The sequence below is a fragment of the Eublepharis macularius genome, chromosome 1 (assembly GCF_028583425.1).
Source record: "Eublepharis macularius isolate TG4126 chromosome 1, MPM_Emac_v1.0, whole genome shotgun sequence".
Lineage (NCBI taxonomy): Eukaryota > Metazoa > Chordata > Lepidosauria > Squamata > Eublepharidae > Eublepharis > Eublepharis macularius.
This window is the reverse complement of record NC_072790.1, coordinates 128,169,172-128,225,513: the sequence shown is the minus strand read 5'-3', so window position 1 is coordinate 128,225,513 and position 56,342 is coordinate 128,169,172. Positions and strand designations below refer to the sequence as shown.

The window sequence follows — 56,342 nt, the reverse complement described above, 5'->3', positions numbered from 1 at the left end:
GATCAATTTCCTGAGATCTGTTTATGTTGAGCCTTGCCTATCTCCAAAGGTCTTATTCTACGAAGTTATGAGAATGACCTTTCTAAGGTGCAGAAGGAAACAGGTAAGGCCTATTCTGTTAAGTTTAGCTAATTCTGGTAGTAGTTGATGCAAATATTTACCTTGTTCTCCCCTGAATAGATCAATTACACGTTTAGGTTGCCATGCAATATCCAAAAAACATATCCCGATGAAGCTGTAGTTCAGCAGTATCCAAGTCAGTTTTGTAAACATTTAGAATGTATGTACTATCATCCTCACCTATGGCAAACTTTTCAATTTTGATCATGTGTTGGGACACATCTGAGGAAAAGCGATTGTGTAAACTGCTGTAGATGTTATCAATGATTTCATTTAAAAATTTCCTGTAGAAATCCGTAGGAGATTGAAACTGGTGAAGATCACAGCCAGCATCAACACATTGTGCAGGCTTTCTGCTCCTAGAACAGTAGGACTCTAAATCTTAGACTTTTGCTGTCATGACTTTCTGTGACCAGAACTGTTCAAAGTTGTTCCACAGTTGCTTTGCAGAAGAAAGAAGTTCTGATTGATGGAACTGTAGATTACTTTTTTGAAGAGCTGTGTTTAATGTGTCCAAATGACCAAACACAAGCAGCAATAACTGCAGCATGAAGTAAGAAGCAAATTTCAACAAGCTTCATGCATATCCATCTGCTTTTGCCCCAGGATCTCCTCTCTCCTCAGAAGGTACATTCTCAAAGAATAAGTACTTTGTGTGGGCCGTAGGCTCCAATATTTTAAGGTAGTGTATAAATTCTTTTTTAATAAGAATTTTTTATAAATAAACAGAACAGAAAAAAGAAAAACTGTATCACGATTATAATTACATCAAAAGAAAAAGATCAAACATAATAAACAATAATTGTAAACAGTAAACATATGATAATAGCAACCATTTTTACTATGTCTTCTTGTAATAAAAGATTATCATTTAATCTCCATCTTCCCCTTCTGCCCCTGCCTTTCAAGGTCATTTGCATATGCGGGCTGATTGGGGCTCACAACATTCCACATCTCATCCATCCCCCCCAAAACAGTTGGAATACAGAGGTCATTTGCGTATGTAGCCTGATTGATCTTCACCCCCCATATTCTAAACAGTATGCAGTTGCTGTTGGGAGTCATTGAATGTGTCCTGAGGTAAAATGCACTTCTCAGTCTTCCTCTAAAAGTTCATTAGGGTTGCCAATCTCCCTGTGGGACCTAGCATTCCTGTGTGGCTGGCAGACTCCTGCCTGCTTGCACCCCCTTCTCTCTGATTGGTCAGCTGTGGAACTCTGTGTTCTGAGGTAAAAATCAGGTTAAAGAAACTGCAGACAGTTGAAGAAAGGCGGTACAAGACTCCTGAATAGGGATTTTATATACAAGTCAGTATGGCAACTGAGTTTTTAAATGTTCATGGGGAGATGGTGCACAACCTTTCTAGGGGCCATTTTGATGCGAACCTCTATGCAAACTGGATTTAAAGTAGTTAAATACCTTAGCAAAGCATGGGTATCAAGCTAGTTCTTAATAAGCACACAAATACATACTTGCAAACAGGAATGAAGCCCCAAAGAAACATGGAAATTGTAATATGATACTGTGTCAATATTGCCTTGCAATGGTTGGGGGGGAAGGTTCAACCCCCCCAGAAAAATCGGGGGGAGGGGCTTGAGCCCCTCAAAGTTTACACCTATGCTCCCTACAGGTACAAAACTAGCACATCAGGAAGAAAGAGATATCATCCTCCTGGATATTGTATACATGCAAGAACTTTTTCCCCCTATGAAGGAAAATTCAAACGAGATCCCATCTATGGCATGAAGCGATACCTCATCTGCAAAACAACAAAATGAAGTGGAAAAATTCTGACAAACTATTAACGTGCTGTACCACTGCAGATGGCGTTGCCATTCATAAATGATCTTCCACTTAAAAAAAAAAGTCACCCCAAACTCTAGGGACAAAAGTTACAAATGTCAAGTGTGCTATTTTTAATTACAGAAACATTACGCCCCCCTCCCAAATCTGGAGCGGTATACGTCATTCTGCCACCACACTCGGTGGTACAAGAGGGCTGGCCCTAAGGAAATTCTGTGGATTGCATGAATTGGCCCTGTGTCCGAAGTCTCAGCCACGTTGCATGCCCCACGCGGATCTCAAGAGTTCCCTGTTAGGCTCAGGAAGACGTGAGGTTGACTGAGAACCCGAATTCTACTAATGCTCAGCCAAGCTGTGCTACAAACGACGCGAGATACTCCCAGACATTTGAGACTTTTACGGCCAAGAAGCCGGAGAGGAAGAGGAGGAGCAGACGGGCTTGGAGCGACAGTTCCTTCCGGAGCAAGGGAGAGGCCATCCAGAGGCAATGGCTGTGCTGCTGGAAACGACGCTGGGGGACCTGGTGGTGGACTTGTACACAGAGGAGAGACCTCGAGGTGAGGCGAGCCCCGGCAGTAGCTGCGGCGGAGGGAACTGAGCAGGCACCGGCGAACATTGCTACTCCCGCGCTCCTTGGCCAGGAGGCTGCTATGCTTCTAAGGGCTGCAGCACATGCAGAGGTTGAATAACCTCTGCGTTTCCGTGTTGGGGGAAAGCTAGACCGGTTGGATTTCCGTATGTCTGGCGGAAGTGAAAAACCCAGAGCAAGATCGGCCGCAGTAGGTTATTCTGCACGACCTGAGAAGTGCTTCTTTTTCCTCCCCCTCGATCCTTTGCAGGGGGTGTTGAGATTTATTTCACTCACGAAGGACCAATGTCTGCCTTTTGTGTTTCGTTCTTTTTCACTGGTGCTTTTAAATATTGATGCCCCAATTTAGGGGTGTTACTTGACTGGCCTTGGGCTCAGGTGATCTGTCAGGGAGTGAAATGAAAGCAGAGTTGTGACTAATTTACAGAATACCAACTGGACACCCAGAGGTTAAATAAGCGGAGCTTTCCCCACCCCTTAGTTCCATGCTGGCAAAAGCTTTTCCTGCAAAACGTTTGTTTTGCCATCTTAAAACACAGCAAACCACAAACATAAGGAAGGCAATGTACAATGAAATATAACCTTGAAGGAATATTATACAAACCAAATTATATTTAATGATTTATGAAGTACGATGTGTCCAATGTAAATACAGATTGATACAAAAATAAATACTACATACAACAAAATATGAACCATCCGTAATGCATATGAACAAACCAACTGGTATATAAATATAGGTATGAATATTTCTCCATGTGCAGACCATATCTCAGTCAAAAGTCCTTGTTAAACAGCCACAGCAAACCGTTTCTGCAGAGTAGCCAACAGGTCTACACCAGCCGTTTCTCAATTCTCCTTTTGCGATGGACGCTTCCTCACGGGCAAGATGTTAATGAGGTCTCACAATACACAGTCATGATAGTCAGTCACAATACACAGTCAGTCAATAGCCACGGCATTGTCCCGTCATCTTTTATCGACTGGGTATTGACTGGGTATAATTCGATTTGTATAATATTCCTTCAAGGTTATATTTCATTGTACATTGCCTTCCTTATGTTTGTGGTTTGCTAGTTAACTAAGTGGAGGCACCCCTGTGGTTTTGTTTATCTTAAAACACAGAGCAAGAAAAAAAAATAAAGCTGTAACTCTGATGCAGTGCCTTTTAGCAATTTCTAGAATGATAAGCCGAAGTTCAAACCTGCCTAAAGTTCCCATTATTTGACTGAAAAGCCTCCTTCTGTCTCAGCCCTTCCCTCAGCTAATACAGAAGTACAGGGTGCAGTTATTTGTTATTAAAGGAAGAGCACTCTGTATATGCTTAACGGCACTCTTCTGTATTATTAAGCTGTATCTTCCAGGACTGCCAGCTCATATTGGGAAAGAAAATTTCAGGGGTGCACCTTGGAGAGTTCTGATTAAGTGATTCCTGGTTGTTCAGAATAATGTAGATGATAGAATTTCTTCTCACATACTTTGTTATTCTGCTTTTATTTCATTTGGAATAGTTTCTTCATACTAAGGAGGCATAGCGTGCATTTATTTTATTAGGCAGAAGCCACAGTCCATGACAGTTCTCATAACTTTCTTGCAGCTTGTCTGAATTTTCTGAAGCTCTGCAAAATCAAGTACTACAATTACTGTCTTATACATAATGTACAGGTAAGCATTTGTGGTGATCTTTATTTTCTCCCCCTGAACTCTTAAATTACTGAGGAGTTTCATAAGCATGTGTTGTATTGCAGATAAATAAATGGCCTTGGATCAAGGAGGCCCAGGTTTAGATTCTCTTATCTTGCCATGTACACATTATATGTCTCTCTTGGCCTTACATCATCATTTGTAAAATGGAATAAAAACCTGCTTTAAAATTACAGGTACAATTACAGTCTTTTTCATGTTACATTAGAAAGCTCATGCCTTGGAAATCTAGTTGGTCTTTAACGTGCTACTAAAGCCAAAGAGACCAACACAGTTACCAATCTGAAACTTTTCCAAGTTAATTGTACATAAATGTGAGAATCAATAGCAGTGGTCATAAGTATCTTTTTTATATGACTTTCATTGCTACAGAGAGATTTTATTATACAGACTGGTGATCCACAGGGGACAGGCCGTGGAGGTGAATCCATTTTTTGGTGAGTTTGAAATAAACTTGAAATAGTAATACATAGCTGGGGTTTCTTGGTGTTCTTTTGAACTTAGGAGGCTTTTAAAATTTATTTATTTATTTATTATATTTTTAACCTGCCCTCCCCACAAGCGGGCTCAGGGCGAGGTACAACATTGATTAAAATACAACATAAAAACAATAAACACAGCATAAAAACAGCAATCAATAAAACCATTCCTAGACAGGCAGTCCTGCACTCCTGCTCGTCAGCATACAAAAAGGGGAGGTAGTAGCAGACAGATAGATTACTGTACCCCTTATCTGGATATCAAATAAGTTGTTTCAACTCTCATTTTTTGTCACAGTTCTCCTGCCTTAATTTCCATACAATTTCATTTTGCCTTGCATGTGAAGTTGTGCTGTCCAGTATTACTTTCTGTGTGTTCCTTTTAAGATAAAGTTAATATCAAGTAGAAGGATGTTACTCTTGGATTGCTAACTAAATTCTTTTCTAAATTAACTCTGAGGGTTTTTTAAAAAAGTACATTCCTATTGGAATGCCATGATTTACAAGCACTCCATATTGATGCAGAAGTTCTCTGAGTAATCAAATCTTGTGTGGGGCTGGGGTGTGGGGGGTGATCACTGTTGAAAATTCTGGAGACAAGACCCCAGGAGTGGTAAGATAGAATGTGGATCTATGAAGCCCTCAGAGGAAAATATTGTGCTTTTTCTCTCCATTAATGTTAAAAAATGTGTGGTTAAAGACTGAGAAATCATTTTTAAGATAAAGTTAATATCATGTCTATGGCTTAGATTCTACTGAGGACTTCCATAGATGGAAAATTATTTTTGCTGATTCCGCCCCCCCCCCCCACACACACTCACTGCAGACCTGTGACTCCCCCCTTGCTGTTTTTGGGGCAGGTTCTCTTTCTCCCAGGAGCAATATCTTGGGGATATTTGGTGCTGCAGTGGGAGGGGGCAGGGAAGTCCTGCTCCACAGAAATCTCTGGTGAATCTTAGTCAATGTCAACTCAGTAAGGTTTGCAAACCCATTGGAATACATGGCCCTCATTCATCAAGGGGATCTTACACAGTTCATACTTGCAAGTGAGTCTTTAATAAAGCATTTCAAGTGGGTAGGCTTGTTAGCAGTTACAGTACCAGACACAATGTGATAATGTGCATACCAAATTCATACATGGATAAGAACCCTCATTCATTTAAAATGTAGGAACAAAAGGACAAGTTTAAGAGAATGTGGCTGCAGGTGGATTTTGTCTACTGAAATGGATAGTGATAATGATCTAAATGAAGATGCATTGCTGGAATACTGGAGTTGTTTCAGATGATTACTAGACTGGATAACATTTCTAAAGATAATAATAGCAAATGTTTTAAACAATGAGGAATGTTATTTTTATACAGGTCGTGTGCTACCCTGACCTGTTATAAAATTCCCTCACAGCCTCAGTTACCTTAGCTCATATTAAAAATGACTACTTCTGTACCTTTGAGAGCAGTTGTAACTAGGCTTACATGAACAGACTGGTTACTTACTGCAGATATTAAGCCACCTCGAACAAATACTTGAAGAGGTGGGATACAAATGTGCAAAAACTTACTTGAATGCAATTCACATTTTGTGTCTGCTAAGTGATGTTATGCAGTGGTTGGAGTGTTGGACTAGGATCTTGAAGGCCTAGGTTCAAATTCCCATCTGTCACAACCTTCACTGGGTGACCTTGGACTAGTCACATTCTCTTGGCTTAACCTTCTAACTTGTTGTGAGCATAAAATGGAAGAAAAGAGAGCAATGTACACCCCTCCCCCTGAGGTCCTTGGAGAAAAGGCAGGATAAAAGTGTATTAAATAAATAACCTATATATTTGTATATATGTGTTTCAGCAAATTATATGGGGATCAAGCTAGATTTTTTGAATCAGAAAAAGTACCAAGAATTAAACACAAGAAAATGGGGACAGTGTCAATGGTGAACAATGGCAGTGATCAGCATGGATCTCAGGTCAGTATATAATGCTGGGAGGGTTTTGCTAGAGCTCTGGGACTATTAAAAGGGAAATTAGTTTGCAAAGGATCCAGAGAGAATGAATATAGTGGCTTTATGGGGCATAACCGTGCATGCAGTTAAAGTTTGTAGATTGCAGTAAGTAAAATGGTTTGCCTCAAGACAAAAACAATCACAACTAATCCCTGCATTAGATGACACAGCACATAAATAAAAGGGCATTAAATCTTAACACTATACCCGATCTCTATATATACATATAAAACTACTTATACAGAATCAGAACAGGTCTGTCTTGCTGTGTATTGTCTACTCTGATCAGCAGCAACTTTCCAAGGTCTCAGACCCGAAACAGACGTGACGAGTTACCTCAATTCAACCTGGGTTTCCTTGCCTCAAGGTTTGACGGGAAGTGTAGGCGTCCTTGCAGGTGCATCGCTGCATTTCTCCTTCCCCTGCATGCGTGGCCCAGAGCTACATAGCCGCACGTGCTCTGCCTCCCCCCCCCCCCCGTTGCACTGAGCGTCACTTCATCTCCCCCCCTCCCTCGTCTGGCCCAGTCCCCGCAGTTCTGGGCTGCGCGGCTTCTGGTGGGGGCCGGGCGAGTGAGGGGGAGATGCAGCATGCTCCGGGAGCCTTTCCTCCTGCTCTCCCGGTGCAGCCCAGTGTCGCTCTGTGGGGGCTGGGCCAGGCGAGGGGGGTGGAGTTGCCTCCCCCCGTTGCACTGAGCGTCACTTCACCTCCCCCCCCCCCGCATGGCCCAGCCCCCACAGAGCGACACCGGGCTGCACTGGGAGAGCGGGAGGAAAGGCTCCCGGAGCATGCTGCATCTCCCCCTCACTCGCCCGGCCCCCACCAGAAGCCGCGCAGCCCAGAACTGCGGGGACTGGGCCAGACGAGGGGGGGGGGAGATGAAGTGACGCTCAGTGCGACGGGGGGCGGGGGAGGCAGAGCACGTGCGGCTGTGTAGCTCCAGGCCACGCAAGCAGGGGAAGGAGAAATGCAGCGATGCACCTGCAAGGACGCCTACACTTCCTGTCAAACCTTGAGGCAAGGAAACCCAGGTTGAATTGAGGTAACTCGTCACGTCTGTTTCAGCTCTCACACATCGGTCTTTCCCAGCAGCTTCTCTCTGAGAGCCAAACCTTTTTCTTTAACTGGTGATGTACCTGAAACCTTCTGCATGTGGTGTACCACTGAGCATAGCCCCGCACATCCCCTTGGCTAGTTGTAATTTTTAATTTTGTTGCTGTCCTGTGAATTTTAAAATGTTTAGGTAATTACATGATTATCATTTGTACTTAAGTTTGTGGGGGGGGGGGTGGATAAATCAAAAAGTACACCTTTGTTGTTTCAGGAGCAAATGCCACCCTCAAAGTTGTTGATAACATTGAAATTGGCATTTGACTTTTTTTCTTAGTTAGAGCTATCCTCCTAAATATTTTGCTATAAAGCTTTTGTTAATGCAAGCAAATAAGATAATACGCATTTCTTTCTAACATCAGCCATAGAATAATGCTGGTACTTTCCTCTGAAAGTGGTAATGGGGAGAGGGGGAGACAAGGGGGTCCCTCATCTAAAGTTGCAGGGTGGTAACTGTTAGTGTTAGGTCTGTTAGGAAGACATTGCTTAAAATTTTGTCAGAGGGTCACGATAAAAGAACAGTACCAACCTATGTTAAAACTTGCAATAATGCCTGACATCAATGACATGCCTTGAAAGCTCTCCAGCCCTTCTCTCCCACAACTTTCAGATTTTATCTTGTGTAGGATGTATTCTTAAGACCTTTTGGGAATAATGAAAAATTAGTCTTGGGCACATCTAGGCAGCTGGTCCTTGTGACCAGTGGAAATATAATAAACTAAACAAGAAATAAAATGGAAGTAGTTCTGACTAATTTAATTATTCTGTCTTATTTTTCTGTAGTTTCTTATTACTACCGGAGAAAACTTAGATTACCTGGATGGTGTGCATACAGTGTTCGGTGAAGTTACAGAAGGCATGGACGTACTGATGAAAATAAATGAGACTTTTGTTGACAAAGATTTTGTTCCATATCAAGATATCAGGTCTGACTGTCGTTTGTTTCCGTATTTTACGAAGAGAATTTCTGGGTATGCCTTAATGTAACAATCATATGAAGTGAACAAAAGGGATGCCCAGGATCCTTCCTCTAGCAGAAGCCAGTCTGCATGCCTGTTTCAGGGGACAGTGAAGCAGTCCAGGCTGTACACTGAGGTTCTATTCTTTGCCTATGCTGGCATGTGCTTGGGAAGATTTACTTCACTGTCTTGACTCAAAGATGTTGAAAATGCTTCAATGAATGGGTGTGTTGTAAAAACACAGTTGTTGCAGAAAATGCTGTTTTATCATACATTCCGTTTTCCTGCATTTCATATTAGGATAAACCATACAGTCATCTTAGATGATCCATTTGATGACCCATCTGGTTTGGTAATACCAGATCGTTCACCGGAGCCTACAAAGGAACAGTTGGATGTGAGTATTGCTATTAAATTCTTGTGCTTTTTGTGGGCGTAGGAAATAGCTGGAAACAGCTATAGATTAATATGAAAACAAATGGGAGTTATTTTCTGATTTCAGCAAAGTGTTCTCAACTTTAACCCTTCAAAGACGTATGTATGGATCCAGAGTTGAGCAGAGAGGGACCAGACTCCCCTTCCCACCTGCCTGTCCCCATGCCTCTCCACGCTTGCCTGCATGTCTCCCTCCCCAGGTCAGCTCTTGTAAGCCCTCCCACTGCTCCTCTTCCAATCCACATGCGCTGTATGCATGCCCTTCTCCCAGTGGCAGCAGGCAAGACGTGCAGCCATGAGTGTGGGTGGCAAGAGGGCTTGCAAGCAAATGGGCAGGACTGGAGGGACACAGTCTGCAGCAGTATGCCCTACCGGAAGCCCTGAGCCCCTGGCAACTAGCTGCCCCACCTTAGCATATGCTGACTCAGGACCTAGATGCATCCTAAAGCAGCCTTAATATTATAAATATACTGCCTCTTTTGTACTTTGGAGCAGAGGGATATGAGTGTACACAATTGGCTTTCAAAATGAGAAAAATTGGAAGAATTGCCATATTCTTTATAGAGATAAGTCTGTAATTCTGCTGTGAAGAGAGAAGTAGCATTTAATTTACGTCACAGTCCATTTCTAGTTGTTTCCATTTTGCATTATTCCTGAGAAAATCCAAGTTGGTGATTGCTCATAATACCCAGACTTGAGAAAGATTGCAGCCTATTTGATTGAAATGCAGCTTGATGATTCCTGATGGTGGTGGTGGTGGTAGTGGTGGTGCTAGCTTTCTCACTAAGACTTAAAGCAGATTTCATCATCAGTTTGTTGATTGTGTGTGCTAACTTCTACAACTGGAATGAATAATCACATCTAATTAACTTTTTCCAGGGCCTTTTTCTCATGTCATGGGTGGATTGAAGACATGGGCTAATCAACAATGTGTTCACTGGTTTAATTGTATTAAATAACTGTTATTTTTTAAAAAATGTAAGACAGAGTGGGAGAATAGGAGCCGATGAGGAAATTGATGACTTCAAAGGAAGGTCTGTTGATGAAGTAGAGGAAATTCTGGCAGAGAAAGAGGCAAAAACTCAGGCTATCCTTTTGGAAATGGTAAATATATTTGATTTATTTGACTGGAGCAATAATTTTATATATGTTTGTATTGTACACATTGTGTGGATATTAGTAAAGCAAATGTTGCATTAACTCACAAGTAGCCCTTGGAGTAATATTATTATATCTAGATGTGGGTTCAAATCCTAGTTTTTGGGGTGACCCTTGGCAGATCTTTATCTTTAAAACTGCAAACTAGTTATCCTGTAGTGGTATGTATAACTAAAGCAAATAAGGATTGTCTTATGCATATATTCTGTTGTTCAAAATCCAGCACAGAACACAGACTAGTAATTAAAGGAATCAAAAACCTAACATTTCTGCGAGATAATAGAGAAGATATTAACTGCAATCTTTTCATTCAGATATTTGCAGTTTTCTCTCCTGTTTTACTAGCCACTCCCAGCCTTAATTTTAATAGGCGCTTATCAAAATTAAGCTGCTACTTTGGGATCCTTGGAAAAGGAGCAAGCATACAGACAGACTTCAGGAGACAAAGCTAAGGTTTGGTCACCTTTATTCAGTGGGTGATATTGCAGAGGAGACAATATTGCTTCTTGAGAGAAATCACAAGAAGGGACTCTTACAAATGACTGGATTTTTAGAATTTGGAAAATTGTATAGATATTTAAATTACCAATGTAGACATTAATGCACAATTGGATAAATTTATTGAGAAATGGTTCATGTTTGTAATGATATGCACTGATAAAGTTAAAGATGGGATTAAACTTTATATATTCTTAATAATTTGTGATAACATGACATTTTCACTTTTGTAATTTTTTTGTTATTTTTTCCCTTAAAAATACCACAACTTTCAAATGATGATTATGTGAACCAGCATTTAATCTCGTTTTCTGTATAGGGGATACAAAATAACAAATAGTGGAATGAATATTTATTCTCTCTTAAGCAACCAATACAGTATCATAACTAGTAATTACTTGTAACACAGTGGTGTACATGCAGCATCTTAGATTTCTTTTTTCAAAATTCATCACAAAACACGAATTCTTAATAAGATTTACATTTTAAGAAACGTCATCCACAGATTATTGAGTTAGGAGATACTATTGCTTTGTACCTTAGTTAGCTTCGTCAAAAAATATATCCTTGATTTTGTTGAGCTCAGAAAGTTCCGACTGGGAAAATTTCTTCTAATATCTTGCAAAGATTGTTCATGCAAGTGTAATCAGGTATAAAATCACATTTCTATAGCAATAAAGTATGTTCATCAGGTTATTCAACAGAAAGTCTCAGGATTAAAGGGAATATCTGTAACAGCCTTTAAAAACATTTTATGGCTATCGTGTAGGGGTGCCATTCCCCCGCCCGGGGCGGGGATCCCCTACTCCCACCCTCCCCCCTGCCCCCATTTACTTGGCCGGTGGGGGTGGGTGGGCACGCTTCCCAGGGCGTCTCCGGGTGGTGCAGCACACCTGCAGGCAGCGCGACACGCCCCCATGCCCACAGCAGCCCGATTCGCACCCTGCAGTGGACCCAATTCAGGCCAAATTGTGCCCCACAACGGGCCAATTCGTCCCCCTGGTGAGTGCAGGAGTGCTCTTAGGCTGCCCCTTGACCCACGTGATGCCATCACTTCCCAGAAGTGATGTCATTGTGCAAGCTGGGGGCACGTGTGAATAGGAACCCAAGAACACAGCGCAGTAAGTACCAGGCCCCTGATCTCCCGCTGGGGGAATCGGGGGACCTGGCAACTCCACTACTATGCCAAAATTTAGCTGTGCAAAGACTGCCACCAAAGGCAGAAAAAATCAGCTTCAGGCATTTTACAAAACCAGCAACAATTTGAGCATGAACTATAAATTCTCAAGAGTTTTTGAAACAACAGATGCCACTGATGTATCATTCTATAAATGTTCTAGATGGATAGTCATGTTAGTCTATCTGTAGCTGTTCTGTTTATATTGTTCTGTTTACATTGCAAGCTTGTTGAAACTGTTGTGCCTTGAGAAAGAATATATTGCCATATCAATCTGGGATTTCATATTTAAGCTAGTTGTTTCATTTGAAGCTATAGCTATTAAATGTAGCAGTGCAATTTAAGAAAACATCATGATGTTTTCTATCTTTAACTACTAGCTGTTCAAACTTAGTGCAGACTCTCATTTGAGAATTTCTGAGGATTTTATTTATTAAAACATTTTTTATCTGCAAATATTCAAAGTGATTAACTCATTCACTACTTTTCCTGTATTTTTCTTCAAATGGAACAATTCTCTTACCAATGAGTTTTATATGCTTCAAGCCCAGATTTTTTCCACCTGATAACTAAAGAATGTAACTGATAACCTTGTAATTTGTCTAAATCTCAAATAGCAGAAGCGGAAGAAGATATCCCTAGAGAAAGTTTATGATGATCTACTTCCCACACTGTACTAAATTTTTAATGACAAAATTATTATACTGATAGTATCTCTTTTTCCCCACCTTTTTAACCCGCAGAAAAACCTTAGATTTCATGTGGAATCTGAGAGTTAGGAATGCTCAGATAAAGACAGCACAATATCGAAAGATTTTTCTTTTGGATAGAGGAATCTTTGAGAGTTCATAATAATTACTATTCCCATAACTGCATTGGTAACTTCTCTTGTCCTTTTGTTAAAAACTTGGTACATGTGACACAAGCATGTTTCTAGTTCACACACATGAATTTCCATAGTTTTTGTAAAATGAGACTAAAGTATCTTCTCTATCTTTCTTCCTAAGGTAGGAGACTTGCCTGATGCAGATATCAAGCCACCTGAAAATGTGCTTTTTGTATGCAAACTTAATCCTGTGACAACGGATGAAGACCTTGAAATCATATTTTCTCGTTTTGGGCCAATTAAAAGGTAATAGAAAATCTGCATAACTGGCAATAAACTAGTAAACCTCTTTCAAAGCTTCTGTTCTCAGGCTTTCCTTTCCTCCTTGCCTTCTAATTCAGCCACAGATATCTTTTATGTAACTGTTAGTTATGTTAGAAATTAAGATGCTTGGTGCCTTGTGGGTGGGAGTCAAGGCCTTGCCAGGGAAGGGTTCAGGCACTTTTTCGCCACCTTGCCCTTCATAATCAAGCAGTGGCAACTGCAGTATAGAGGGAGGTGCAGACTTAAAATAAGTGGTACTTCTGTGGTCTTTTCATTCTCTTTTGCTGAGTCTCTTTTGCTTGATCAATTTTTTGAAAAAAAAAATTCTTCCTCTTCCTCTTCCTGTTTGTGTTTTGTTTTTACAGTTTACCCAAATTAGAGATCCCTTAATTGAGAACTGAGGGTCAGACTGTTTTCAGACAAGAGTGCAACCTTTGCCTCTTGCAAGTGAGCCATTCAATAGCATTCAGCTTCCAGTACTGGCTATCAGGCATCCTTTTGTGAGATCCCAGTCTTTGGCAGACAGTGCTGTCCTTTATACTGGAACAAAGTGTTGAGTCACATTGTAATGTAGTGGGAACTGAAAACAAAAATTCAACAACGCTTCTCAGCATTATTTGCAACCTAAAAGTTCGAGAACCTAAAAGAAGCAGAAAGTACAATAATATATTTTTGTAAAAATATTAACTTGGAAATATTTATGAAGCTTAGTATACCTCAGTATTTCTTGCCATCTTTGCTGATCTTTGCTGATGTGCGTAATTCTGTTCAATTCAGAGAGTGATTTCAAAATTTCCCGACACAGGAGTGGTACCACAGTCAGTCCTGTTTCTGAAAATGTAGCACGAGTGTGCTGATTACTCAAAACAAATACCGAGAGGAATGTGGTTACTGTTTAAAGTCCACACTTTTCTCAGATCTAGTTATGTGAGTTCTTTCCCTATTGCATCTTCTGACATTCAGTACATCTGTGGGAGAATTCCAGTATCCAAAACTTGTGCTGTGAGGTTCTGGTGCTAGTTCAGATTTTAGCCCTCATCAAGATCACTAACTATTGAGGCAATCCACATGAATAGCTGCAGGCCTACTTCCACTGTGTACTGTATAGTGCCCAAGAAGCCTTCTTGAAAACGTTGCCAACCAAATGTTATTATTCTACAACTTTCTGAAAAGCATGTATTATGCTGAATTTTCAGCTGTGAAGTGATCCGAGACTGGAAGACAGGTGAATCCCTGTGCTATGCTTTCATTGAATTTGAAAAGGTATGTGGCTTTGCAAACACACTACAGTTTATGCTGTTATTTAAAGGTTAACAATGTATAATGTAAGAAGTGTTTGGTACCTGTTTCTTCTATGAATTTTATGTACCATCTTTCCCAAAAGACCCAAGGCAATTCATTACATTAAAAACACTAGTATAAAAGCAATCATAAAATGCCACAATGGAGTTCTGTTACAGGTTTTAGGAAAACTTAAGTGCAGTTTACTGTGGTGCTTACTTGGCAGGATCAGAAAATCCAACTTGCATGAATTTCTGTAGCTTCAGGAAAGTCCTTCAGCCTCATTTCCACCTGAAAAAAATTGAACCGTAGTGATCTATAACACACAACTCTGGCCAAAATGAATGCTGTTGCTGTATATGCTGTTGCAGCCCCCAGGAGTTCCCCCTTAAGCCTTAGGACTGTGGCAGTCTAGAAATCTGAAGGAATTCAGTCCTGGCTTGTCAGTGATCCCGAAAGAACATTACCTGTTCTCTGCAGGATGAACTGGAAGTTGAAAATTGTGTGGGAATTGTCACTTTTGGCAAGGACAGAGGCTCCTGATTCGCTCCTTTTAAATTGCTCAGAAAAAATGCTTATGTAGAACAAGAGTATGGGTGTTCTCTCTGATGAGCAGATCACACAGAAACCGAGTGACCTCATATGCAGCAAGGAGAAGTGGGTAAATAGCCTGGAATTCCTTATGTATGTAGACAGAGATTGCTATTTTATGGAATAATAGCTCTTCTGGAATACCTGAATTTTCACTGTGCAAAGAAGCCCGAGTAAACCGTTTAAGGGATGGGCACCTTGATACTGAACACAATATCTCTACAGCAATAAATGGCTAGTAAAGCAACTGGGGTTCCCCATCCTAAGCATGTGTTTGGTGGTCCAAGATGTTTTTAAGCTGGTAAAAGCATTATCAGTAATATGCTAAAAGAAATGCCTTTTCTAGTTCATATACTGGCATCACAGGGTTATTTTCTAATTTTAATTTTTTCTTTTATTGAAACATGGGTACCAGGAAGAAGATTGCGAGAAAGCTTACTTTAAGATGGATAATGTGTTAATAGATGACAGGCGGATCCATGTGGATTTTAGCCAATCTGTTGCAAAGATAAAATGGAAAGGAAAAGGTAACATGCATTATACTCTTAGTATAGAAGGTAGGAGCAGGAACAGCCCCTTAACTAATAGTGTCAGTCCTGCTTTGGTATGCAGCATCAACTTGTAAAGCAGAAATGAGCTGTTTCTAGATTTTTTAACTGTAAGATCTCCAGAAGCTGATTGGTTCCCTGTTAGGTATATCCTACTTCTGAAAGTGGGGCAGTATCAGGGGTTTATGCTTGTGGGGAGTATTAAGTAGGATAGCTAAATGCTTGTTGGCATGGTGAGTACATGGAGTGGGTCAGGGTCAGCTTCACTCACAATGGCTGAAGTGGAATGTAGAGGAAACTGGAATAGGGTGAAGGTGCAACTGGTTGAATTCCCTGCAGGCCGTTGTTAGTTTCAATGCAAGAGATGCAGTGCGGTCTGGAAGGCAAGGCACATTGCAAACAACTGTTTCTCAAATATTTGAACTGTTTGGGGAAGGACTGTAAATTCCCTTTACATACCAGGATATACCCAACTGCTGAGCTTGTTGGTTAAGTAAGTAAGCTGCCAGTGTACTGCTGTGCTTCTGCTGCTATGCATGAGAATCCAGACAAAGAAAAATTCAAAAATTGTTTTCTAGGGATATACTCTACATTCCATTTTTTGCTTGGTAATGAGGTCGACTGCCAGTACTCTAGGTATTTAGGAACAATTACTAATCAGCTTCTTTGAGTTTGGAACCTCAGCAGCACTGAATACTTGGCTACATGCATAAAAGTGCCAGCTTGTACCATAAGATGGCAGCATGAAATTGACGAAGCTGACTCCAGATTCTAAGCAATGGTTTTGTGCAAGTGCCATCATTGGGGGTTCTTAAAATGGGTTAACTTTTGCAAACAAAGCTGTTAACTAGGGATGTGCGTTTCGGCATTCAGAATGCCGAAAGAATGCCGAAACAAAAGTGTTTCAGCTTCTTTCGGGGAATGCCGAAACGTTTCGGGGAATGCCGAAACGTTTCGGGTAGCCGAAAGAAAAAAGCCGAAACGTTTCGGGATTCTTTCGGCTTTCTTTCGGCTTTTCAATGGGAAAATGCCTCCGTCTTCCCGGACGTCTGGGGGAGGCATTTTCCCACCGAATAAGCCCAAAATTGGTGGGGACCTTCCTGTAACCCTTCTCTAACAACCACCCAAGTTTCAGACAGATTGAACTTTGGGGGGCCATGTTATGGCCCCCCAAAGCAGGTCCCCCCATCCTCCCATAAGAAAGCGAAGGAGCAGCATATTGTTAGCATGCTGCTACTCATCTTCTTCATTATTTCCTATGGGGAAAAAATGAAGAAGCAGGCTTCCTTTGCCAGGGGTGGCATTTTGCATGCAAAATGCCCCCTCACCCTCAGGGGCCCTTCTCCCACCCCTCCTCCCACCCCCCACCAAGGCTCAGCCTGCTCCCACTTGGGGGGGGCATTTCATGGCCTCCCCAAGTAGGTGCTCTAATCTCTACCACTGACAGCTGGGGGAGGCTTGTGTTGCCAGGGGTGGCATTTTGCATGCAAAATGCCCCCCAGCCCTCAGGGGCCCTTCTCCCACCCTTCCCCCCACCCCCCACCCAGGCTCAGACTGCTCCCACTTGGGGGGGGCATTTCATGGCCTCCCCAAGTAGGTCCTCTCAGCCCCTAAAGTCCACCCCTTACAGCCCCACACAAACCCAATTCCCCCCCAGCTGCCACACACAGACCCAAATCCCCACATTAGCCCCTCACAGACCCAAATCCACCCCCACCTGCCCCACACCCATAACCCCAGGAACAGGCTGGCAAAGGCCAGCCCTCTCCCTTTGTTCCCTATGCTGGGAACTTCTAAACTCTCTTTCCCTGGGCAATTCTGCACAGCCCAGGGGTGCCACAATGGTGGGCACACTTCTGAGTGCCAGCTGGTCCCTGTGAAAGAGCACCTGAACCACAGACACCCTCCCTCAAATTCCCCCACCACCTACAGAGATGGCTGGCCAGCCAGCCCCATTGTTCCCTATGATGGGAACCAACTGCACAACAAAGAATAAAACAAGAACAACACAAAATAAAGTTTTAAATTTTTTTTCTCCCTTCCAAAGTACAAGTAGGCAAAGCATTATGACACATTACACCAGCAGTCCCCCACACAGAAAAATAACACAACTCACTTAACATCAGAGAATCACAAAGCATGATTCCTGTCAAAAACACTTTATTTCTTGAACAGCTTTAGGTTACACAGCAGGGGGGAACACCAAAGGGCATGGCAGCACTATCTTACACAAAAATAACACAACTCACTTAACATCAGAGAATCACAAAGCACAATTCCTGTCAAAAACACTTTATTTCTTGAACAGCTTTAGGTTACACAGCAGGGGGGAACACCAAAGGGCATGGCAGCACTATCTTACACAAAAATAACACAACTCACTTAACATCAGAGAATCACAAAAACACAATTCCTGGCAAAAACACTTTATTTCTTGAACAGCTTTAGGTTACACAGTAGGAGGGCACAACAGGGCATGATAGCAATGTACTACAAAAAATAATACAACCCACTTCACCGTTTTTGACAGCAATTGTGTTTGTGTGATTCTCTGATGTGAAGTGAGTTGTGTTATTTTTGTGTAGTACACTGCTTTCCTGCTCTGTGGTGCCTTCCTACTGTGTAACCTAAAGCAGTTACAGAAATAAAGTGCTTTTGACAGCAATTTTTTGGGGTGATTCTTTAATGTGAAGTGAGTTGTGTTATTTTTGTGTAAGATACTGTTTCCATGCCCTTTGGTGTTCCCCCCCTGCTGTGTAGCCTAAAGCTGTTCAAGAAATAAAGTGTTTTTGACAGGAATTGTGCTTTGTGATTCTCTGATGTTAAGTGAGTTGTGTTATTTTTGTGTAAGATAGTGCTGCCATGCCCTTTGGTGTTCCCCCCTGCTGTGTAACCTAAAGCTGTTCAAGAAATAAAGTGTTTTTGACAGGAATCGTGTTTTGTGATTCTCTGATGTTAAGTGAGTTTTGTTTTAATTTTTCTGTGTGGGGGACTGCTGGTGTAATGTGTCATAATGCTTTGCCTACTTGTACTTTGGAAGGGAGAAAATAATTTTTTTAAAACTTTATTTTGTGTTGTTCTTGTTTTATTCTTTGTTGTGCAGTTGGTTCCCATCATAGGGAACAATGGGACTGGCTGGCCAGCCATCTCTGTAGGTGGTGGGGGAATTTCAGGGAGGGTGTCTGTGGTTCAGGTGCTCTTTCACAGGGACCAGCTGGCACTCAGAAGTGTGCCCACCATTGTGGCACCCCTGGGCTGTGCAGAATTGCCCAGGGAAAGAGAGTTTAGAAGTTCCCAGCATAGGGAACAAAGGGAGAGGGCTGGCCTTTGCCAGCCTGTTCCTGGGGTTATGGGTGTGGGGCAGGTGGGGGTGGATTTGGGTCTGTGAGGGGCTAATGTGGGGATTTGGGTCTGTGTGTGGCAGCTGGGGGGGAATTGGGTTTGTGTGGGGCTGTAAGGGGTGGACTTTAGGGGCTGAGAGGACCTACTTGGGGAGGCCATGAAATGGCCCCCCCCCAAGTGGGAGCAGTCTGAGCCTTGGTGGGGGGTGGGAGGAAGGGTGGGAGAAGGGCCCCAGAGGGCTGGGGGGCATTTTGCATGCAAAATGCCACCCCTGGCAAGACAAGCCTCCCCCAGCTGTCAGTGGTAGAGATGAGAGCAGAGCACCTACTTGGGGAGGCCATGAAATGGCCCCCCCAAGTGGGAGCAGGCTGAGCCTTGGTGGGGGGTGGGAGGAGGGGTGGGAGAAGGGCCCCAGAGGGTTGGGGGGCATTTTGCATGCAAAATGCCACCCCTGGCAACACAAGCCTCCCCCAGCTGTCAGTGGTAGAGATTAGAGCACCTACTTGGGGAGGCCATGAAATGGCCCCCCCAAGTGGGAGCAGGCTGAGCCTTGGTGGGGGGTGGGAGGAGGGGTGGGAGAAGGGCCCCTGAGGGTAAGGGGGCATTTTGCATGCAAAATGCCACCCCTGGCAAAGGAAGCCTGCCTCTTCATTTTTTCCCCATAGGAAATAATGAAGAAAGATGAGCAGCAGCATGCTAACAATATGCTGCTCCTTCGCTTTCTTATGGGAGGATAGGGGGACCTGCTTTGGGGGGCCATAACATGGCCCCCCAAAGTTCAATCTGTCTGAAACTTGGGTGGTTGTTAGAGAAGGGTTACAGGAAGTTCCCCACCAATTTTGGGCTTATTCGGTGGGAAAATGCCTCCTCCAGGCGTCCTGGAAGACGGAGGCATTTTCCCATAGAAAAAAGCCGAAAGAATGCCGAAAGAATGCCGAAAGAATCCCGAAAGCCGAAAGCGATTCTTGTTTCGGCTTTCGGCTTTAACGATAGAGAATCTTCTTTCGGCTTTCTACTTTCGGCTATAGCCGAAAATTTTTGGCTTGCACACCCCTACTGTTAACTGTAAAATGGTCTTGGTGTTAAATATTCAGTATGAATGGGGTAGAGCTGTACTCGGGTTGCCATGCATGCCAATCATCCTAATATTTAGGATGAATTGGTTAGTGGTTAGAGCCCTGGACTAGGGCTGGGGGTACTCCGGTTCATATTGCACTCATCCAAGCAGCTTGCTGCATGACCATGGGCCAGTCCCTTTCTTTTGGCCCAACCTACTTCACAGGGTTGTTGGGAGGATAAAGAAGATGGGATGAGAAATGCCACCAAAAGCTGCTTGGAAGAACAATAGAATTAAAACTTGTGATGGATAGAGCTGTATTGCACTCTTGAAGGCAAATGATATTCAGTTCAAAGTAAATTTAAACAGTTGTTAGGTCAGGTCCGAATTGTAGGATATTCATGTTAAATCATCCTGATGTTTATGATGAACTGGCAACGGGTTTTGATTGAGTGGCATTCAGAGAAATAACAGTGCCCTCTTTCTCATCCTTAAAAGCCATCGGTTATGGAGTGGAGGAGGGTGTCTCTCTCTCTCTCTCTCTCTCTCTCTCTCTCTCTCTCTCTCACACACACACTCTCTCTCTCTCTCTCTCTCTCTCTCTCTCTCTCTCTCTCTCTCTCTCTACCTGTGGACGTGGACTTAGCCTACCATCTTTTGAGTGCCCGGTGGGTGCCAGTCCTGAGGTTAACTCATCCATAACTACAAGCCTAAATTTGTAACCAGTGGCATGAGGATGGGGGTGCCTCCAGAACCGCCCTGAGCCTGCCAGTGCAGGGAGGGTGGAATAGAAATTCAAACAAACAAATAAATAAACCTATCAGGCTACAGAGCCAAAATACTGGATTCAATGGCTCATGTTGTCTGTGTGTTTAGCATTTCTTCAGTCATTTTTTTCTTTATAAATGTGCAGTAACCATGTATTTGTATTCACTGTTCGGACTTTAGAGAGAGATCTATGTCAACTGTTGCCAGCAAGATTAATAGACTATTACCAAGGTTACAAACCTGAACGAATGTGTTTACTCTAGAACAGTTGCTGACTTTGCATCTTCTTTGAGTTCACGTTGAATGCCAGCTCATTTCTTCCTCTAACAGATGGGAAATATACCAAGGAAGATTTCAAAGAGTATGAAAAAGATAATGAGAAAACTTCTAAGTTAAGCCTGAAGGAGAAGGCAAAGCCCAAGCAAGAGTATCCTTTAACGAATACATGTTGTTAGGATTTATTTTTTTCCTTATAATTTCTGAATGAAAGATGTTATATACATTTCCCCTACAATGGGGGATATGTATGAGACTTCTGTTTCAGAATATTTGGAATCAGTTTCTTGTTTATTGGAGTCCTAACATCCTGACTGTCAAATATTAACACACTTTTTTTCTTTATATTATGTTGGTTGGTTTTGCATTTTATAAAGATTTGTGTGTTATATTCTAACTTTCAATAACTTCTGGCCATAGAACTGGTAGCTCAACATATAAAATAAGCTTGTTATAACTTTTAAAAAGAAAAATAGTATGTTTTAGTAAAGGCACAGCTGGATTTAGAAAATATGTAGATCAGATTATGGGAAGTCATTTTTTTCCATATGGTCCTCAGCCCCTAACTTAACCATCTGAATGCCAGTTAAATGTCTCTTTCAGGCTATTCAGAAATCTGAGCTGAGAAACTCAGCAGATTTTTCCACAAGCTGCAGTTGCAGGCTGGTGCAGCAATTAAAAAGCAATTTAAAATATCTGCAGTAAATACCACTACAAATCACCAACTCCAAAACCAAAATTTGGGATATGTATTCATTTGTAAGCCTGGATAAACTAGATGATTAAAATGTGTAGTCAGGTTGTTAATGCATCTTTGCCCTTTTGACCTGTCAAAAATCATTGCAACTATGTCCCAAAGTAGACCATTTTGCTTCTTGTTGGTGGTCTCCACTCATTCACATTTATGCACAATAGCAGTGCATGAAATCTAATTCTTTGTGATTCCAACAATCTTATTTTTTGAAACACAGTTTTTAGTTCAGTGGAGATCCCTCTTTTGGCATCCCTAATGTCTAGTTCCAAAGTTTCCCTTAACCAACTACTCAGCACTAAATATGACCTTGTATTGGAGGAGGGAGAGGAAGGAGCCAAAACAAGACATAGGCACTCTGATAAAAAGAAGAAGAAACGCTACCATTCAGATGATGATGAAGAAGAAAAGAGGGGCAAACATCCTAAGGTACTGATTTCAGTTCTTTTCAGCTGAATGGCATGTTATAATGTTGTGGTAGGTAAAAGGTAAAGGTAGTCCCCTAAGCCAGTACCGAGTCATTAATGACCTATGGGGGGATGTCGCATCCCGAAGTTTTCTTGGCAGACTCTTTACGGAGTGGTTTGCCATTGCCTTCCTCAGTCATCCACACTTTACCCCCAGGAAATTGGGTACTCATTTTACCGACTTCGGAAGGATGGCTGCATCAACCTTGAACTGGCTACCGGAACCTGGCTTCCCCAAGGATCGAACTCAGGTCGTGAGCAGAGCTTGGGCTGCAGTACTGCAGCTTACCACTCTGTGCCACGAGGCTCTTATGGTGGTGGTATTACCATTGAAGCATGAGGTCAAATAAAGTGAGTATTTGTACCAGTCCATAGCCCATGAAGCGTGCTGGTTAATAATATGAAGCTGCCTTATTGCAAGTCAAACTATTGACCCATCTCACTCAGTATTATCTGCTCTGATTAGGAGCAACTCTAAGGTGTCAAGCAAACAAAAGTCTCTCTCCCCACTGGCTTCCTAAAATTGTTTAGCTGGAGGCCACAAATTGAGACTGAGATTTTCTGCACACAAAGCCAGATGTGGTACCTCTGAGCTGTGGTCCCTCCTTCTCATTCTCCTTCTGATGTCTACCTAGACATTAAGCTGGCTGTTTTATCTCAATGAAAACCCTAATCCCAACCTCCCCCCCGCAACTGCCTTTTCCTTTTATGTATGCACATCTTCCCACCCAGTGATTAAATGTATTAAAAAAAGATGATTGGCCATTCACATTTGCTACTGGAAAGCCTCTTACTTGTTCCAAACCTTTGTTGCTTTCTCCCATCAGTTGTTTTCTTTTACAGAGATGCACTGGGTACCTGTCTGTCCTTTCAACAGCTCAACAAATCTGCCTTAAAAGCCATATCCATGTAGATGGTCAGTCTGTTCCTTGTATTCCTAGCTGTGAAAAGCACACAAGTATTCAATAGAATGCTTTTGCTGTAAGAAACCACCTGTTGTTCACACCTTTCTAGTAGGCATTTGGTTTTAGAAACATGGAGTGCGTGCTTTCCTGGAAGTACTCCTATTGAGTAGACCTGCTTAGGATTCCTCTAAAAACGTACATTGCTCATTACACAGTCATAATATCCATGCTTTCTTCAAACTACCTTTTTAGAAGACTGCAGTAAAATAATAGTAAATGGTTTGGTTCTCTTGGTTTCATCTGTAGCCAGTGGATATTGACTGGGCATTGGCAGGCAGATGATGTAAATTAGAGATGCACTTAGGATTTGGATATATATATATGCTAAAAGTTTGTTGTCATCAGGGCTTTTTTTCTGGAAAAAGAGGTGGTGGAACTCAGTGGGTTGCCCTCGGAGAAAATGGTCACGTGGCCGGTGGCCCCGCCCCCTGATCTCCAGACAGGGGGGAGGTTAGATTGCCCTTCACGCCGCTCAGCGGTGCGGAGGGCAATCTCCCCTCTGTCTGGAGATCAGGGGGCGGGGCCACCGGCCATGTGACCATTTTTAAGAGGTTCCAGAACTCCATTCCACCGCGTTCCAGCTGAAAAAAAGCCTTGGTGTCATGAAGAATAAGATGATTAATGGTCTCATTACTTGGAACTAAATTGGGCTATGAAATATGACTAAATAATAAGACTCTCCTGACAGAAAGGGAAAGGCTACTTCTGAGCTGAGAAATGAGCTCAGAAAAATCATCTTTTTTTAATACATTTAATCACGGGGTCAGTTTGGAAAGGCTTCCACGGTTTAACTTTGCATAGAAGGTGCAGTGGCTGGGGACAGGCCCAAAGATGATAACAGATGGCCAGCTGGCTCATGACCTCACAAACACAGTTGGGTAGTTTGCCCAGGCAATAATGGCCAGGCTGCTAAGATCTCACTACAGCCAAAGAGAAGTCTGGACTAGGGAGAAATTATGCACTGAAAATGAGAAGACTTGCTGACTTCTAGTTCTATTCATCACCAGAGACATGCCTCAAGACTAGGTACTCTGTCCTCTCCCAGAGGCAGAAATAACCCCACTTGCTACACTGCCAGGTAGAGCTACCCTTGATGATGTCTGCTCTTTTGTTGAGGCAAATACCAACTGAACTGCTGTTGTGTTACCCTCCAACATTCCATCCCTCCTCTGAAAGGTGTTTGGATGCTGGAGCAGCACTCCCATCAGCTCTGGTGCAAAGTGGTTGATCGGCTGCCTTACTTTTCAGGGCAGGACAGCCTCCTGTCCTTCACACTGTGTCGCTGAAATTTATTTATTTGCTTTTTTGTACCCCATCTTTCTTGCCACTGGGCACCCAAAGCAGCTTACGTCATTCTCCTCTCCTTCATTTTATCCTCACAACCACCATGTGAGGTATATTGGGCTGCAAAGGTGTGACCGGCCCAAGGTTTTCCATCAAGCTTCCGTGCCATGACAGACCGGGGATTCAAACCTGGGCCTCTCAGATTCTAGTTTGATGCTGTAACCGCTGTGCCACACTGGCTCTCAACCAGTCGAAAAGCACAAATATGTTACTGTTTTATGAATCGTCAGTCAGTGTATTACCAGTCTCACAAATTTACAGATCAATTAGGAATAAAATCTCTCCCATGTGTGATTTAGTCATGAATGAAGGGGTTTATTTGGCTTGTATGACTGAAACCTGGCTGGATGAAGTTTATCATACAGTTTTTTCACAGCTAGCTGTGCAGTTCTTCATCAACTGTGGAAAGAGAGTGGTTATGATTATCTGTTGAATGTCAGGCTTTCAGAGGCAATTGATACAGTTGTTCCCTGGTGCCCTCTGTCTTGGAACCAGCTCATGTAGCAGTTGTGTCAGATGCAGCAACTGCTCAGTGTCGTATGGATTGGTTTGCCCCAAGGAATGTTGACAGGATCACAGGGTCTTTGAAGCCTACCACTTATAATTTGAATCTCTGACCTACTTGATTGGTTAACTCATGTGAGGATAAAACAAGGGCTCAATTGGTGAGTATCATCACTATTTAGAAGGTAACTTCCCAAAGCCTTTGAAGGAGGCAATACTTTAACTTTTGTCAGAGAAGACCTTTTTTGTGAAAGAAATTGCAGGTCTGTGTCAAGTGTACCTTTTAGGGGTAAGCTGTTGTGGCATGCTAAGAGCACATTCCCCCCCCCCTTTCCTAATGTTCTCTGTGTTACCTGCATTTTTACTTCAGTAGCTGGCCGTAAAGGGTTTTGTCCCATGGCTGTTTCTGTAAGGGCTGTCAAAGATTGTTTGCTGCTCTTTCCTGTACATTACAGGCTTTTTTTGTTTGCTGATATAAACATCATGGTATAGAAAGTTCCTTTCCTTTCTCTCATTAATTTTTTTCCAATAACAACTGAACATCTCCATCTGCTCCAGAAGGTAAACAAGTCACAAGATGACTTTCATAATGTAAGTGATGCACAAGAGAAGAATATGCATGTCATAAAAGATAACAAAGATGGAGACATAATGATAAGGGGAAACCCATGGCTCTGCAAAGGAAGGATGACTCTGGTGTTGTGAGTTTTGGGAAATGAATTTCATTTCAGCTCTTCTGCATTGGCCTGAGCTTCTAAAAAATTACTACTGATATATGCAGACTTTTCCTCTTTATCTCTGCAGCACTCCTGGGATGCTAGATGCCTCTTCATTAAGGCATCGAGAATATTTTTTTTACATTTTGAGCCATTCATTCCTTTTGTTTTTACATTTTGAACCATAGGAAGAACAAGGTTTCCCAGGAGGTTTTTGTCTTTACTCTGGAATTGTCGCTAGAAAGACTCTTCCTTTTATATACAATGAAGAATGAGCCATTTTACTATTTTCTGAGGTAAACCTCATTCTCCAACAGAATTTTATACAAAACAAACCCCTGTGTTAATTGAAAGCCCTGTTGATTGTGCAGAATGAACATGGTAGCAACCATTCATATGAAGAATTAAACAGCATTTTCTTTTCCCATTGGTGACTTTTTTCCCCACCTTTTTCTAATCCTTATGAGCCTCTGTATAACCACAAGTAACTGACTACATTTCCCCTAATCTTTCCTAACAGGACCCTGAGCAAAGGCACAAAGAAGAGTTAAGCAGAGAGAAAAGAAAAAGCGACAAGCGAGAGCACCACAGGAGCCGAAGTCGCAGCTGGTCACGGGACAGAGACGATTACTACCGAAAGTCTAAAGACAAGCACAGTGAGGAGTTTTGGGAAAGGGATCACGAAGACAAGAGGAGGGCCAGAAGCCCTAAGAAGTCCAAAGATAAAGAGAAGTCCAAGTACAGATGAAAGAGGATAACAAGAAAAAAACAACCCTCCTCCTCTCTGGAGTTTCTCTGCCACTGAAAGAGAGCATACCACATGCCCTAGAAAAATGAGATTTCAGGCACTGTTTTTGGGTTTTGGTCCTGGAATGCTACAGGAGGACACTTTATAGTGTAAAGTCCTGTAGATTTTTGTGAGATTTCTGAAGTTGGTTGCATTTGTGAGCTTGACTGATGAACAAAGAGCAGCAGAATAATGAGGAATTTGTTGTATCTGAATACAGTAATTAACTCCCTCCACTCCAAGAACCCCATTAAACGCCAGCCCTAATCTTTAGATTGCATGCTTACTCTTAACTGTTTCACTTGTAACAAGCTTCCTGCTCCAATATTACTTGTGAAGGTTGCATATATATACCATTTGTACCTTACTTCATGTGTTTTTCTGTGGGAAACTTTCTGCTAGGTGGCATTTCCTGTTGTATGTGAACCTTTTGAAATACTGTGTTTGTGTTCTCCAAGTGTTCTCATGTGTGAAATGGTTGTAAATTCCTTTGCTTTTGTTAAGCCTTTATAATACACCATTCATACTTTACAAGTGTATGTGTGTTTCATGGCACCTTCCTTATACCCTGTTTACTCCTCAGTACAGCTGTCTTGTATATAGAGACAGCAATATGCAACATCATTAGGTGGTGTCTCAAATTTGTAACTAACCTTTATTTACGTGCTTTGCAGTAGCACTAGCAAATTTTAGCTAAGAACTGGAGCTTCATTACCACTTTATATGGAGTTGTCTTCCACCTATGGAAGGGTGTTTTCCTGGGGAGGGGTTAGTCACTGATTCTCCTTGCAGACCCTCATGTCATACATCTCATGCTATTGTGGGCAGCACAGAAGACTGCAGTGGACAAAGGTGTGGGAAACATCTGTTCTGCAAGCAGAGTAATTCCCAACTCCCATCACTCTTATTCTTTTAACTGATCCTTAATGTCTCTAAAATAATAATAATTGCACTTATATACCACTTTTTTAGACAGATAAATGCCTCACCCAGAGTGGTAAACAAGTTAGTGTTATTATCCCCACAATGCAGCTGGAGAGCTGGGGCTGAGAGGAGTGGCTTACCCAAGGTCACCTACTGTACTCATGGCAATAGTGGGATTCGAACCACTAGAGTGCTGATTTATAATTATAATAATAATAATAATAACAACATTCGATTTATATACAGTCCTTCGGGACAACTTAATGCCCAATGGGTTTTTTGCTCTTTAAACTTTTTTTTCTGCAGAGATGAGGGTAGGGCATTTCTGTAGTAAATAGAAATAGTAAATAGAGAAGGGAAAGAGGACACGGTGGGAGAGGAGAAAATGAGATGTCCCCCACAAGTCCTTGTGAGTCCCCCCCACTTGTATATTCTAATTCAAGCTTGGCCAAATCTGAGGATACTTAGATCTGGAGACTGGAACTATTAGTGGACAAGATACATGTTTCTACAAACCTGAAAAATGCTCTAGGTTTGCAAAAAAAATTCTGAAATCTCAATCTATACACACACATACACAGTAGGGGGGATACCCACCAAAATTATAAAAGAGCATCTGCAGCTTTAAGAAAGAGGTGCCCTCAGTGGCCATTGCTAGCAAGCACAACAGAATTGGTCAAGCCTTGGGAAAAGGGAGGGGCCCTTTTCATGGATGTTTTGGCTTTTGAGAGAGGATTCAAGGGACCAGGCTTGATAGCAATAGTGTCACCAGACTTTGCAAGTGAAAAAAGAGGATGCTGTTTAGCAACAAGACATTTGTTCTCATTTGATGCCCAGATGAATAAGAATGTCTTGCTGGTAAATGAAACAGAAGCCCACGGTAGACCAACCATGACCAGAGGTGTGGGGATTGCCAATTCCCCAATGGAAACAGGGCTGCAGAAATCACCCAGACATCATATGCACACACACATGTACAGAAAACTCTTTATTATAAATTTATATACATTACTGCCTATTTTGACTGAAATGGCAAGTTGGCACTGAAGTGGGAAAGAAACGACACAGTAAGCAAATAACACCCCTACACACACACACAACACCAGAACTTGCATACTTATGATGAAGTGGCACCTGAATACTTGTTAGAAGATATTATCTCCCTAAAAAAAGTTTGTTGTTCAAGTAGTTATTTGTAGAACTAAATGGATAAATGGTCACATAGGCTATATTGCAGTAACAGCCCCCAAATCTTCAGGAATTTCCTTACCTGGAGCTGGCAAACCTAAAGCACGTGAGCCAGTCGAAGCCAGGGTGCACCATGTACCTGACTGCCCGCCCACACTTGGCCGCCTGCCCACCACCATTGCCTCCTCAGGCTCCTGTAGCCACAACAGAGAGGCCACTCGGCCGCCTACAAACTGTCGCCACATCCTCCAGCTCCCGGCATTAGAACAGAGAGGCTGCTTGGCAGGCCCAGCAAAGAGGCTGCACGGGCGCCCACCAGCCATCACCGCCTCCTCCAGCTTCTGGCACCGAAAGGTGCTGGAACTGCGTTCTACCACGTTCCAGCAGAAAAAAAGCCCTGCTCTTTGGCATATTCCTGGTCAAGAAATAAAAATACAAGCTGCTTCCCCTTCTGCATTGCTGGTCGAGATGTTCCAAAGGGTTTCCCTCCAGCTCATGAGGTTGCTCATCACCAGTAGGAGGGCAGCAAATTCAATGAAAAACCTTCTCTGCTAACTCATTCATACTCCAAGGAAGAGTGTGTTAGCCAATCCACACAGTCTTGGAATAAGCAAGAGAATTTACTTGGATTTTAGATTCAAGATGATTCAGTCTTAAAGAGCGCATGAACACACAGCATTCAGAACAGAAAGCAAGGCCTCTCGCTCACACAAACAGGCAAAAGTTTCTAGTAGGGAACTCAAGCATTGCATCAAAATTCATTGCCAGGCAATCTTGTCTGAAGTCATTTTCTGTTAGACCTCTAAAAACATGTTAACTGTTTCCAGTCATGATCCATGGCATGGCTAACAAGAGTGACACCAGAAATATCTGGGACCCCTGCACTTCCCGGTGGTGGGGTAGGGGCTCAGTGCCATTGCTATGGGGAAGGAGCACATGGAACAAAGCAGACCACAGACCTCAGAAAATCTCAATACACAACAATGAAAGGGGAAAGCCTATTCAAAATTAGGGTTGCCAGGTCTCCTGGGCTCAGGGGGAGAGGCATAACTTGCTGTTCCGTCTTTCTCTTGTGTGAACATTATGCTCTCTCGGTCTCTGCAGGGTGACATCACTTTGGGAAGTGATGGCATCATGTCAGCTTTGGGAGTGTTACCATATCTTCGCCCCCATGTGAAGTGCAGGAGCACTCCTGTGAGTAGGGTTGCCATGTCCCCCTACCCTCTGGGTGCAAGGTGGGAGGCCAGGCACTTACCATTGTGATCTCTTGCATGTGCACAGTGCACATGTGTGTTCCAGGCCTGTGTGATGACATAATTTCCAGGAAGTGACATAATCGCACAGGGCACATGCCGCCCTGGGAGTGCTCCCACGCTCTGCAGGGGGCCGATTCAGCCTGGATCGGGCCACTGTGGAGCATGGGAGTGCTGCTGCACTCTGCAGCGGCCCAATTCAGGCTGATTCAGGCCCAATCTGGGCTGATTCGGCCCTGATTCAGGCCAAAGTGGTGCTGGTGACAAAATTAAAGCTTCTCTCCACTGGGAACTGTAATAATAATAATAACAACATTCGATTTATATACCGCCCTTCAGGACAACTTAATGCCCACTCAGAGCGGTTTACAAAGTGTTATTATTACCCCACAACAATAGGCTCATCCTCCCCTTCAAAAAAAGAGGACATTTTCATCAATTTTTTTAAAAGAGTCCAGACATCAAAAAAAGAGAACATGTCCTCTAAAAAGAGGGCATACGATCACCCTAGACAGCAACCGCCAACTCACTTGCTACCATGCACCTTACATGGTTCACATTGGTTGGAAAAGTTGTACAGAGAGAAAGCTTAAAAACAACAACGAAACTTCTGAGTGCTCCCACTCAGTGTGCTACTTAGCATTTAAAAATAACCCTACAGGAGAACTTTTCCAAAGTTTCACTAGTCTGCCCTTCAATCTTTGACTCACAAATTTCCAGAAAGTAATACAAGGACAGAAAGTAGCACAATCATTGATTAAATCAAATGCTAGAATACAAACACTTCTATATAACATACATGACAGTTTGTACAAACGTTCACAAATAATACCTGTACTTGGCACTAGATAGCTATGACCTTCTTCCCACTTACATGCTGCTGTTCTTTCCCCCCTTTTGCAAAACCAAAGTCTAATGAGTTAAATGATATGAGCTACCCAATTAAGGAAGTAAAATGTTCCTGTGTACTGAGCTGTAACTTGCACATTGCACCTTCAGTTGACACAAATAACACAGTGCCTTGAAAAATAGGCTGCACTTCCTCATGGGAATAAATATTGCACTTGCACATATAGCCTAGTGTGTGAGCAGGAGGATAACAATGGTGGTTCAGACAACCTCCAGTTCTCCGGTGATTAAGGGGAAACACCTGCACTTCCTGTGAGTAGAAACAGTTTGTTCTAATGTTCTCAGCAAATACATTTAAGGGATGGGTGAAGGGAAGGCAAGGTTTCACTCGAGCCAGGACTCAGACCAGGGACCCTGTCTTATGTTATTTATTTACCTCATTTGTATCTTGTTCTTGCTCTTCCTCTAAGAATATTTTATTTTATTTTATTTTATTTTATTTTATTTTATTTTATTTTATTTTATTTTATTTTATTTTATTTTATTTTATCGTACTTATATTCCGCCCTCCCCGCAAGCAGGCTCAGGGCAGATAACAACACGATCCGCAACACAGCAACTGAATAGATGCTGTGTTCTCTTCACCACGGAGTAACTCCTGCCAGGTCCCGCCCATCTGGATCTGTGCTTGTGTGTGTCTCTAAACCAAAAAGTGTGAGACTTTGGCACCTTTAGGTTATTTTGCTACTTCTCATTAAGTGCAACGTCCTTCAGCTTTCAGTATTTCTAAATTGAATCAAAATGGAGGCAAAACACATCTCTGGTCTTCTTGAGGGAAAAGGTACAGGAGACCTACCCCAGAGGTAGCTTTGTACATTATGACTTGTAAGAAAAAAAGTGAGTGGGATTCCTCTAATAAATGGCAACGTACAGAACTACTCTTCCATAGAAGCAGAAGCCAGAGGAATTCAGGGAGGAGAGCTTCCTCTCCAAGCCGAATGGTGTGGTGGTTGACTTACGGACCTCCAGCAACCTATATGGCTCTCACAAAGTAACATAAGGAACACAAGAGGGGTTTTGTCTGCTCCAAGTAGTTTACAATCTTAATTTTAATGGTAGAAAAGACAACAGAAACAAGGGAGAGATAATGGTTCACATAGGGGCAATCAACCTTTATTAGTTGCAGCCATGAGACCCCCAACTGGGATCATGTGGACCACAATATAGGAGAAGCAGGGGTTAACGTTTCCCCTCCATGCTCATTTTCTGGCCTCAAATGTCCCCCTGGAGTTAATGTTTGATTCAGATCGAAGGAGCTGCTGCAGCAGCCATCTTTATTATTTCTTATTTATGGATCTGAAAAGTGTGTGTTTTGCTCTTGCCACCAAAAATGCCCAGGGCAGCTCATGATAAATTATTAACATGCATATCAATAAAATACATTTTACTAGTACATAAAGTGTTAGGTGCCAGTCCAGATAAATGAAGTGCTAAGGGCTGCAAGAGGACCAGGCTGCTCAGAGGCCAATTTATGCATAGGGCTTGCGTGCCCAGCTTGATACGGTCCGGGTTTATAAAGCAGAATAACACACAGAAGCTTAATTTTGGAAAAAATTAGGCCACAACTTTATTGATTACAGCGTAACAAAGAGCCTTGGCGGCGTAGGGCACGGATCCCACATCGGCAGACCCGCCTGCCCACCGATGCCTCTCTACCCTGTCAGCCCGCCTGCTGAGAAGGGGACACCACAGGATGACTTATGAGGAAGCCACACTGGGCGGTAGCCTCTGCGTGGTCCCCCGTCACCTGAACGCAGGCTTGTTCTGTCAGCCCCCGAGCTGGGCTTACCGCTACCAAGCCTGGTCCAAGACCCCTTATGGGGATCCCTTCTATGGGAAAACAGTGCCCACAGGCCCTTTTTCCCGCCCAAGGGATCGGTGCCCAACGCCCAAACCGCCACTGGAGCCACTAACAGGCTCCCCGCCAAAGCTCTCTCGCTGTAACCAACAAAGTAACCCCTCACGAATATCATGCAACCATATGTCTTGCCCCCAACTGGAAAGATGCACACCATCAGATCTATAAAGGGCCTCCAACCGAAAAGAGATGTCCGGGTGGGCAATGACCAAGCCCCCCTGTGACAAGATGAATTTTCCCACCGTTTTAGACAGCCGCCTCCGAGCTAAATCCACCTTGTCGTTATCCCTGGCCCCCCGCCAAATCCGACGTTCCAACAAGTCGGACCATAAAACAGTCAGGTGCAAATAACTCTCTCTCAAAACTCCCAAATCCATCAACATGTCCTGCAGCACGTCCAGCTTCTTTCTCCCCGGTAAGTCATTCTCCCCCAGTTGTAATACGACTGCATCAGGCGGTCCCTCCTTCTTAACCAGCCGTAGGAACCAAGGTAGCAAGGATTTCCACATCATTCCTCTTGATCCATACCAGACTATAACAATCAAATGGTCGAGGCCCAGATCACATCCCCAGCCGGACGTCTTCACATAGCGAGCTGCCCAGTGGACAATGCTGTGGCCCATGATCCACACCCGTTTTTTACGGCCTGCAGGGACTAAAAGAAGAGGGATTAATAACCAAGCCTGGCCTCACATATGCCTTGTAACAGCTAGATGTCCATCTGCCAATGGCCCGTACCCGATCTGCAGAAAGGCCAATATGAGAAGCCACTGTGGCGGCTCCAATTCTAAATGAATGACCACCAAATTCCTGCTCAGGAAAGCCCGCGGAAGCCAAGGCAGTCCGTAACACGCTAACAAATTGGAAGCGTGACAGGGGGGCGCTATTCTGATGGATGAACAGGAAACCTTCCCCTGCTGGGCGCAGTGCCAGGTAAGCGGTCAATGCCCTGAGAGGACATGGCCCGGACGTGGAGCCCCCCAACGTAAAATGAACCCCACGGCCCCGCTGATCTGTCTTAGATCGCCGTAAGTGGATACACACCCCCGAAGTCCCTAGAGAAACATCCCCAAGAGCTAACGCACAACCCGGGGCCTCCCGACGAGAACCTGCCACTAGCTCCCCAACCCGGAAAGCACCGAAAAAGGCCAGTGTAAAAACAGCCTCGAAGAGCCGTGCCTCATAATTTGAGTAACATATGGTTGACAGGTGGCTCAATAAGCACCCCAGGATGCGGTAAGTAATGGGTCGTCTGGAATCCAGCGGCGGCGGTGCTAACCGCCTCCAACCCTCTATGGCCTTACGAGCTGAAAACAGATTACAAGGATCTGGGAAACCCCTGGCTTTGCTAAAAAATGAAATGGCAGCCAAATGCCCCTTCATTGTCCTTGGGGCGAGCCCCCTCTCCCTCATATGGGCTAAGTACCGAAGGACCAAGTCCCCCGACGTAGGAAGGCTGCCAGAACCCCCCCAACGCCGGGATACCGACAAAAAAGTAGATAGGGCCCTACTGTACGACCGCACAGAGGAAGGAGCAAGAGACGACAATACTCCCTGCACTATGGAGCGCTCCCAAGGTTCCACAGGTCCTCCGGGAATGGATCCGGCTCTCGTTGGGCTTCTGGCGCCAAGGCAAAGAACCGCTCTGTCTGGAAGCGAGACAAGGCGTCGGCGATGCTGTTATCAGTACCTGCTATGTGCTTCACAGAAAAGGAGATGTTATTAGTGAGACACACCAGGACAAACCTGCGAACCAGGCGCATGACCCGCTCAGAGCGCGATGACTGCTTGTTCAAAACCTTGACCACCGCCATGTTGTCACACCAAAACACTACTTTCTTGTTTTTAAATTGCTCCACCCATATGGTGACTGCCACCAGAATAGGAAAAAGCTCAAGGAAGGTGAGATCCCTGAGCAGACCCGCCCTGCTCCAACTGCCCGGCCAGGGTTGGGCGCACCAGTGACCCCCCAGGAAAACGCCAAAGCCGCCACTACCGGCGGCATCAGAATGAACCTGCAGGTCCGCAGCAATACTGCTAGATTCTTGCCAGAAGGAAACCCCATTGTAAGTTGACAAGAAGGTCAACCAAATCCGGACATCCTCCCTAATGCCTTTTGTGATCCTGACATGATGGCGGGGAGAATAGACCCCAGCAGTGGCTCTCGCAACCCGCGCACAAAAGGGGCGACCTGGGGAAACCACCCTGCAGGCAAAGTTGAGGTGACCCAGCAGGGACTGAAGCTCCCTTAACGTAACCTTCCGTCGGCTGACCATTGACCGAATGAGTAGTTGTAAGGCCTGCAGCTTGGCCAGGGGGAGTCTGGAGCAGCATTCCATGGAATCCAATTCAATCCCCAGGTAAGTAATTTGGGAAGTGGGACCCTCGGTCTTTTCCTCGGCAAGAGGTACCCCCAACTCCGAGGCCAGGGCCTTGAAACCGGCCAGCCTCTCATGGCAAGCGGAACTGGTGGGCGGTCCAGCCAGGAAAAAATCATCCAGGTAGTGCGTGACCTGGGGGCATTCTAGACGATCTTTTGCCGCCCATTCTATGAATGTGCTAAAAGCCTCGAAGGCCGCACAGGCTACCGAGCATCCCATGGGCATGGCCTTGTCAACGTACCAAGCCCCCCTAAACATGAATCCAAGTAAGCAAAAATCGTCCGGATGGACCGGCAACAAACGAAACGCTGACTGTACGTCACACTTCGCCATCAAAGCCCCTTTACCGCATGAACGGACCAGGCGGACCGCATGGTCAAGCGAAGCGTAACGTACAGAGCACAACTCCTGAGGGATAAGATCATTAACTGACGAGCCTCTGGGGTAGGACAGATGGTGAATAAGGCGGTATTCACCCTCTGTCTTTTTGGGAACAACTCCCAATGGAGAGACCCGTAGGTTAGGCAATGGTGGATGATCAAAGGGGCCTGCAACCCTGCCAGCCGCCACTTCCTTCGCCAGCTTAGCAGCGACGACCTCAGGCATGTCCCTGGCAGACCGAAGATTGCCTGAAATGGTGGCCACCCTGGGGCCCATGAATGGGATGCGAAAACCCAAAGTAAAACCCTCCCACAAGAACTCTGCCCCCGCCCTGTCCGGATAGCGGTCCAATAGCTGGCGGAGGGCATCTCTCCGGATGGGAGAGGGGGCAAGATCCAAGGTCAAGGCCGTCCTACTGCTTATTCCCTGTATGAGGCTGGGTGACGCCACTGGCACCTGCGAAGCCTCCCTCTTTCTTAGCACCCGCAATGGCGGGCCGGCCCCCTCGAAAGGGCAATTGACTGCCCCCTTGGCGTGGACACGAGGCTCGAGTGTGTGGACCAAGGCAGGATTCACACAAGTGATCAAATTTACAACGAGCCCGTTGACATTTGCCTAGATTGTATTCCCAGCAAACCGTCTTCCTGTCCCGCCTGGAACCCCATCTTCCTGAGCGAGATGAGTCACTCCTGCCCCTCATGTGTGGACCAACCAGCCAGAGCCATAATTTCTGACTTATCAAGTCCCACCTCCTCCTAGCACTGTGAGAAGCCCTCTTGCGAAAGGCCTCGTCATAATCAAGGGCAGCTGTTTCCCCAGCCAAAGCCCGGGCCCTGAGAACGGTGGCTAAATGACAGGAGAGGTGCCATCCCCTCTCTGGGCAGGCCATCTGCACGACCCCCATAAATACAGTAAAGCCTTCCAGCCAATTGGCAAATGACCTTTCCACCTCAACCTTCTTCTCCTTCCCCTTCTTCCGCCTATAAGGCGGGCGTGAAAGACCATCCTCTGCTTCTGGGCGGACCAGAGAAAATATATCTATATAATAACCATCCATTATGCGTCTACGCATTTTCCGGGACAGGTGTGCTCCAGGAGAGTCATCGTCATCACCCATGCTTACTGGGGGGGAACCCACCGACTCTGATGCTCCCCCCGCCCAGACCGACTCAACCCCTCCCATCCCAGCCTGCCTTTTTGACCGCCACCGCGCGGCCCAAGCCGGAATAGGAGGCACCATAGCAGCCGCCCCCCAATAATCTCCGTCCGAGCCCCTTCCGCCATCGCTCGAGGAGGATTCACTTGATGTATCTGAGGAATCAGAATCGCCCCTCCGCTTTGACACCTTCCTAGTACGCTTCTTCTTTTTCTTGCTCTTAGTAACCGTGCGCTCCCTGACTCCTGGGCTGGAGGACTCACTGCTAGATGGCGACCTGGGTGTTCTCCGTCTCTGGGAAGTACGTACTGGAACCCCCCTGGAGCTAGGACCCTCACCAGGGGACTCATCATCCTCGAGAGGCGAGCAGCCCGCCTCTATTCCAGATGCAGGGGCCCCCAAAAGATCCACCCGCTCTGTCAGGTTTTGAAGTGCCCTCGACAAGCCTTGTATGGAAGGGCCTTGTGTGGCCAGCAGCTGACTGACAGGAGGACTGGTTGTATCACCCCCCCGTCCTGAGTGACGCCGAACTGCAGGAGCCTTACTGCGTGTCCCTTGCCCTGCTCTTTGCCCTGTATCCCTTCGCCTTCTCCCACTCGTGGAGCTGGCGGGGCTGTTCTCCCGCCTCGGGTGGAGCCGAGCAGTAGAGGCCCCGCCTGCCGCACTGGGCCTCGCAGCCTGGGCCCTGGAAACTCCAACAGCCCCAGCAACATGAGTGCGCCTTATGGCCCCGGTCGCCAACCTGGTAGTAGGCCTCCCCCTGGCTCTGTCGGCCTGGGACCCCTCTCCCGCCATGGGAGGTGCTGAGTGGCAAGTTTCACTCTGCCCACTCGATAGGCCACCAGAACGTCCTCCCTTGGGATTGTTCCCCTTATCTGGCCGTCCCCTCTCCCTCCTCCGCTGCTGGCGGTGCTTGTTACTTTTGAGGGCTCCGTGGCCCTTACTCACGTTCATGGGCATCGCGCCCGAAGCTAGCAGCTTCCCCACTCCGTCGGGGGGGGGGAAGAAAAAGAAAGGGGGGGAGGGCGCACACCGCCGCTACTGCAGCGCTTGCCCTAGCCTCGGCTAGAAGGGAGAAAATAAGCCCCCAAATGAGTCTTTCCCAATGCGAAAGCCCAAAGCGCGACTCTGCAGCCGCGCTAAAATTGCAGGCCGAGGCACGCGTCCCCTCCTGAGCAGCGAACAGACGCCCGTCCCGATCGCTGTTCAGGAGCAACTGCGTACTAGGGAGGCCGGCCCCTCACTAAGTAAAGGGCGAGAGGACCTGAGTGAAGTCTACTTCACTCCGGTCGGGCAACGGCTCCCGTCCTGATTGCTCCCAGCCGGCTGCTGTGATTGGCCGGCTGGGATTCAATTGCTGAACGCTCCCTGCCTGAGCTGCGGGTGCGTTTGTTCTCAGGGCCGGCGATGAAGCCGCTCCTGCTTTTTTCCCTCCGGCTGCGCGGGCCCGCAAACGCCGGCCCAAGGTAAGTTCAGAGCCGGGGCATCCCAAAGTAGCCTCTGCCATAAATTAAGGAAGAGTGATCTTATGCCTGAAAATTTCACCTGTGATTATGGGTGTCAACTAAAGAATACTTGGGGAAGGGGACAGGTTACGTATTTGATATTTAACCTGTACAGATTTAGATTCTGGTGCAGCTGATTTTACATATCTTTGAGCTCTGATCTTTCAAGCAAAGACTGGAGCCTATCATGCACCAGTGGAAGGGAAGTCACACAAGCTGTTCCTCCCCACTTTTCCTTTTCCCCAGAAGCCCCCTGCGTGTCCTGAGAAGCCTCTGCTGAGGGTTGGGGAATTCTCATGATGTCCACATGGCACTGGCTGCCGTACAGAGGGAACACGGTGGGGGGGGGGAATTATCACTCTCTTACAGTAGCAGAAAGCTTGTAAGTTTCCTCTGCTAGCACAAGAGATAGAGTAAGATTTTGCTCACCTCTCTTTTAATGCAATCCTCCCTGTTGCATAGTCTTCCCCCCACCTCCCAGGCATTAGCTTTCGGCTGTTGGTGGTTGGAGAATGTGCACAGACATAGACACTGCTTCTTAAGAAAAACTATACTTTGAATTGGTGTTGAAAACAGAAGCAGGCCAGAAGGAAACCACAGAGCGCAGTTCTTGAGCACAAGCCTGCTTGCAAAAACCAAATGAGCTCACTCCTTCCTAACCATGTTTCAGTTGCTTCAGTAATTGCTTGTTGAAACTATTGTTCTAATTCTGATATTATCCTCTATTGGAATCTGTTACCTGCCTCAAAAGAATTGTATCAGCAGGGAGTGCGCTGAAGGGATTGAGGGACAGCTCAACAGTCCTCTGACTTGTGTTCAGAAAACAACACACTGGTGTTGCAGAAGATCCTGACACACAGGTTTATTGTGCCTCTAGTGGCTCGTTCTGTCAGGCTGCCATATCACACACCAGATATATTCTAATTATTACTGTTATTGATACTATTTATTAAAATGGTTGAACCCTCTCAGTTCAAGAACCTCAAAGCAACTTAAAATAATAAAAAACAATATAAAAGAGTAAGAATAGAAGCAGTTGCTATCAGTGGTGTTAGCTGACTACAGGTGCTGCAAATTATAACAGAGCCCAGTCCTCTTCCACAGGCTTCCAATCTATACAGGCAGCCCCTTTCATGAGAGGCCATTCCCGCTGGGCCTTTTGCTGCCTGAGTCTTTCAGATGCGGGTGTTGAGAAGGGCCTCCAAGATGGGGCTCGGTGTACAGATTACCTGCAGTCTTCCTGAAGTGTACCATTCATAGAATCATGGAATCATAGAGTTGGAAGGTACCTCTAGGGTCATCTAGTCCAACCCCCTGCTCAATGCATGAAATTCACAACTATCCCCCCTCCCCGACTGCCTTAGTGACCCCAGCTCCATGCCCAGAAGATGGCAAAACACCTCCAGGATCCCTAGCCAAACTGGCCTGTGGAAAATTTCTACCTGACTCCAAAGTGGCGATCGGCATTACTCTGGGCATGTAAGAAGGGGCCATGAGGATTAAGCACTAATGTAATCCATTCTGCCCTCTCCCTCATGATTTGTCCAGATTCACAGAATCAGCATTGCTGTCCGATGGCCATCTAGCCTCTGCTTAAAAATCTCCAAAGAAGGAGAGCCCACCATCTCCTGAGTAAGTCTGTTCCACTGAGGGACCGCTCTGTCAGGAAGTTCTAGCCAAAAACTCTTTTGATTTAATTTCAAGCCATTGGTTCTGGTCTGACCTTCTGGGGCAGCTGAAAACAACTTTGTGCCATCCTCTATATGACAGCCCTTCAAGTACTTGAAGAAGGTTATTATATCACCTCTCAGTCATCTCCACTCCAGGCTAAACATTCTGAGCTCCTTCAACCTTCCTCATAGGACTTGGTCTCCTGTTCTAGGACAAGATGATGCCATCTTGGAACAACTGCTTTAAGAAATTTGAGCAAAGTATACATGCTGGATTCTACCTTGGAAGTGCTTCCATTTTGCAGTCAGGTACACTTGCGCTGCTGGTGTTGAGGAACAAGAGTAACATTACATGGAGAAAATCTGTTGCCCTCAAACTGTCTCCAGATTTACCTCTTAAAGGCAAGTGTTTTCATTCTGCTGCCCGATGAGACCAGTCTGGATTACAATAGCTTTGACGGTATACATTTTTTAAAAAAAGACACAGCACAAATCAAAAATACTCATGAAAGCGAATGGTTACAGCATCCTGTTCTGGTATAATTTTTTTTAAAAAAATTCTGAACGCATGAGTTGTTTTCACAAGTTGCTAATAACGCATTTCCCCAGCATCAGCTGACCAGGTTACCATGTTTACTTGTTGCTAAGCACTTGTGGTATCTGAGATTAGCGCAAAGTCAGAGAGATGATATCTGTATTTCATGAACCACATTGAACTGAGCAATCCCTTTGTTACGTTCTTTGCAGATGTTTTCTTGATAGATAAGCCTGGAGTGCCTATGCATGAATATGTATGCTCACGTCACTCTTGCACACCTAACTTAAGCACATACCTGATCTTCTGACGACTATTGGTTGCCCAGATAATATATATTTAATAAGAAAGGGGCTCAGATGTGCTCAGAGCATCTGGTGAAAGTTTGCAGTCTTCTGGTAAGTCAGAAGGTAATTTATGTGGGATGAGATCCATAAAGCAAGAATTTTTAAATATTATGCTGCTGAGCTTCCCTGAAATCAAGAGAAAACAAAACTATTTTGAGCTTTACTAATTGTAAATAAAGTTTAGGTTTATAGTAAGATAACTGAGATGTCAGAGCTGTCTTCCTTCAAGGGGCAAAAGGCTGCTTTCCAACTCCTGAAAGCGGAAAACCTACAGACCCCCCATCTTCTCAACTATGGGGGAAGCACACACAAAACAGATGCCTTCTTTCGCTTGCATCTTTTGCTTAGTTAATGTGATACAGAAGTTGATGGTGTCTTGTCGTTTTATGTAAAAATGCTAATATATCTGGCTATTTTTTCAATTTTTTATTTTTATTGTATAATTTATCAAATGTATAAAAATCACTAATTTTGTTCTTTAAAGATGCAGCCTACGAAAATTAATTGAGGGGATCAGGCTAGTCCTCCTTATGCTACAGTAACGATGTACATATTCCTCAAAGAAACAAACTGCAAAGACCCCAAAGGGTTTTATTGTGTGTGGCATGAGTAGTTCCTTGGTACCTCATTACTAAACAGTTATTTTTTTTCTCCATAAAGTGGATGCCTATTAAAAGTGGCTGCACTGGATCAACTCTGTCAACTGGAAATATCCCCTTAATAGCTGGACCTCCACTTTCTGACTGGTAACTGCATGTGCTGTGAGGCATTTTTATCCTTGTACAGAAATGGAAGCACAACAGAGCAAACTGGAATTTTTCTGCAAGCTGGGCTACAGCAAGGAGCAAGTTGGCAAAGCACTGCAGAAGTTAGGCCGTGAGGCCTCTGAAAATGATTTACTGCAAGAGCTTATTCAGATGGGCAGCAGGACTCAGGAACCTGAGAAATGGATGCAGCCATTTCACTCCAAATCTGTCGCTCAGGGTCAGGGGTCATGCAGGGGCCCATCAATTTTACTACAATCTACTGAGGAAGCAAGTAAGCCTGCAACTGACTTGAGACCAATTGTGATTGATGGCAGCAATGTCGCCATGAGGCAAGCATTTTATATTTTGCTACCCTAATTAGATTCTGCACATCTTTAACTTTTGTAGCATGCCACAAAATTATTTTCACTCTATTCACTGAACACTACAACTTTGAAGAATACACTGTTGGGTTCAGGTTATGTGTAGACAGATCACTCTCACTTCTGGTCTCCTACCAGAAGCAAGCCTGCCTCTTAGAGAAAGATTGCACCTTGGGCTATGGGAGAGTGCCGCAATGGTCCTTCCTGTCTTTCAAAACATTAAATACATTGAAAATGCTTAAAATATAGGAAGACTATGGTAGCTAGGAACTGAAGTTAATGGAACTGGTGCACCAGAACAACTAGACTTTTTAGCAATTCACCTTTCCTGGGCCCTAAAATTTAAGACTGTGCATCCATATCACTTAGTCAGTATTTGAAAACATGCAAGTCATGGATGCTTATTTTATTTATGTTGTTTTTTATAGTTTGCCTTTCTCAGTGTGACTGAGAAAGGCAAATACAATGTAAATCAACACAGTCGATAGGATGATATATCTAATAAGCCATGCAATAGATTTGAGTTGACTCTTTGAATAGCATTGTATCTGAAGTCATGTGGACTGATACCAAAGTTATTATTTGAGGTTTGATTTATGTCGGCATATTCACACAAGTAAGCCATCCAGGCAATCACACTGTTGAACTGGCCCCATTTAAAGGATAAAAAGTAGCTGTTTATACAGAGAAGATTAAATAAATAAATAATAAAGTATTTTTAAATAAGCAGATCATCTGGGAAAATATATCTCTAACAGATATAGTTTCAAATGTTTAATATTGTCACTTCTGCTTTTCAAAAAATGTATTTGTCCAGTATTCCCTAAACTTATTTACATTTGGTCCCCACTGGGAAGAAAAGCAAGATATAAATATCTGAACAACAAAAAATAAATCCCATTGATCTAACAAAAGCCAGAGAGGCCTGCTCATACCCTGGCAATAACTACCTTGACGCAAAATTACATTCTGTGATACATATTCTTAGTTATGGTAACTAGTTTTTATATCTACTGCAAACTTCCTGATGATAAAGCTGGAAGTTGGTAGGTGTCACAAAGGGTAACTTCAGAACTGCAGTCTTGTATTCAGCAGAAATGTGACACCCAGGCAGGGGAGGGAGGCCGTGTCTGCCTGTCAAGCATAAATACAATAAAACTCTTTAGTGCGCTAGGTTAACAGTTCCTGTCTGCAAGCTCCGCAGGGACCATGTGTCTGTTACGTACGTAAACTGGTTCAATAGTCATTCTGTCATGAAATTCTGTGGGAACTTTAGTTTTGTGAAAGGAGCTAGGCGATCCCTAAGGTAAGAGCCTCATTAACCTCTCCATTCTGTAGTTCCCAGCATTCTTTAGGGGGCTGCTGTGACAGTTAACTTGGTATAAAATGAATAGAATGTACAGATACTTCTACTGGGACATAACAGGTCTGTTGCAGTTAAGTTGTGTTATACTACTTTGCTGGTGCTTGGAATGGTCTGGCAGCCATCTGGTCAATCTAGCCTCCCCTCTGTCTTCACTGTGCCCACTGTTTGCAGTCTCATTTCTGTCTCTTGCATTGACTGCAGGATTGTGCTTTGAGCGTGGCCTTCTGTTTCTGATGGCTGCAGTATGTTACCAGCAGAGAAACAAATTCTGTTGTTTATTCCCCACTGCTTGTGGAGATAAGAAGTTATCCCTTTTGTTATGCTTTTTACATGCTAGCTCTCTCTTGCTCACTCAATTGCTTGCTCACATCTATTTCACTGTGTTCTTTAATCTCTTCTATTAAAAAGCTAAATCCTCCCCTTACTTTCTCCTGTCTTGTTCTGTTCTTTTCCTTACGCTTACTTGGATTCATCCTGGAGACTGCTGTTAGATGGCAAATTATCCTGCAGAAGTCCCTCAAACCTCTTTGTTTACATATTCCAGCGATGAATGAGGCTGAAAGATGAAGCACCAGTGGCAAGGTTAAGAGCTAATAATGACTCATCTCTTTTTGGTGGTTATGTTCAAACTGTAAAGGACTTATGCATTAGTAGTAGTATAAGTATGCAATCAGGCCCCAGCCATATTGAATCACCAGCTGGCTTTAGATTTAGCAGAATGAGCTGCAAATAGAAATGCTCTGCACTTTGAATCTGTATAACAATACAACGGAAGCAATAATCAGTACCCAGGAGATTCAAAGAGCAAAGGGGAAGTTAGCAATGACAATAGTAGAGTAGACTTATTGCTGTACAAAAATTCTAGCTTAAAGAAAAGGAATTACTTTGTTCAGTTCTATCTGATTTCAAGAAAGCTTTTAAAAGGCAGTAATTACCAGCAACAAAAAACTTAAGATACAAAATTATGAGCATGTAAGAAATGATCCTTTCATTTTATTTTCTCAAGCCTTGGGTTGTTTAAAACATAGTTATTTGGTTAATTGCCAGTTTAAGTCTCCCAGAAACAATCCTATTTCACAGTTATGAAATGCCATTTATTTATTATTTATTAACAAGATTTTTACCCCATCTTTCTGCCATCACAGGGCCACCAAGGTGGCTAACAAATTAAAAAGTACCAATTAAAATCTCATCTTAAAAGCCATTAAAACCAACACAAAAATGAATCCTTAAAACCATTTAAAACCAGAATTTAAAATAAGCATAAAAGATAAAAACAACAGTTAAAAGGATTAGGGACAGAGGAGGGATCACTGACGGAATGTCAAGCAAAACAAAGAAGTCTTCACTTGCTGGTGGAAGACGGCAACTCTCCCTGAGGAGAGAGTTCCATAGTTTTGGTGCCATTACTGAGAACAGCCTCTCTTGCCCAATCTTGGAAGGTGGGGGCTCCCAAAACAGGGCCTCTGAAGTTGACCACAGTGGTTGGGTAGGTTCATAAGGGTTTAGGCAGTCCACCAGGCATGTTGGTCCTGACCCAAACCATATAGGGCTTTAAGAGTCAGCACCAGCATCTTGAATTGTGCCTGGAAATAGATTAGGAGCCAGTGTAGATGAGCCAAGACTGGAGTGATGTGTTCCCTGTGATCCACTCCAGTCAACAACCTGACTTCAGCATTCTGCCCCAATTGAAGTTGCTAAACACTTTTCAAGGACAGCCCCATGAAGAGCTCATTGAACAACAGGAAAGGCTGCAGCTGGCTGCAGTATTGCTTAGCTGGGAAAATGAAAATTGATGATGATGATGATGATGATAATAACAACTGCGCTTATAAACCACTCTTCTAGACAGATTAGTGACCCATTCAGAGCGATGGACAAGGCCAGTGTTATTATTTCCCCCACAATACAGCTGGGGAGCTGGGGCTGAGAGGAGTGGTTTACCATAGGCCACTCACTGAGCTCATGGGAGGAGTGGGATTTGAATCAGCAGAGTGCTGATTTGAAACACATCCACTTAGCCACTATCCTACAGCTGTTCCAAAAAATTATTTTTAATGGGCGGAGTGTGAAATGATGGTCTCTCAACTATTTTAAAAGCAGAGCTTAGATCTTCCCCCTTCCCATTGGTTGTGAAGGACTCTACCTGCCGCCACCCTGCAGTTCTCCCCATTGAACCAGGGTGGAGGAAGATTTTTTTAAGAAGTCTGATTTAAAGAGAAAAGCCTCAGAAAGCTCACAAGTCACAATCAGAAACACCACAACATCTTGTGAACATTTGCATTTAATTTGGGGGCTTTCCATGCAGGGAAAAATCTCTGTTTGAACAACTTTTACCAGGAACGGTGCTGAGCTCCCCTGAACCATCCTCAGAGCCAGTTTTGTTGCATTTAGAGCAAGACCCCAATGCTGAAATGTAGGTAGATTAGAATTTGAAAATTTGCTTACTAAAATTTTTTAAAAACAATGAGGCGCATTGAAAAAGTAGGCTATGAAAGAAAAATAAATATTAAAATAAAGAGTAGTTGGATACAGAACAGAAGGCAAAGTCATTTTCTATTTTGCATTAGGTTTTACACTTTAAAACTCATTTTTAATGCTTGCTTTAAAAAAAAGTTTAGTGAATAAAACAAATGTAGCAAATTAATAAAATCAAGAACAAAACGGATATAAAGAAACTTTGCATTTTCAGCTTTCTGTGGTTGAGATGAATTCCAAATTCAAGTATTAATAGATTCAAGCTAATACAGAAAAACAGAATTGAACTTTAGTTTGGATATTTGGTTCATTTTGACAGTGCGCTTCCACCCATTCGATCTTTCTGGAGTGGCGTGTGATGTAGTTCACTGAGAAGCGGAATAGTGTTAGACATAACAGCTCCCTCACCGTTTTAGTAATGCATGCCCCTGGTGCTACAAGACTTCATAAACTGAGCAGATGTCAATAGAAACTGATACAAGGTAGCAGACATTCTGACCTGTAAGCATTTTTTGTTTTTAACAACAGCCATGGAAATAAGGAAGTGTTTTCATGCATGGGAATTCAGCTGGTGGTAGACTGGTTCAAGAACAGAGGTCATAAATATATCAAAGTCTTTGTCCCATCTTGGAGAAAGGAACCAACAAGATTTGATAATCCTGTTACAGGTAGGCATGCTTCCTAAAGCAAATTTAAACTATTAAGCTTTGCAAAAGATTTAGTCCCAGTTATCCTTACTTCAGATGTTCTGGACAGTTAAAATTCAAGCAATATGCAGCCTGACTCACATTCCAGTTAAACTGAAATTAGTAGGATCAAAATGAGTTTAAATCTAAATGCTGAAATTTATCATAGACTATAGAATGTGCTGTATCTATATCTACAGAGGGACTTTAAGCACTTTGAGGATTCTTGGTTTGATTTTTAAGTCAATTTAAATTCTTATTTAAAATACAGTTGTTTGGCATCTTCTAGGATTTTTAAAATGTAACTTCTCCCTTATTTCAACTTTTAGATCAGCATATCCTTCAGAAACTTGCAAAGCAAGCGATTCTTATATATACACCATCCCGCAAAATGAAAGGCAAGAGGATGGTGTGCTATGATGATCGCTATATAGTTAAACTGGCGTATGAGCAAGATGGGGTCATTGTTTCCAACGACAACTTTCGGGACCTGCAGAATGAAAATCCTGAGTGGAAATGGTTCATTGAGCAGCGGCTGCTCATGTATTCCTTCGTCAATGATATGTAAGATACTAGAATATTTGCAATCATCTCATCTTGGATCTCTTCTGGAGATCCAACCTTTGCACGGTCAATTGCAGCTGCAGCTTGTGCTCCCCCACCAGGCACCCCTACCATCCCGCCAGTGTGCCCTGGGATCTCCCCCAGTGACATGGCCAGGTGGCTGGCAGGCCTCCCTGTTGGTGAGCACAGCTCATCCTCTGACAAGCTACAGTCCCCTCCTCGCTCCACAGGCGGGCTGCCACCATCCCAGCTGCCACCCTTGCACCTTAGCATGGAGAACAGGGCGGGATGGGGGATGGTGGTGTTGACAGGCCACGAGGATCGCAGCCCATGCATTGGCTGTGCTTTTGCTCACTGCTTCCATGCCTGTCATGTGGGCAGCACAGCCATTGGTAGATACTGGCAGAGTTGGCAGGGGAACAGTGGGGTGGGTGCTCTCACCAGTGACCTTGCTGTACCTTGCTGGGCTTGCCCACTGGCACAGCTCTCCCACCAAAGTCCTTACAGGTGGAATAGTGGTGCCACAGTTATGTGAGTGTGTGAGTGCCTGTGGCCTGGTGGGTGTCAGGATTGCGCTGTCCATTATACATCAGCTGCTTCTCTGGCCAAATACACTACACACTGATTAGAGATAGAACTGGGATTGGCCAGAGTATTATCTGACAGATGACTAGATAGGTTATAAAATGGACATATATGCCTTTGAGCTATTCTTTCCATTAGTTACTTCATGCAGCCATTGAAACCATTTGTTCTATGGTTTTCCAAAGCACAAATTGACAGATTTGTAGACTGCTAATTTTGCTCAATCCCAAACCCTTTCCAGTTATGATTTGTGTGCTTAATTATATAACCCTGCTTATCCAGCTCTCTTCCCACTAAGGTAGGAGTTGTGTCTGTGTTGAAAATCTGTTTGACAAATAGCCTGAATAATGTATTAAAATTACACCAAGGAACTTTATGATGAACTTAAATATATTTCAGAAAACAAGATAATGTCTATTCAGTTCACTGTGATAATTTTATTTTAGATTTATGCCTCCCGATGATCCCTTGGGCCGACATGGACCTTCTCTTGCCAGTTTCCTGAGCAAAAAGCCACTGATGCCTGAACCAAAATGGCTGCTCTGCCCTTACGGTAGGTTTTCAATACCTGACACAGTTGATCATCCACCTAACTTGTGGATTCCTCAATGAAAGCAACTTCCAACTGGGGGTGTGCAATTCAGATTAAATCCTCTGCAAGGTATGTGGCGCATCCACCCACAACCTCAGTGTTAATTGCAGTGTAAGAAATCCAGTAAAATTAAAGTTACAGTGCTACGATCATAAATATTCAGAACAGTGCAATTCAGAACAGTGCAAAATAAGTATACCCAAAATATACAGTCCAGAGGCAAGCAAAGTATCTTCTAAGAGATCAATTCAAAGTGCTCACATGCAGAAGTTCTTCAAAGGAGATGAGATGGAAGTCTCCAAAGCTACTGGCAATTCCTTTGCCAGTATATATTCATTCAATGTCATTCAGAGATTTCCCTCCATACTTCCTTCTATGAATGGGAAGCCATTACGAAATATGTGCAGTCTCCTTGAGAAAGGAAAGCTGAAACATGAATAACTTAAGCTAGCATCCTGTCAGGACTTCTAGCACCTTGAAATATCCTTCCCCCTTGGGGGACCAGAGGACTAGCTTTGGAGACTTTCATCTCCTTTGGCTTGAGGAACCTGAAAAGTATAAACATCGACATAATTTATAGTGGATGACTTTATCTGAAGAACTTCTGTACTGGATTTCTTACACTGTGATTAACATTGAGGTTGTGGGTGGATGCACCGCATACCTTGCAGAGAATTTAATAGACTGTAAGTTATTGCATTTGCAAAATGTGAATAGTACTGAGTACTTTATTTGTAGAAATTATTACAGGAACTGTGTCACTTATTGTTACTCAAGGTGGTTGTGTTTTGCTTAAGGGAACACATGAAGGCAAAGTTGTCTCGTGCTGCTAGGAGAACTCTGCGCTTCACGTTGGATATCTGGACATGCCCTCAGTCACAGCATACATACCTCTCGCTTACTGCACACTGGTGGCAACCCAATGAACTTCAGGGTGGGGGTGGGATGAGCAGCATCAGGCAGGGCCAGTCCCGGTAGCAGCCTCTCACTGAGAGGGAGTCATACATGTTGGCGTCCATGTACAACCCGTGCATCAAAGGCACCTTCGCTGAACAGGCCAAGCACCTCACCAGCACGAGAGATGCCCTCCCTTTGTAGGTATGATATAGGCAGGACAAGAGGGGCCTCCTGCCAGCAAAGGGGATGTCCCTTCTCAGCAGGCTCCCCCCACAGCCAGTGCCAGGATGTCCAAGGAGATGGAGATACTCTGGTGTGCCCTCTTCCCCTCTGGGAATGTGAGACGTGTGAGCCAGGATTTGGCAGAGGCAATAGTCCGGTCCCTTTGAGTTGCTTTCCACCGATCCACTGAGCTACTGGGCCAAGAAGGATGTGGTCTTGCTGGACTTCTCTCTCTCTCGGCTCAGAACTAGCTCCTCCTTGACGAGTATGGAGAGCGAGAGTGTCTTTTCTCATGCAGGCAACATTGTCAATTTGCATTGTATTCGCCTGCTCCCCTAGAGAGTTGAGCAGTTGGTCTTCTTGAAGATCAACATGCTGCTCTTCAATTTCCCAACTCAACTTCCAGAGTGAATGAAGCAAGCCCACCTTGTGACCTGCATCCTCTGTGAGTTCATGTTGGGAGGTGGGGGGAAAACACTCTTCCCAAGACTTAAAAGTTAAGTAGAAAACTAGCAGGAGACGTACAGTTGATTCAGTTGGCACAACAAATGAACACTGCAATCTGGAACACACACCAGGCACATGTTAGCACGAATTTCTGCATATAATTGAGAAAAGAGGCCCCAAAACTGTTGGTCTCTTGCCACTGGGATGGAAAGAGTAAGAGAGATGTTAGGGAAAGCAGAGAACGACGCACACCATGTGTCACGGAGGAAACCCACAGATACACCTAAATGAAACTAATGTTTAACTAAACTTAACTTTCCTCATTGCAGGGGTGGAAGGGATGGCTGATGTAATGTGTGGTTCTAATATGCTGTGGTTCTAATGTTAACTTTTCTCATTGCAGGGGTGAGATGGAAGGATGGCTAATGTAAATCATGTAATGTGTTGTTATGTTGTTCTAATATTGTTAACTTTCCTCATTGCAGAGGTGGGAGGGATGGCTGATGATGAAGGCTGATGCAAAGAGAATTACTTGGGTTTCCCAAGAGTACCTCTCATAGCCTGAAGCCAGTGGGTGGGAATGGGATTTGTGTTATGCAACTGTGCTCGGCACCTGCCATTGTCTTGTGGCTGCATACTGCTTGGTTCTGTTCTGTAGTGTTCCTCCACTGGATGAATCCAGTGCCTGGCTGCTGTGAATGACACTGGTTCTGTTGGGCTAAGTTGCAAGAGTGTCCTTGGTTCAGTTTGGTTCACTCTCTGTGTGTGTGTGCTCATTCCCTTGCTTCAGTTTGCTTCTAGTTGCAAGAGTCTTCTTGGATACTTCATCTGCTCTGGACCCTTTTCAGTCTGGCTTCATTTTGGTTTGGGTGATTCCTTGGTGTAATGTTGGTCCTCATACGGAATTAAAAGTGGCTGGTCAGCCTGCTTAGAGGATGCTGTTTTGTTTGGGCTGTGTGTGTCAGATTGGTTCTGTTGGACTTCCCCAGGGATGAGCTTGCATTTGGGAGCGTGCCTTGGCTGTAACATCCTTGATCTGTGTGTATGTGCCCCTGGGAAAAAACTTGTAGAAGTTTTCATCTTTGAGAACAACGTGAAGTAGCTGGTCAGCCTGCTCAGGGGGTACTGGGGTTTTTGTGGAGAGAGTCAATTTAGTTTTGTTAGACTGTCTGGTGTGGAGGTTGTATTAGGGAGTGTGCCTCTGGCCATGGCAGCCTTGGTCCATGTGTTTCTGCAGTGCAAGCCAGCTTGGACTCCCCCACCCTCCACAATATAAACAAGTGAAGTAGCTGGAGGCACCTTCTTTGTACTCCCCCCTTTTAATGGGGTTCAGCTGGCCATTTCTGACTTGGTTAAAGGCCTAAAGTTTATATTGGATCCAACATTACTGCTCGAGAAGTGAGTTAATACAGATGGGGAAAAACCACTTCTATCCAATTCAGTTTAGCCCAGAAGATGCTCCACTACCCTGACTTTGCTAATCTGGCCACTGGGATCCATGCCATTGTGACATTGAGACTAGGCTATTGTAATGTACTTTACATAGGTCTCCCCTCTCAGTTAACTTGGAGACTCCAGTTGGTGCAGAACGCTGAAGTTTGGTTGTTATCAGGAGCTAGGACGAGCATGAATATTACCCCCCATTCTGCAGTCACTCCATTGGCTACCCATCAGTTACCAGGCTCAGTTCAAGGTTGGGCAATAACATACAAAGCTCTTCATGGCCTTGAACCCACAGAACTGCAGGACCACCATTTCTCCAATACTCCACCGTGACAGCATTGCACATCTGAGCAGGGCCTTCTGCTGCTGCCACCATGCAAATGGGCAAGAGAAACATGCACATTCTTTGTTGCAGCCCCCCATTATGGAGTGGCCTGCCTGATGGGATCAGGAAGGCTCCCACTCTTTTGGTTTTCTGCAAACTATGCAAAATCTAATTATTCAGGAGGGCTCTTTTACACATTTGGAGGGCTGCACTGTACTGAAATGGTTCAGAAAGATACTTTAGAAAAGGGATACAGCCTGCAGACTATACTACTGTGTAGTGACTGTTGCTGTAACCTAATGCATGTTCCAGCTGGGATGTTCCAGCTGTAGTTCATATTGACTTAATACTGTAATCCGTCTTGAGTCTCACTGAGAAAGGCGGACTATAAATAACGTAAATAAAAATTACTTGCTGCCAGTGGGCAAGTATGCTCCATGTGTGCCCATCTGAGAAAAGTAGATGGTGATGCAGGACAGAGTTTTTTGGCAGTGGCACTGAGTCTCTTCCTGGAGAGGTCCACTTCCTTTCAGTCCTGCTGGCATTTCTCAGCCAAAGACCGAGTTTATCTAGAGAGCATTTGGAATTTCCTGACTGGTTCTTAATTTGTAAGCTGTAGACTATATGCTGTTTTCTTCTGTTTTGTTAATATTTATCTAGAAAAGTTGTGTGCTGCCTCTCCAGGCCTGCATGAGGTAGCTTTATGACAACAAAACTTAGTAAGACAATAAAGCACTCCTCAGGCTAGGAGTAGATCATTCAATAGCTAAAAAAATAGAAGGTGCCCCTTCATTAGAGCCTGCAGAAACAGACATTTTGCTTTGTTGCCTACAGGAAAGTAAGGGAGTCACCAGGCAAGCCTGAACGGGGAGAACATTCCAGCGGCAAGGTGCTACCATTGAAGCAGCTCAGAGCCTTTTTTGTCTCTATAGGTGGGGGGACAGAAAGCAGGGCTTGAAAAAATGTCTTATGTGATCAAAAAGGAGTGTTGTGTTTTTTGTTGTTGCATGGTATCGTTTTAATTTTTTGTCATTTTTTAAAGAACTTGGTTAATTAATGGAAAGGACATAAATATTGAAATAAATAATAATTTAAAAAACCAGTGGAGACCACAAAAAAAGAGAAGACCATTCTTCTGTCTCCAATATGATGGCAAGGCAGTGGCCCCATTAAATCCAGAGACTGGATTTGAGCTTGTGAAATTTACTACATTCTTCCATCATGCTCATTACTCTATACATTCCTAAAGTCAAAATATCAGAGATGTGCTTCTTGTTTGCCAAACAAGAATGCTCAGGTTATTTTACAATTGTAGTGGTCTTGTACTATGAAAGACATGAGACACTTCCAGAAAATCCTGGACCTGCAATATTTCCATAAATCATCAATGAATTCTGAATGATGTAATTGGCATGTGTTATCTAATTATCCACATTTTTTTCTTTCCAGGCAAAAAGTGTACATATGGCAACAAATGTAAATTTTACCACCCCGAAAGAGTTAATTGTGATCAGATCTCGGTGGCTGATGAACTTCGAGCACAGACAAAGTCCTATTCACTTACTCAGAGATCAGAGAAAGAAAAGTTGAGGATAAATCCGCCCCCAAGCAAAGGTAGGAACACATCCAGTTCAGTGTGGCCGAGAGAGGACAGTGTTACTGGCAGGAAAAGCAGCTCAGCACACAACTTTGAGGAACTTCACACTAATTCTCCACAGTGGGAGGATGACATCAGGAATTCAGCAAGTGACTGGCCAAGCATACATCAAGGCAGCTGGCAACATGACTCAACTGCATTACAGGAAGGTCAAGAGAAACATACAGAAGCCATGTTGCAGCAACTCTCTGCATTGTCTCTTAGTACCCAGTATTCTGGAAATATACTTGGAAGCCCTGGTAAATATGAGGACATGGTGGATGATCAATACAAGGCTCACTATCTCAAACACAGTGCACCTCTGCCTTGTCGTAGCCAATGTTTGGACTGCCCATGCTTACCAAGACGTAATATCCAAGGATTAGGTGTCTGTCAAGATGAGAATGAATCAGGGCTAAGGCCTCTCTTACAATTTTGCAGGATGCAAACACCAGGAGCAATGCAACCCCCGCAAATACCTGGTTTTGTAAGACAGGGTGTGAAAGCCCAACCTGAAAGACAACACAGCTCTCTAACTTTGTCATCCAACCTGTTTTCAGACAACATGCATGGTGATATGCAACATTCTGGAAATCTGAAGTCCAGATCATATGACCAGTTTCATTGGTTAGACTTTAGCCAATTCGGAGGAGCCAAGTTTTATCTCTGTCCTTCTGATACAGAGTCTGAACAGAATGTAACTGTAAACTCATTTTGTGGAGAGCAATGGCATATTCAACAAGCCCCATGCTCTTCCTGCCTGTACAAACTGTGTCCTCTTCATACGCTGATGTTTTAGCTATGAAAAGCTGGATGCTATTACTTCAAGGCCATGGGATCCTATGTAGCAGATCCTCTGCAAGAAAGGCATGGTGGAAGAAAATCAGTGGTGTTATTCAAAGCCCCCAGTGTACTGTATACTCCTACTCTCAACTTGTACAAGTAGCTTTGGTTGGAAGAACAGAAGTGTTTATACTAAACAGGACTTTAAATTGCACTCTTTCCCTTCTTTCCATCATTTGTCCTTCAGTTCCCTCGGACAATGTCTGCTCTTCAATCTATCATCTACTTTAGCTTCTCCTTTAAATCCATACCCCCTTTTACCATAGAGATTTCTTATATTGTCACAACCTCATCTATTATGATTTAACTTCAGTTAAGCCTCCACTAAAATTTCTACTATTCCTTTTTCAAATTCAAATCCTTACTTCAGCATTCTGTTGTCTGATAACTCCAGCAAACTTTGCTTGGTTTAACTATTTTATTACCATTACCATGACTACACTGGTGTTGCATTGCTTTAGTAATCACATAAAGTGTGAATGACAAATGTGCATACTTAAAACGGTTGGAATATGTGCTGAAGAGCCCTGGAATGTCAGGTCCGTAGCCTGTGCATGCTTACCAGATTCAACCCAGCTTATCAGTGCTTAAGAGGTATATGTGCCTTGAGACATCATTCACAATTGGTGAATGATGTCTCAAGGCTGTAGCCTCTTGTCGAAAACTCCCAATTTCCCCTGTTATTCACATTTTAGTGACTGTCAGGTTAGATGGGGCTGCCTCTGAAAAGCATTCAGAATTTGCATCTAGTTTACCATATGGTGATCAGGTAGTTAACCAGGAGCTGCCTTATTGAACATAGTTGTCAGAGCCAAAAGCTTCTGGTTTGTTTCCAGATGGTGGTATTATCATACTCTCATATCATTTAGTGCTCTATAGATCATTAGAAGGATTCTTTAGAAACGTGCCCATTATTAGCTGAGGTCCTGCATGGCCTTTTCTGTGGTTGTGTCCCAATAAAACACACTAACCTCTACTGTCTTTTAGGCACCAATATAAACCTGTCTTATTTTCTCAAGCCTTTAATGGGATATAATTCTGAGCTGCTTTATTATTTTTAGTTGCTGCCTGTTGTGCATTTAGTCCCTTTATGGTTTCTTTGAAACTTAGTCCTGTTTTAAAACCTGTTTTTATATTATAAAGGTAAAGGTAGTCCCCTGTGCAAGCATTACTGACCCATAGGGGGACGTTGCATCACAACGTTTTCTTGGCAGACTTGTATGGGGTGGTTTGCCATTGCCTTCCCCAGTCATCTACACTTTACCCCCAGGAAACTGGGTTCTCATTTTACCGACATCGGAAGGAAGGAAGGCTGAGTTAACCTTGAGCCTGGCTTATATTATATTCTTGCATTATTTTAATATTCACATATAAGCTGCCTTGAAGATCAGCTGGAGGCAAGATGGAACAGAAATCTTTTAAATAAAAACAATGTTTATATACTTATAAGCAATTCATTTGTCACAAGAGATAATTTTTGGACAGACTTTTAAAGTAAGTCAAAGTGGGAGGAAATAGCAGAATGGTTTAGCAATATTTTATAGACTTCAATATTATGACTTTTTCAACAATAAATGTGTTCCCAAATAATGTGATATATTTAGCCCTGTTTTCCTCTTTCAGACACATAAAACCAGCTTGAACAATGCTTTTTCATCTGTGATGTCAATAAAGTCAGTTTACTTTTCAAGATTTTTCTCTCAACATTGGCTCAATTACAAATCCTGATTTAAAATATACAAGATAAAATAAAACCTCAAATAACCCCTGACTTAAGTAGCCCAGGTGAGCCTGCTTATCTAGCCACTGCTCCTGGCACCACTCTGATCCTTCCACAGAGAGCCAGCAGACAGGGAGGCAAGACCCAGCAACAGCACAGCCCCAAGAGAGGCAAGCCGTTGAAAACACTCCCTACACCCAAGACCATAATCCTGACCACTGGGCCCTTTCCCTAACAAGCTTGGTGACTCAGCAGCAAGCAACACTGTGGGGTGGTGTGGCACCCAAGGATCCCCCCCCCTCCTAGAGAAGCCACATATTCCCCTCAGACCAGCCTATTCTGTGTGCACATGTGTGTCTGTGTAGGAAGAGAGTGGACACTAAGTGTGACGTCAGCCTTGAGGGTGCTGCTGGACCTCTGCTATGTTGGGCAGATGAACAAAACAGAAGTCCAGTGGGACCAGAAGGACCAACCACAGCCACCCCTAATAACAACAACATTCAATTTATATACTGCCCTTCTGGACAACTTAATGCCCACTTAGAGCAGTTTACAAAGTATGTTATCATTATTCCCACAACAATCACCTTGTGAGGTGTGTGTGTGTGTGTGGGGGGGGGTGCTGAGAGAGCTCTAAGAGACCTGTGACTGACCCAAGGTCACCAAGCTGGCTTCAAGTGGAGGAGTGGGGAATCAAACCTGGTTTTCCTGATTAGAGTCCTGCC

At 43.9% G+C, this 56,342-nt stretch overlaps 2 protein-coding genes across 4 annotated transcripts; both read left to right on the top strand.

The window, feature by feature from the left end:
- The first annotated feature begins 2,368 nt into the window (after positions 1-2,368).
- Positions 2,369-27,116, top strand: PPIL4 (peptidylprolyl isomerase like 4). 2 transcript variants are annotated; one of them, XM_054990115.1, is made up of 13 exons: positions 2,369-2,480; positions 4,110-4,177; positions 4,607-4,653; positions 6,540-6,657; positions 8,587-8,729; positions 9,063-9,159; positions 10,185-10,301; positions 13,038-13,162; positions 14,377-14,443; positions 15,468-15,579; positions 21,098-21,194; positions 22,091-22,223; positions 26,311-27,116. In XM_054990115.1, the coding sequence occupies exons 1-13, from the start codon at positions 2,411-2,413 to the stop codon at positions 26,536-26,538; spliced, it is 1,422 nt and encodes a 473-aa protein (XP_054846090.1). In that variant the 5' UTR covers positions 2,369-2,410; the 3' UTR covers positions 26,539-27,116. The 2 variants fall into 2 exon arrangements, with proteins under 2 accessions (XP_054846090.1, XP_054846082.1); XM_054990107.1 differs by having other exon boundaries at positions 4,589-4,653.
- A 3,934-nt stretch (positions 27,117-31,050) lies between these two features.
- Positions 31,051-55,487, top strand: ZC3H12D (zinc finger CCCH-type containing 12D). Of its 2 annotated transcripts, XM_054974928.1 has the most exons (6): positions 31,051-31,103; positions 41,345-41,780; positions 46,186-46,325; positions 46,673-46,907; positions 47,939-48,045; positions 52,868-55,487. In XM_054974928.1, exons 2-6 carry the CDS (start codon positions 41,473-41,475, stop codon positions 53,851-53,853), a joined length of 1,776 nt encoding a protein of 591 aa, XP_054830903.1. In that variant the 5' UTR covers positions 31,051-31,103; positions 41,345-41,472; the 3' UTR covers positions 53,854-55,487. The 2 variants fall into 2 exon arrangements, with proteins under 2 accessions (XP_054830903.1, XP_054830816.1); XM_054974841.1 differs by lacking the exons at positions 31,051-31,103; positions 41,345-41,780 and adding an exon at positions 43,723-43,761.
- The last annotated feature ends 855 nt before the right edge of the window (positions 55,488-56,342 follow it).

Excerpts from the sequence above, each read along its gene's own strand:
- PPIL4 (XM_054990107.1), top strand. The coding sequence starts at position 2,411 with ATGGCTGTGCTGCTGGAAACGACGCTGGGGGACCTGGTGGTGGACTTG. Across the intron at positions 14,444-15,467 it reads CTTTCATTGAATTTGAAAAG|GAAGAAGATTGCGAGAAAGC; the intron begins GTATGTGGCTTT and ends CATGGGTACCAG. Across the intron at positions 22,224-26,310 it reads AGAGGGGCAAACATCCTAAG|GACCCTGAGCAAAGGCACAA; the intron begins GTACTGATTTCA and ends CTTTCCTAACAG.
- ZC3H12D (XM_054974928.1), top strand. The coding sequence starts at position 41,473 with ATGGAAGCACAACAGAGCAAACTGGAATTTTTCTGCAAGCTGGGCTAC. Across the intron at positions 41,781-46,185 it reads GGCAGCAATGTCGCCATGAG|CCATGGAAATAAGGAAGTGT; the intron begins GCAAGCATTTTA and ends TTTTAACAACAG. Across the intron at positions 46,326-46,672 it reads ATTTGATAATCCTGTTACAG|ATCAGCATATCCTTCAGAAA; the intron begins GTAGGCATGCTT and ends TTCAACTTTTAG.